Source organism: Peromyscus maniculatus, chromosome 11 (genome assembly GCF_049852395.1).
Source record: "Peromyscus maniculatus bairdii isolate BWxNUB_F1_BW_parent chromosome 11, HU_Pman_BW_mat_3.1, whole genome shotgun sequence".
In the NCBI taxonomy this organism is placed as follows: domain Eukaryota; kingdom Metazoa; phylum Chordata; class Mammalia; order Rodentia; family Cricetidae; genus Peromyscus; species Peromyscus maniculatus.
Window position 1 is genome coordinate 81,263,733 of NC_134862.1, and position 68,806 is coordinate 81,332,538.

General features: G+C 47.5%; 1 protein-coding gene, 2 long non-coding RNA genes and 1 pseudogene across 8 annotated transcripts; 2 read left to right on the forward strand and 2 right to left on the reverse strand.

Annotated features, from left to right (window-relative positions):
• Positions 1-12,678: 12,678 nt before the first annotated feature.
• LOC143267827 (uncharacterized) lies at positions 12,679-16,552 on the reverse strand. The gene is made up of 3 exons (XR_013043397.1): positions 16,431-16,552; positions 14,520-14,668; positions 12,679-13,020 (listed from the first exon to the last, which is right to left on the reverse strand). It is a non-coding gene; the product is annotated as an uncharacterized LOC143267827 (long non-coding RNA).
• A 9,047-nt stretch (positions 16,553-25,599) lies between these two features.
• On the reverse strand, positions 25,600-54,767 carry Vangl2 (VANGL planar cell polarity protein 2). 5 transcript variants are annotated; one of them, XM_042258623.2, is made up of 9 exons: positions 54,468-54,767; positions 49,671-49,783; positions 40,254-40,516; positions 39,667-39,787; positions 35,648-36,255; positions 34,742-34,878; positions 34,123-34,258; positions 30,287-30,518; positions 25,600-29,288 (listed from the first exon to the last, which is right to left on the reverse strand). In XM_042258623.2, exons 3-9 carry the CDS (start codon positions 40,322-40,324, stop codon positions 29,028-29,030), a joined length of 1,566 nt encoding a protein of 521 aa, XP_042114557.1. In that variant the 5' UTR covers positions 40,325-40,516; positions 49,671-49,783; positions 54,468-54,767; the 3' UTR covers positions 25,600-29,027. The 5 variants fall into 5 exon arrangements, with proteins under 5 accessions (XP_042114557.1, XP_006990654.1, XP_042114558.1 ...); XM_006990592.4 differs by lacking the exon at positions 49,671-49,783; XM_042258624.2 differs by lacking the exon at positions 54,468-54,767 and having other exon boundaries at positions 49,671-49,817.
• Positions 36,248-38,590, forward strand: LOC107402908 (large ribosomal subunit protein uL23 pseudogene; annotated as a pseudogene). The gene is made up of 2 exons (XR_013043398.1): positions 36,248-37,113; positions 37,631-38,590. The product of XR_013043398.1 is annotated as a large ribosomal subunit protein uL23 pseudogene (transcript).
• Positions 44,413-48,754, forward strand: LOC121821104 (uncharacterized). The gene is made up of 2 exons (XR_013043399.1): positions 44,413-44,617; positions 48,162-48,754. It is a non-coding gene; the product is annotated as an uncharacterized LOC121821104 (long non-coding RNA).
• Positions 54,768-68,806: the final 14,039 nt, after the last annotated feature.

Consider the following 68,806-nt stretch of genomic DNA (forward strand, 5'->3'; position numbering starts at 1 on the left):
ACCTAACCTCTGCAAGTCTCATTTTCCCTGTGTGCAAAATAGTACCAACACACCTAAATGATTAAATGGGATAGCCCATGTGCGAATGAAATTTTAAATGAGATTCTTTTTCATTTCGTTTCAACTGGTGCTCCAAAAACACAACTCTCAACTATACATTTTCCCTGTAGTACAAAGCTTGGGCACTTATTTAAAGGACACAACCGAAGCTGGTGTTGTGGCTGTCAGCACATCACCGACTTCGGGAACTGAAGTTGAGGAGCCGTGAAGAAAGATTTCTTTGGCAGGATATATTGGAATATTGTGTTCTGCTCCTCTTCCCTAAGGGGAAAGGAAACTCCCATCATGTCAAGTCAATCGACAGGCTTCCGTGGAAAAATGAGTGGATCCTTCAGAGAGGCGCACGGCCCCCGAGTATGGACAGTAGGAGAGAAACTGAGGCAAATGTGCTTGAGAGCACGGAGCAGAGAAGTGGGTGACCATCCACCTACGGTAGGACGGGCACACACTAGTGTTCTTACAGATCAGCATAAGCATTCCTAGGTGGAATTAGTTTGGAAGCTCGCCACTCCATGGAAGTCCACGAAGACTAGGAAGAGTTCAATCCAGAGAGCTGCAGTTAAAGAACAGCAAGCCAGATAAGAGTTATAATATCAGAGTTAAAAGCCCCCAGCGGAGGAGTCTTGGAAGAACCAAAAGTATATTCCACGGGAGAAATAACCTTCTGTTTCATATGTGTAAAGTGTCAGGTCACAGTAGACGTAAGATGTATTCCAGCTGTTACCAAAGTCCTAGGCGATAAAGGGCCTAACTTCGGGGAATCCCAACAAATTAGGTCTGACCACTCACTCCAGAAGCCAAAAAGAAAAAGTAATAAATAGGAATGTTATCAATATATTTAGAAAATAAATCAAAGCATCCCAGTGTTATGATATGTTACATGGGACCCTGAGGGTATCCCACACATGCAGAGAAACATGCTGGCATGTTGGGCAGATGCAGTGGCAGGCTGGCAGGGGAGCCACTCCATCCATGGTGGTGAGGCAGCAGGTGGACATTTACATCCCAGAAGCTACATCCGAGTGGAAATGGTTTATTATAATAGACAAAGAGAAGTTGGGAAAGAGAGAGAAGGAGGGGGAGAGGGGGGTCGAGAAGTGCACACCTCGTGGGAGTGGAGGGACGGAGGGAGGGGGAGAGAGAGAGGGAGAGAGGGAAAGAGGCAGAGTTTTTTCTTTTTTTTTTTTTTTTTTGGTTTTTCGAGACAGGGTTTCTCTGCGTAGCTTTGTGCCTTTCCTGGAGCTCACTTGGTAGTCCAGGCTGGCCTCGAACTCACAGAGATCCACCTGGCTCTGCCTCCCGAGTGCTGGGATTAAAGGGAGTTTTTTCTTAAGAAGAGGCTTCTTCATCAGGACACAGGGCATGTCCTAGTTTGTTGGGAGCACTCTCATCATGGGGTAATCTGCCTCCAAGATGCCACTGTTTCCAGAATCCAACATGACTGTGGATTCAGAGCAACGTCAAAAACTTTCAGACACGTTTTCAGGGGTCTAGAGTAGATTTTGTAAAAGCTAGCAGTAAAATGCCTTAGTTCCTTTTATTTTGATGACTTCAGTCTTGAAAGGTGAGGCAGATTGGATAAATTTGAGGCTAATCAAGAAAAATAAATAAAAATAATAATGGAGGTTAATCAAGCTGTATTACCAGCCTTTATCCAAGCACTGCTTAAGAGGTGAACATGCCTATATGCAGAGTTGAATAGGAATCTGACCCAAAGTAAAAGACAGATACAAGAGGAAGATAGATGTGCTAAGCTTTATCCTGCCTCTAACTGCCCATCTGCCGGCCTGAGTGCAAGTCATGACTGTGCCTGTTATGGTTTGAGTACGAAAAACCCTCCAAAGGGACTCATGTTGAAAGCTTAGTCCCCAGCTGGTAGAGCCAATCATTGAGAGGTGATTGGATCATGATTACTCTAATCTAATCAATTTATTAACTTTTTAATGACTTATTTTATTTATTATTAGGTAATTTCATACATTTATATATATATACACTATATATATATATATAAATGTATTTCAATTATATTTACACACATCCATATTACCTTCTCTTATCTGCTTCCTATTTCCTCTGGACCCCCCACCACCACCCCTTTTTTTTTTCCAAAAGAAAAAACTCTTTTTCCTATCTTTATGCTTTGTTGTTTTTTTAATGACTCACTAATTTCAATTAGGGTTGCTTCCATGAGCATAGGTATGGGGTTATTACTGGAGTGTGGGAAACTCACCAGTAGCTTTACCACTGGAGAAAAAGTGACTTCTCCCTCCTTAGCCACCATTAACTGCCAAAAGCTCCTAATCTATAGGTTCAAATATTTAAGAGACATTTTGATAATACATCCATTTAGCGAAGCATCAGTAGTAGGTTCCCTCTAGGGCCTGTGACCTCCTCATCCACGGTTTGACCAGGTTTACAGTACCAGTTATGAACTCCCTTCTGTGGGGCAGGTCTCAAATCTAATTGGAAAACAATTGGTTATCTTCATAACAGTCATGCCACCGTCACACCGACAGGTACATCTTGCCGGGTAGACTGGCATTACGGTTCAAAGGGCTCACAGATACGTAAGACTATTGATGGGTTCTCTCCCTCAGCAGCCTGAATAGCACCTTCCAGCACTATGAAAGCAGCTGTTGGGGAGGAAGCTTCCAACTCGGTTCCAGTTTGATTTCACCGTGTCTTACAACCAAAGTATGTGGTATCTACAGCGACAGGGTCTTGCCATCTAGTTCTTGTTGGGGACTAAGCTACTGATAGTATTGCAGTGGGTAGTGAGAGATGAAGCCTAGTTGGAGGAAGCAATAAGAGTGTCTTGTTCCTCCCTACCCATCATGCACCTTGAGGGTGGAAGGGCAAGGGGGGGCTGCTTAGCAGCCATCATCAGGAGGTAAACACTTCTGCTCTGGCACATCTTCCCCATCTTGTCTCAGGACCACAGTGATGGGGTCAACTACCCTTTGGGCTACTGAAGCCTCTAAAATCGTGATCTGAAAAAACTTTTCCTCTTTTAAGTTGTCTTTCTGAGCTATTTGTCACAGTTATGGAAAAGTGACTAATATACTGCTTTTCAAAAAAATTTTTTCTTCAAAATCTGCCTTTGAGTCATCCTTGTTATAGTTTTCATTCTAGCCATCTCCCTATGGTATTCCAATATCTTCTTCCAGGGCAAAGTTCATGGTCACCCCATCTCTAAATTCCTACTTCTGATTAATTACTTTAGTTTACGAAACATTAGTGAACCACTTTTGTGTGCTTCCCTACCTACCTTAAACAAGGTATTCCACCCTAAATCTTGTATTCTCCAGTGGTTTTATTCCTCTTTTTTTTTCTCTGTCTTCAGTCTCCTGTTTCTTTCTAAGATCAAACTTAGATTTCTTCCTTTTCTTATGCAGAAATACCCAAACATTTCTTTCTTTCTTTTTTTTTTTTTTTTTTTTTTCAGGGCTAGAGAGCTGACTCAGAAGTTAAAAGCACTGGCTGCCCTTCCAGAGAAACTGAGTTTGATTAGCAGCTCACAACTGTGTAAATCCAGTTCAAGAGGATCTGATGCCCTCTTCTGGCCTCTACAGGCACTGCACACACATAGTGCACAGACATACATGCAAGCAAAATACCCACGTGCATTGTTTTTTAAATTTTCCCTACCTATGTGATTCCTAAACTCTTTGTCTTAGGTCACGTCTTTCATCACGAGTGTTTTATTGGGATATTTTCTTAAAGACAGTTCAACAGTTCAATACAAGGAAAATGTCTTAGGTGTGATAGTATACACCTATAATCATAGCATTTGGAAAGTAGAAGCGGCAGGATTAAGGGTTCAAGGTCAGCAGCCTGTACATAGAGAGAAGGACTGCATGGAAAGTTAGAGGACAGTCTGGGCTGCATGAGCTCTTGTTAAAAGAAGGAGGGAGGCAGAGCAGTGGTAGCACATGCCTTTAATCCCAGCACTCAAGAGGCACAGGCAGGGGGATCTCTGAGTTCAAGACCAGCCTGGTTTACACAGCAAGTTCCAGGACAGCCAGGGCTACACACAGAAACCCTGTCTCAGATAATAAATAAATAAATACATAAGGAGGAAGAGGAGAAGGGGGAAGCTCAGTAGTAGGGGGCTCACTCAGCATATTTTAGGTTCAGTTGTCAACACTAGAAAGGAAGGGGTGGAGGGACTTGAGCCATTTGTTGCTGCTTCAACAAAGAATTCAAACTAGGGGGCTTTCCCCTGATAAGTTTCTGGATAAGTGGTCAAGTAAATTGTTTTCCTCCATCTATAGACTTATGTAGAAGAGCTAGCCTGGCCTCTTTAATAAACTTAGAGAAGCCAAGTGGATTGCCTAACTTTAGAAAGAAGTTGGTAATAAAAGAAAAATTAGGGAATCTGAATTTTTGTGGAGAGCTGCCCTGAATCAAACAAAGCCTTTATGGCTTGACTATTGCCAAAATATAGCTTGTTTTAGGTTTGAAAATTCGTTTCAAAAGGCACCCCTGGCCTGGAAGGGGATGGGGATGGGGATGGTAAAAGAAGTACTATGAAAATAGAGTTAGGAAATAGTGGTGACAGACATCAAGGTTTAAACAGGGATGGGAGTAGAGCAATCAGGGAAAGATCGTGTGCAGGAGAGTTAACCAGAACTGAAGATGTAGGAAGAAGTCACATGAGAATATACTCCTTTATAAGATAATTTTAAAACATAACTTTTAAAAAAGGCTTTGAGTAGCGATGGCATGCACGGTAGATGATGCCAGTACCAGAAACCATGGGTTATTAAACTAAAATCCCAATGCTGGGTGTAGGCCACCTCCCTAGGAGTTGCTTGACAGGAAGGCTCCAGGGGCCTGAAAAGCCATCCAGGTCATGGCCACTGCCCTTGGTTGCCCACCAGAACTGGATAGTAAGATCCTATTGCTGAAGACCCCTTAGAACTTGGTTACAGAATACAGAGACATTGTGCTGGAACCGAGCAGGAAGTTGTCTCTCTGCTGGCTAACCTGCAAGTTGATAGGAAGGTGGCTGAAAGGAAAAGCTGTCAATAGTCTTTGCTAGCTTTGGACTTTTCAAGCTGTTATACCAACTTTCCAGGTAGGAAGTGCTTATTGGCACAACAATGGAACAACTGTTATAGGGTTCATCAACTGATTTGGGGTTATGCCTGAGACCCACTCCACAGAAGGGAGTCCATTCCCAATAGTGTAATCCTGGTCAAAGGCCCGTGACTGAAGAGGTCATGCGCACTAGGAGTGAAACCAGAATTTTTGCTTTGCTAAATAGACATGTTGTCGAACTGCCTCCTAAATATATTTATACCCCTGGACTAGTGCAGCCCTCAGCCTTCATCAGAGAGGCTTCTCTTTGCAATGAAATCAGTTAATGCCGAGACCAGTGGCTGGCCAAGGTGCTCAGGGAGAGTGACCGTCGGGTGCTCAGACTTCAACAGGACAACCATGTCATTCCCTCCAAGCTTCCAGGAGCATTGAAGAAAAGGGAACTGAGCGCTATGGAACATCTCGCGTGCATGGCAAAGCCACAGCCATACTCACAACAGTTGTTAACTGTTCACAAAGGGCCCGCACAAGACTGAGCCAGAAACACGCAGTCCTGGGTGGGAGAGGGGCTCACCGTACCCCACCCCACCCAGAGGAGCAAACAGCAGTCTAGGACCAGTGAGGGAGAAGAAAGTATTGTCTTCAGTGAGGAAGCTACTGACCCATATTCCCGTGGAGAGCTTCACACCTGTGACCACATGAGTCGTCCCGGTTAAATCCAATGGGTCACAAAACAAAACAAAGGGACGTGGGAAGACCCAGTAAGATGGATCAGCACTTAAAGATGCTTACTACTAAGCCTGCTGACCCGGGTTTGATCCCGAGACCCACTAGGCGCAAGGAGAATTGACTCCTGAAAGTTGTGGTCTGACCCCTACATGCACACTTGCTACACACACACCTCCCAAAATACATACACAATTAAAAAATTAATTAATAACTAATTCGTGGGGGAAAAAAAACAAAACAAAAACACGCAAAAGTGAGGTGGGAACTCGGCAAAAGTGGGGAAATGATGAGAAATGGGATAAGAGAGAGTGGCAGGATGAGAGTGACCAGAATGTCTTCTCTGTGAGTGAAACTGCCAAAGAATAATCTTTAAGTTAATGGAGTAAAAGGACCTCTGCTTTTTAGTCCCTCGATCTCAAAACGATGAAAAGTCGATCACCACTCTTCAAACACCAATCTGGAAGCCCTTTTTTCTGACCATAAGTAAAAACTAAAATAAGGACAATAGTAAATAGGTTAATTCAGGTCCTCCAAGAAGCAGATGCCAAAGCTGTGCTGAGAAGCTGCCCGTGAGAGCAAACGTAACAAGAGCTGGAGAAGGCAGGGGGACTGTGGTGTGGATCTGACCCCTGGGAGAGAGAGGGGAAAGGGAGGATTAGATTAGCTGGGTCTCAGACTGCTGGGCCATTCTAAGAAAGTTTTAGCGAGGCCACTGGGGAGTCAGCAAGTCAAAGGCACCCATCAAAGGAGTCTGCCTCTTGCAGGCAAAGGCCTGAATTAATATTCATACCGCACTTAATCACCGGCTAGGAAAGCCCATTAAAAGTACGAACACAATGGTGAATTCAGAGAACAGCTGCTAAGTCATCCATCACTCAGGCTTTCTCAAAACAAAGGATTTGAGTAGTGTCCTTTCTCCGCGGCCTCAATAAAAAACTTCACCAGCAGAAGTCACATTTGGATATATATTGTATTCTACATCTCTCCTCATTGTGTTCGTGTGGAAACAAATGACGCTAGCTGTACAGCTGAAAAATACTGTATCTGAAATAAGATTCCCTAGGTAGACTTAACTGGTGCAGAAAACGAACAGTAAACTTGATGGTGTTCAATGCAAACCATCTAAATTATGAATAAAGAAGGAAAACATCCATGAAGGGAGGCACTATTAAGCAATACAGTATAAATGGAATCAGAGACCCCCCCCCAAAGAGGGAGGAACTAAAAAAGAATTGGTAGTAGCTTAAAATATTCCAAATTTGATAAAGCTCCAAACACAGACATCTAAGATAGTCAATGAACCTCAGACAGGAGAAAACATAATGGTGCAAACTGCACCAACTAATAAGACCAAATTGGAAAAAAGAATGGATCTAAAAAGAAAGTCTTGGAAGTAACCTAAGGAAATGGAAAACAAGGGAGCAGGGACCGAATGCAGGGGTGGGAGGAGTTGGGGGGGTAAGGGGTGCATAATTCTAGTAAAGCACAATGTCAATCCAGAAGACAAACAACATCTTTAAAGTCTAGGAAGGAAGGAAGGTAAAAATAAAAACACTAAGTCTAAAATCCTATCCAAAGAAAATAGACCAGGAAAGCAGGTAAAATTTTGGCATAAAAATCAAAAGCACTCATGGCTAGAAGACATACATTACATGCAGTGTTAAAGGAAGTTCCTGGGGCCAAATTTAAAGGATTCCGGATACAAGTTCAGCTATATACAAAAGAATTAAGAGCCCTGAGTCTAACCTCACCCAGCATCGCTTAAAAGACAAATCTCAAAGCAGTAACCAGTTTCCGAGTAAATTAGTTGTACACACAACGACACTCAAAATTATTTAAAGGAGTACAAAAAGTTAAAATCTAAAATTTTATATTGTCACAGTATCAGACATCCAATAAAGAATTATCAAATATGTGGGGCTGGAGAGGTGGCTAAGTGGCTAGGAGCACAAACTGCTCTCCCAGAGGATTCTAGTTCATTTCCCAGCACCCAGGCATATTAGGTAGCTCAGAACTGCCTATAATTCCAGCTCCAGGGGATCCGGCGCCCTCTTCTGGACTCCACAGGCACCTGCACTCACATATGAATATACATCCCCACTCCCACACCCCAACACACATGTACATAACTTTTTTTTTTCATTTTCTTAAAACTGGTGCTATGGGAGGAAGATCTATGGTTGGTATGAATAAAAAAAAAAAATCCTTAATTTAAAAAAAACAAAAAAATGGTGCTAAAAAAAAACTGTTTAGTGACCAGAGGAAAAAAGCCTAGGAAGTACAAAGAAGAAAGACCAGAGTGACAGCTGACCTCTCAGTGGAAACAGGTCAGTCCAGGAGACTGTAGAAGCAACAGCAATCAGCAACATTGATCGACCTAGAAGTCTAGATTCTGAAGATAACTTTCAAAAACAACTTTTCATACCCACAAAACCAGAAAGAAGTCATCATTAGCACATCAGCCCTACAGGCAATGTTACAGGAAAGTCTTCAGAAAGAATGAAAATGGGGACAGTTGCTTTAATCAGGAAGGGACATGGACACCTCTCAGCCTTCTCCTTACCTTCTCCGAAGCGCCCAGGTGGGGACTCTTGGGATGCCTAAGGAGTCTGCAGCGCCACCTCCAGCAAACTCTAAGGGCCTTTCCTGGCCTCACTTTTAAACAAGGCTATTTTAGAACACATTTTCTCGTAGGTAATACACATTAAATAATAGTAATGGGTGAGTGCAGTGGTTTGCGTGAGATGCCCGCCCCCCATGGGCTCATGGATTTGAACACTTGGTCCCCAGTTGGTGGTGATGTTTGGGGAGGTTTAGGAGATGCAGCCTTGTTGGAGGAAGTATGTCACTAGAGATGGACTTTGAGAGTTTAACATTTCCAGTTGCTGCCTCTGCTCTGTGCCATGCCTCGCCTCCATGATGGATTCCTATCTCTCTGAAGCCATAAGCCTAAAAGACCTCTTCCTTCTGTAAGTTGCTTCTGGTCATTGTTGTTGTTGTTGTTGTTTTTATCACAGCACTAGAAAGTAGCTAGGGTGATGAATTATGGTTTTATGATACAAATATTAACAATAATAGTGAGGTGGTGATCCAAAACCGTCTTTTTTCAGTACTCGTGGTATACACCGAGTATTGTTAAAATCACTAGGAATCAGGGATATGGTGAGGGAAGCAGAATGGGACAGAACATTTGCTAGAACTCAGTCAGGGGAAAAGATAATAGCAAAAATCTCAGCAGTAGTCAACAGTATACTGAAGCTGATCCTCGGGAAAGTGCTGGGGGGTTCCCCTTTGTAGCTAGTTTATGTAAATGTGGGGCTCACTCTTCTGAGTCTCAGTTCTTCACATGTATAGCTGGGATGATGGCTGACTCTGAGAGCCTGTGATTCTATGAACAGGACTGAAGTTAGACTAACGCAGACCTCTTCTCAGTATGACGAGGTGACAGCAGGAAATCCCCACAATCCCAAAATAACCATCACTTGTGCAATTCAAAAATTAAAATTCGTATCTTGCATTTGAAAATCTTTTCAAGGCCAGGCATGGTGGCTCACGCCTTTAATCCCAGCACTTGGGAGGCAGAGGCAGGAGGATTTCTGTGACTGGAAGGCCAGCCTGGTCTACAGAGCGAGTTCTAGGATAGCTAGGACTACACAGAGAGATTCTATGTCAAAAAGAAAGAGAGAGAGAGAGAGAGAGAGAGAGAGAGAGAGAGAGAGAGAGAGGGAGGGAGGGAGGGAGGGAGGGAGGGAGGGAGGGAGGGAGGGAGGGAGGGAGGGAGGGAGGGAGGAAGGATTTCTTCAAGGCTGGCCGTTGGGGCGGGCAAGGAAGCCTTGAGTGAATGTATGAAAAGCAGACAGAGTTCTAAGTGAATGCATATTGTTTGACATGAGCACAGTAGTACTGGGGACCCAATGCCTCAGACTCATGGAAATGGCAAAACCTTACCCCATATATGAATTTCAGAGGGATGGAAGAGACTTCCTCTGGTCCAAGTATGGATATTGTCATTGGTCCAAGTATGGATGTTGACACTGGCCCAAGTGTGAATGTTGACAGTGTGTGCAAGTGTGGATGTTGACAGTGTGTACAAGTGTGAGCATTTACAAACGATTGACCAGTGTGTATAAAAAGTAGCGACTGCAGGTTTCTTATCCCAGATGGTTCCAGCCTGAAACTGCTGCCAATGAAGCCTCCTCCCCAGACTAGCTACCTCCTCCCTCTGTGCTGTACATAACAAAAGGGATGAGGTTGCAGGCTGTTGGGTGGGAGTTGGTGCCACTCTGTCAGCGTGTGCATGCCCCATGTAATCCCAGCTTTTCTGTATATGTGTCTGTCCTTTATTCATTCTCTCATCACCCCTAGTCAGGGGCCCAAGCCACACAGGATGCAGCAGCCAGCGAAGTGACTCACTGGGTAAAGACGCTTAACATGCAAGCCTGACCACCTGAGTTTGATGCCTGGACCACACCGCGGAAAAGGGGAACCAACTCCACAGAGATGTCTTCTGACCTTTTTGACCTCCACACATGCATGCACACGGCATACATGTGTTTTCTCTGTCTCTGACTCTCTGTCTCTCTCTCTCTCTCTACATACACACACACACACACACACACACACACACACACACACACTACATCTCTCTCACACACACACAATGATAATAAATAAAAGAAAAAGGACTGTACTTTCAAAATGTACATGTAATACATTGTCCTAGAACACATAAAATTATAGTTCAGAGAATTAACTAGGATTTAGGGGTGAGAAAGGGGGTCAACTACAAATTGGTGGCACTGAGAAATTTTTTTAAGACAACATCTCACTCACTGTGTAACCAGAGCTGACCTCAAACTCACTCTCACCCCACCTCCACCTCCTGAGTGCTGGGGTTCCAGGTGTGTACCACCACACCAGGCCCAGGGGACGTTGAGTGTGGTAGAGTTGTTCTGTATCTGGATTGTAAGGGTGGTTTTAGGACTGTATTCCTTTGTGAAAGCCCATAAAACTACATAGCATAAGCATGGATTTTAATGCGTTGAAATACGAAACTAACAGTATTTTTAAACAACTAGAGCAGCAGTGTCTGTGGTGATTCATACCCATCTTTTGTAAGTTTGCATCATTTTAATATGCCCTAGATGACTTTGCAGGTATTAAATTTAACTTTTACTTTGAACATTTAGTCTCTTAAGAGAATCTCAATTACTTTAAACATAAAAATGTATGCTGTAAAGTAAATGCACTCTTTTAAAACTATGATCGTTGTGTTTTAAGGAGCATTCTGGGGTGGAGAGATGGCGCAGCATTTTTTAACCCTGACTGCTCTTCCAGAGGACTCAGGTCTGATTCCCAGCACCCACATGACAGCTCACTACCTCAAACTCACCATTTGTAAATCCAGTTCCAGGGGATTCAATGCCCTCTTCTGGTCTCTGCAGGCACCATGCACACATGAGGCGCACAGATGCACACAGGCAAACATTTGGACACATAAGATAAAAATAAATATCTTTAAAATCATTATTAAAGACAGTCGTTGAAAGACAGGCATAGTTGTGAACACACCTTTAATCCCAGCACTAGGGAGGCAGAGGCTGGCAGATCTCTACGAGTTCAAGTTCAGCCTGATTTACAGAGTGAGTTCCAGTATAGTCAGAGCTACATAGTAAGATCCTGTCTTGAAGGAAAAAAAAAAAAAAGAAAGAAGAGAAAAACAAAAACAAAAAAAGTCCATTGATTTTTATACTTTACATACCATATAGTTCACCATGTACAGTTGGGTAAATTTTAGAAAATTTAGAGTTGTATTATCATCATCTTAATTTAATTTTTGATCACTTCATCATCCCCTAAAATCCTCATGCCCATTTTCAGTTTAATAGACGTTCAAGAAAAAAAAAGGGAAAAGGCAAGCAGGTCCAACAACAAGCTTGCTATCATAGAATGGCCCAATTTCTAGCCCCAGAAGCTCGTAGGCAGCCAGACTCATACTTCTACACAATATCTGATGAGTTGCTACCAAGCCTAGCTATACCACATTCAGTGATAAGTGACTATCTTATTTAACAACTCATTTCATCCTTGTCTGAGTCTACACATCACATAATTACTCCTCACTTTGAAGCACTGAAGCTTTCATGGGTCCTCCATATGCCCAAACTTCAAAAAGTCCCAATTCTAGCAGTCTCAAAATTTTGTAACACTCAAAAGTAGCTCTATTGCCTGGGGGTTGTTGGGGGTGGGGGGAGGGGTGGGTAATGACAATTTCTAGGATTGAAGATTACATTAGCAAGCAAGGAAAATGGAAACTTGAATCAAGTAAAAGAAAGTTGCAAGCATTAAAGCAACAGAGAGGCAAAGGGATGGAGCATTGCCCTCAAGGGGGTTTGTGGGGGCTGGAGTCCATCCAGGAGCAGTCTGGGTAGAAAACAAAGGACAACAGAGTAATCCGTTAGGTGACGCTGATGGAAAGGTTCAGGCAACTGCTTAGAGCCACTCGAGGTAGAACTTTTTGTGTCCCCCGAGCCAAGACAGCCTACCAGGGAAGTGAACCAAAGCCACGGCTGTGCAATTAAAGAGGAATCTAAAACTAGGGTTGCTTACGTAATCCCATCTGATGAATGTCACACTTTCCGCTAAATGGCTAATATCTTGCATGGCTGGCTCTTGTGTGCTGCCTTAGATGGGTGAAAAGACTAGGAAAGTTCATTAATTCTGGAAGCCACCCAAGGCTTCGAGGAGAGCAGACACACTGGGTGCCTGGAAATTATCATCTGGAAAAACAAAGTTGTTAGAGCTGAAATCATGGGTTTGTGAATTATTATCACACAGGGTCCGTTGTCACTCTTTTATGCATTGCTTATTTTATTCATTTAGGCAGGGTCTTAGTTCCATGTTCCAGGCTGGCCCTGAACTCCTGGGCTCACACAATCCCCTTGCCTCAGCCTTTTATTTAGCTACTGACCCACGTCTGAAGCTCTTAATAATGTTTTAACAAAGGACTCTGTTTTCATCTTGGCAGTTCTGTAGCCGACTAGGAGGCCCATTCACACATCAGGAGACAAGGAGTAGGAGACAGAACAGTAGTAATGGCCAGCCATCACATTTGCACAGCCTCGTCGTCGTTGGGTTTGAGAGTTCTGTCACACGCTTCTCATTTGGCCCATACAATTTACCTACCTAAAAAGATAAAGAAATTAGGAACACTGGTGGTTTGTCCAAGGACACAGACTCAGAAAATTTTAGGAGGAAATTACCAACCATCTGGTTTATCTTGCCCATGTGTCCGAGTTTGTTTCTCTGTTGCTGTGATAAAAACATCAACTAAAAGCAGCTTCGGGAAGGGAAGGGTTTATTGGACTTACAGGTTATAGGTTACATCAAGGAAAGCCAAGGCAGAAACTCAAGGCAAGAACTGAAGCAGAGAACACAGAGGAATGCTACTTACTGCCTTGCTCTCCATGCAAGCGCTCAGCTTGCTTTTTAATACAACCCAAGACCACCTGCCTGGGAGTGGTACTGCCCACAGTGGGCTGGGTTCTCCCACATCAACCATTAAGCAAGAAAATCAGTTCCCCACAGGCCAATCTATGGGAGGCGATTCCTCAGTTGAGGGTTCCCCCTCTCCAGGTAACTCTAGATTATGCCAAGTTGACAAAAACCAACCAGTTCACCATGCTTCGTTTTACAAACACAAAAGCTCGTGTTTGAAGACACAAAGGAAACAAGCTTCTGGCTTCTACTCCAGTGGCCGTCCCAGGCTATCTCTAGGGAAGTGAAGGACAAACCATGAGCTGTTTGAGGCTGGTGTCATATGTTATATGGTGTAGTATGACCAGAATAGGTACCCATCGAGCATCTATGAAATTGCTTCTATTTTTTTAAATACTCTTTTTTGGGTGGCGGTGGTGTAACCCAAGGCCACATACTGCTGCTAGGCAAGCACTTTACCACTGAGCTACATCTCCAGCCCAAAATTTACCATTTGCATATCTATTACCCCATTCGCACTTCCCAACAAGCTCATACAATAAACCAAATCCCTATTATGCTTTCCTCATTTGTAAATGAAAGAAACATGTTTGCAGAGGTCCTTGTCTTGCCCGGGGGCCTCCCAACGACTCCTAGAGCAGACTGCATGGACCTTCATCCTTGCTTCTCAACTCTACATTTACCCCAAGTAGGAGGCTTCCTTTCCAGTTTCTCCCTAGGTGCATCTATCTGTACTATTCTCCCCAAAGCAGAAAGAAATCAAATGTGTATTGAGCACTCAGTCTAAACAGGGGCCATGAGAACATCTGGAGTGATGGGAAAAGAAACCAAAGAATGCTTAGATTCCTATATCCACACAGAAAGATGGGAGCAGAGTCCTGTTGTATTTTAGGAGTCAGAGAGACATTGAAGTTCATGTAGTCCACCACTTAAATGAAGTCACACACACACACACACACACACACACACACACACACACACACACACACACACCAAAAAAACAAACAGCAACAACAACAAAAAAAAAAACAGCGCTGGTGGGGGGGACCCAGATTTTCATGCATCTGTCTATCACCAGTACTCAACTTCTACAGGCCCTACTCATTGGTTTGCTATCACCATTCTCAGCCTGGTGACTTAAATCATCCCTTACACTCCTTAAAATATCACAAGCAGGTGACTCTAACTTGTTCAACTTGGTGGTGACAGGCTGGCAAACGGTGTGAAAGGGAACATGTGAGTCCTCACGACCATGGTGACTTGCCTCAAGCTGCCTCGGGGGAGTTAAGAAGCACTCAGTACTGAGTGTTGTTGACATGTCTTCTCTACACCAAAACTGCACAATGACCACATGGAAACGGTAAGTGGGGAAGAAGAAAGATCGGACACACAGGTTAGTAATTCCATTACTCTCACTCTGCACAGGGAACGCTGATGACTCAGACTGGAAGAGTCAACAGGAAACTGATAAACAGCAGAGGCGGCAGTGGAGGGGAGAGGATTGTAATTTTTGTTTTGTTTAATAAGTTACATTAAGAGACGAGGACCTCCCTCGATGCTGCTTGTTGCTGTTCATACCCCTGAATTCCAGGAATGTGACAAAACAATGATCCGAAAAGACACTCTATGATCTTAAAAGAACCATAGAATACCTTCATGACTTTGGCTTAGGAAGAGATTTCTTTGAAAGATATTTTACTATGCCGACCTATAGTCCTCTGCTCTACGAACCAAGCTACCTAGCTAGCAACGAGGGTAAACATTAACAACAGAACTGTCAAGTGAGCCAGCGAGAACTGAGAACCGTGTATTCACAGACAAAAGTGAGGTGTGATCGGATAAGACTCCCAGGGTACCAGGAGCAGCAGCTGGGAGTCTGTAAGGTCCCTTTCCTGACAGCTGCAGACTGCTTTCTTCTAGGGGGTCTTTCTGTCTCACCGGAGCTAGCAAATGGCTTGGTTCTTTTACTCTGAAACTTTAAAAAAAAACAAAACAAAAACCAAGTTTTCAAACTATTTCTATAACACACAGGAAGTAGGAGGTACCCGCTATGAAAACAGGATGGACTGTAACAACAGTCCCCACCCCACTCCAAAACTACTCCACCCCACTACATTAGCAAGAGGCATAAAAGGTGGGAAGCTCAGACTGTATCCTAAAGAAGAAAAAAATTGACAATCCCTAGTCTCAACAAGCTTAGTCTTAAAACAACAGGAACAAAATATAAAGTATATTTGAAAATTTTGCATTATACCCATTGCTTTGAATGCTGACTGAAAAAATAATAATAAAAGAGGCATGTTGCTGGGTACAGTGATTCACACCTTTGATTCCAGCACTTGGGGAGGTAGCGCCAGGTAAATAGAGTTCTGCCAGTTCCAGACCAGCCAATGTTTAAAATCATAATAATCCCCTAAACCAGTGGTTCTCAACCTGTGGGTCATGACCCCCAGGAGGTGTCAAATGGTCTTTTCACAGGGATTGCCTAAGACCGTCCTGCATATCAGATATTTATATCACAGTTCATAACAGTAGCAAAATTACAGTTATGAAGTAGCAACAAAAATAATTTTAAGGTTGGGGTCGCCACAACATGAGGAATTGTATTAATGGGTCACAGCATTAGGAAGGTTGAGAAGTCTAAACTATGATGCCACAGATATTTCAGTCTAATTTCTGAGACATTGTTTTGTTGGGTTAACCCTTTGTTGATATGAAAATTACCCCTGGCAGCTTCCACCATAAATTATGATCAAATACAATTCTTTCTTGAAACTCAAAATTAATAAACTCAGAACAAAATAAAAATAAATACTAAAGGCCAAAAGCGGTGGCACATGCTTTTAATCCCAGCACTGGAGAGGCAGAGGCAAGCGGATCTCTGTGAGTTCAAGGCCAGCCTGGTCTACAGAGTAAGATCCAGACCAGCCAAAGTTACAAAGTAAGATCTTGGCACAAAACAAACAAAGTAAATAAACAAATACTAAGGATGAGCGTGTATGCTAGTCTCACTATTTCTGTTTTCATTTATCCAGACGATCCTCCTTCAAGACATCTGTAGGAACACGTGACTCTGTGTGTACAGTGGCTTGACTTACCATGAATGATCAATGCTTTATGTCATGATTCCGGGGAGCCCTAGAAAGTGTAGTCCAGCAGGAAGACCTTCTCAGTGGCTTATCTACTACTGACTGAAAAAAGTGCCTCATAGGGTCCTGAGGGTGGGTCTGTGGCTGGGTCATGACTGCAGTGGTTTATCTACTGTTGACTGGCAATTATGACCCAGTCACCAACCCAGCCTTAGTACCACACAAAGCACTTTTTTTTTTTTTTTTTTTTTTTGATTTTTCGAGACAGGGTTTCTCTGTGTAGCTTTGCGCCTTTCCTGGGACTCACTTGGTAGCCCAGGCTGGCCTCGAACTCACAGAGATCCGCCTGCCTCTGCCTCCCGAGTGCTGGGATTAAAGGCGTGCGCCACCACCACCCGGCTAACAAAGCACTTTTTTGAGACAGGGTCTCTCGTATCCTATACTGACCTGGAATCTTTACATTAAACAAGGACAACCTTGAATTTCTGATCCTCCTACCTCCACCTCTTGGGTGCCAGGTAATAGGTATATGCCACCAAGGCTGGTTTATACGGTTCTGGGGATCAAACCCATAGCCCAGGCAAGCACGTTCTTATGTATCTATTAAGTCCTAAATTCATTCTTGGGTGGCGATAGTGAAGATAAATTTGAGAGATGTCACCCCATATCACTTGAGAGGATCTAACTGATGAACTTAGGGTAACAAGTTGTCAATGATGGGAAACCTGGAAAATGTTAATGAACACTTCGCCTGGTCCACTTCAAGGATCCCAGGGCTGTCTGCACTATTATTTGGGTCTAATAATTACCCTGCAGTGGATGAGGGCCACAGTAGTAGTTAAGGTCCTAACCCATAATTATTAATTAAAACACCAACCCATCCAGCCCTTCTGTCTGTGATGCGTTTCTCCCCACCAGTGCTGATGATGTTGAATTCTTCTGTGGCGAACTTACTGAGGTTCCCATGGAAAGCCCTCCCCTTGGTGCATGAATGAAGTTTGTCTTGAAGGAAGTCTTAGCCCTGTGCAGAAGGGAAACCTTTTGTATCTCTGGAGGTTAGCTTCAAGCTCCAGACTCCTGCATTCCTGTTGAAAATTTTATCAGTGAACAAAGTGTAGGCCTGAGAGCCAAAGGGGCAGTCACAAGCATCTCTCCTTAGCATCTCTCTCCCCTACTGGGGTCTTGCTTAGCACAGCGCCATGATTACACCATCACTGGTCTTAATAACATCCCACTTTTAGTTCTAATGCTGAGAAATCCTTGAGCAACTTTGTCAGGTCCAGTGACTTCAACACTCACTTCTTATCAACTACTTGGACAGTGTCATCACAGAACAGAAAGGATAAGGTCTTTTGGATCAAAGGGGGTGGTTTTTGTTTGTTTTGTTTTTTAACGTGTGTGTGTGTGTGTGTGTGTGTGTGTGTGTGTGTGTGTGTGTGTACCTGTGCATGCATTCGTGCGAGTGTGCTCATACCAGAGTGCACACATGCCATGGTGCACATGTGATCAGAGGACAATTTCAGGCGCCCATCTTCACCGTCCACCTTGGTTGTTACCTTATTTGTGGCAGGGTCTCTTCTGGTTTTTTGGTTTTTTGGTTTGGTGTTTTATTTTTTGGTTTGTTTGTTTTGTTTTTTGTTTGTTTGGTTGGTTGGTTTGGTTTTGGTTTTTCAAGACAGGGTTATATAACCAGACTAGCTGGTCCTCGGGCTCTTAGGAATTCTCCCTGTCTCTGTCTTTACTTTCATTCTATACCTCTTGCAATAAAAATAAATATCAGAGTATGTCACAGCATCTTATCTGGAATTATTTAAACATAGTAGAAGTCCTAAATGTCCTTTGTTCTACTGGAAGTGTTAACAAGAAGTTTCTGGCAGAAGATAATTCATTCAGTATGCAAACTGCTGCTTTAACTTCTTGGCATTTTTTAAGATTTATTTTTAACTTTTTAAATTGGGGGGGGCACACATGTGTGTGAGTGCAGTGCCTGTGGAAGTCAGAGGAAGGTGTCAGATCCCCTGGATTGGAGTTACAGGTGGTTATGTGCTGCCACATGTGGATGCTGGTAAGCTAACTCAAGTCCTTTGTAGGCAGAAGATTTTAGTGGTAAAGATCTCAGCATCATGGCTCTTACTGAATCACTATACCAAGAAGTCCATTGCTCTTGCATAAACTCCACACATAAGGCCATTTCACAATGTATTACTTAAAAGTCTCACAGAAATCACAATTTGATACATATATGTAATGATACAACATGAGCAACAATGACTTTACCAGGATATTTATTATAGTCATGAAGCTTACTTCTAATAATTTTTTTTTTGAGATACGGTCTCATTATGTAGACCAGGCTAGCCTGGAAGACATTATACAGTGATCTTCCTGCCTCAGCCTCTCAAGGGCTGTGATTACAGGTTTGCACCACCACACTCAGCAAACAATTTTGATCTCTTGCATCAAACATTATTTCGTATTAAGGCAAGTTTGGCCCCCTTAAACTTCTTAAGGACATAAGCTTTCTCTTAAGGCCTTGAAACGACAGGTAAGGAATGCCTAACAGCCTCAGCCATGTCTCCTGGCACTACAGACTGAATTGTGTGATCAGAAGATGCGGAAGCCTCACCTAATTAGACGTTCTTTGAGGCGAAACTAGGGTAAGATGAAGGCATGAAAGAGAGGCTTCATCGTGGTATTAGTGACCTGGCTAGAAATCAGAAACCTAGCGTCTCTCTCTGTCTCTGTCTCTCTGTCTCTGTCTCTCTCTGTCTCTGTCTCTCCCCCTCTCTCCCTCTCTTTCTCCCTCCCTCCTCTCCCCCTCCCTCTTTCTCCTCTCCCTCTCTCCACCCCCAATGTGATGTCACAATCACAGTAAGAGGGAAGCTGTCTACAACCCAACAGTCTTCTGCAGATCCCAATCTTGTAAACCTTGGAGTTTTCATTCCCAGAACAATAAGAAATGAAGATGTTCTGTTAAGTCACCCAATCTGTGGTATTTTGTCATGGTAGCCCAAGCTGACTAAGACACCAGACCCTCAGGATACATATTCCCAGGCTGGTGGTGGTGGCCCACACCTTTAATTCAAGAAACAGAGGCAGGCAGATCTCTGAGTCTGAGGTCAACCTGGTCTACAGAGTGAGTTCCAGGACAGCTAAGGCTACACAGAGAAACCCAGGGCCTATCCCAGACCTGTGGGATCAGAAGCCGCATGTCTAGAAGGTGCTGTATCCTATATAACCAGGCTAGCTGGTCCTCGGGCTCTTAGGAATTCTCCCTGTCTCTGATCTGCACATGTGCCATAGGCACAGTGACAGTTTGAGAAGCTCTATTTGGCGGAGCTGTTTCAAGATAGAATAAAAACCGCCCAAACATTTCAATCCAAGAAAGAGCGAGCCCTGGCGTCCAGCTCTTTAATATGCTCCAAATCAAGAGGCATTGGATTCAGTAGCAGCCCTTGCAAACGAAATCTACACAGTTAACTATACCTGCTTTCTTTCCTGCTCAACCCCATCTTTGTGGGGCAAGGTATTGTGTTAGGAGATAAGTACAGAAGCAGAAGATAACCATCCGACTGGAATTCATTTGGACAGTAAAACTCTCCCAGTCTATTCCACCCTAAAATTACATGTTAAGGTGCAGTGGGAACTAACATTAACAGGAACTTGTAAAAGGCAAAACCTACCCCTTGTCTACCTTATCTCCCGGCACAGTGAGGCTCATGCAAATTCTGGCATCTGTGGTAGATCACGAGGCCCTCCCTTTCCTCTTCGGATGTTGTGTTGCATTTCCACCTTTTTATCTGAAATTTTATGTACTTCACGAGTGCTCTTCTTTTCAATCCAGTCTAGAACCACATATGGCTGTACTTAGCGTCTTGCTTAGTTTTTTTGTTGTTGTTGTTTGTGTTTTATATTTCACACACACACACACACACACACACACACACACACACACACTTTTTTTTTCTAAAAGTTTTGGTTTCTCAGGAAAATTGAATCTAATGCACGGAGATTTTCCTCACCCCATCCCCTCACATGCACAGCCTCCCCGGTTTAGCACCCTGCACCTGAAGGGAACATTGGTCACAACTGGCAAACCTACAATGATGTACATTATCAAAGCCCATAATTGATATTAGGGTTCAGTCTTGGTAAGGTATATTATGGATTCGAACAAATTATGATAATGTGTTCATTATGGTAACATACACCCCCGCTAGAGTAACATACAGAGTCTCGCTGCCCTAAACGCCTACTTTTTCAGTTTTAACCACGTATTCGCCCTGGTTAAGCAGCAAGCAGCACAGGCTAGTTGTGTACAAAAGCAAGAATGAGTAAGACACAGCCACATCCAAACTTTTTTCCAACCACAGAGTCTCTTACAGGATATCAGAGTACAGACAGCCTTTCAAAAAGTGGCTCCAAGATAGTTTACACACTCACACACTGCTTGCCTCAGTCTGCCTCTTGTCTATGCCATGGACCTCCTCTAGGGAACAGTGTAATGTACTTTCTTAGTTGTCAACAGTAGGAGACAAAAATGACAATATCGCTATTTCCCATTTGTGCTAGCAAAAGTCCCGGGAGCTCCTAGGGAACGGGGGTGATGTTTGATTTACCTTTGCACCCCAATATCTAGTATAAAGAAATGTCTTCCCAAAACTTGCTGAGGTAAGAGAAACCATTGCATTGGCCAAGTTTCATAAATCATCTAAACCAGTATCTTTTCCCCCATTCCACTAAATGTGGCATTTGCTATGTATCATGCCTGTCCTGCCCTTTGTAATAAATTCCATTCTCTACTTTAAAAGGTGAAGAGCCCCAGTGCTCTTTCTCCTGTGTGCCCTGGAGTTCCTTTCCCCCCTCCCTCCCTCCCTTTCTCCCTCTCTCCCTCCCTCCCTCCCTCCCTCCCTCCATCCATCCATCCATCCATCCATCCATCCATCCTTCCCTCCTACCACTTTAAAATGCACTAATGCCGCAATGGCTTTCCAAAAACTGTCTTTCCCCCACCCAACCTTCCCAGAAACTGGAAGAGCCCTTCCTTCACTTGCTTAGACTAATAAATAAAACCAGGAGCTATTTTGAGTAGCTGCCTCTCACTTCCATAGAAGAGATTGAACTGTCCTGCTCCTCCAAAACACTAGTAACAAATCACTAAGAACTGAGTGTAGCATTGTGTTACTTCACCAAGAGCCACAGCCTGCTTTTTTTTTTCCAGCCACATTGCAAAGCCAAAGACTAGACCATCCATCACACCTGAGTAGCAATGTCAACAAGTTTTGGTCATGACCTTGACAGTCCACTAAACTGAGTCCCTATCTTCTTCAGCAATAAGTGAAGTGCTTCCAAACTGTACCTTCTCAGCTAAAGGTTACAAATACCCTTTGTTTACAAGTAGCTGAGATCATGACTTTCACTTTTAGCAAACCCCTAAAGAAAATAAGGTCTTACTGACAAGCATTGAGAGCTGGTCTTAAGTTGATTAGTTCCTGCACCAGCCTTTTTATTTGGTTGGTTGGTTTGGGTTTTTGGTTTTTTGAGTCAGGGTTTCTCTGTGTAGCCCTGGCTTGTCCTGGAACTTACTCTATAGTCCAGGCTGGCCTCAAACTCAGAGATTCACCTGCCTCTGCCTCCGGGGTACTGGGACTAAAGATGTGCATCCCACGCCTAGCTTGTATCAGCTTTTAAGGAAAGAGGTCCAGGATGTTAGACTGATCAAAGGTCCACAAAGTGGTTCAGTGAGAGCAGAATCATGGCCAATATCTTTACCAGCCAAGGTAAAGTACTTTAGTACCAGGCTGGGGACATCAAGGTACCGAACAAAAACTTAGTATACTAAATGGCATTTATTCTATATTTCAATAATTTCAAAGGTTTGAGGCAGAAATGTGGTCATAGTGAGTTAAAATTTGACTGTGAGATGAACTGAAGACAACAAATAGAAGTATTCTCCCACAAGCCTAACTACGAAGAGGACAGAAGTGTAGTTTCAAGAGAAGTATTTCTGTGTCCACGAAAGAAAGATGCTTTAAAGGAGAAGCAAGGGGCTGGGGTACAGCTCAATTGGTAGACTGCTTGCCTAGCATCCATGAAAGCCCGGGTTCAATCCCTAACCTCACCTCAATGGACCGCGGTCATGCGGGTCTATAAACATAGCACTCAGGAGCTGAAAGCAGGGTAATCAGGAATTGAAGGTCATCCCCAGGACAGGCTGGGATACATGAGACCCTATCTCAAAACAAAAGCCAATGGTCCTGTGTGTACCCTAATTGGTGTGTGCGTGGGGGGGGGGGCATATGCACACATGCATGCATGTGGAGGTGGTTATCTTCCTTGATTGCTCTTCACCTTTTTTTAAGACAGTATTGGAGCTCATTGGTTTAGCTAAGCTGGCCAATGAGCTCCAGGGATCTGTCTGTCTCCCTTTCTCCCCAAGCAAAATCACTCTGGCTACCCAGCTCTTTACATGAATCCTGGGAATGTGAACTCAGGTCCTCAGGCTTGTGTGATGGGCACTTTACTGACTAAGCCATCTCTCTAGTCCTTACCATGTTAATCTAACTCATTATTCATTTAGCAATACTTTGAACTTTATTGTTTGTTTTTAATACATAAGGGTTTTTTGTTTTTTTGGGGTGTTTTTTTTTTTTTTTTTGCCTGCATGGGTGTCTATGAACCACATGCATGCCTGGTGTCCTCAGAGGCCAAGAAAAAGTATTAGATCCCCTGGAACTGGAGTTACAGTTGTGAGCTGCCCAGTGGGTACTAGGAATCAAACCTGGGTCATCTAGAAACACATCCAGTGCTCTTTACTGCTGAGCCGTCTCATCACCTCATTAACAATAGTTTTGTTGAGCGCCAACACTACATGAGTTGGGCTAGATGCCAGACTATGGTACTCCCCTGTGAGTCTTAAACTCCCTACTATACACCCCTGTAGGATCAGCATCTCCACTCTACTGAACACTGATCGGGCCTCCCGTTTCAGTTCTCTGATCTGGCATCTCCCATAGACTGGGTCTTGCATTTGCATCCACAGAGCCTGAAAAAGCCATGAGGCGTGGGAAAGCAGGGCAATATCTAGTACATGTGTCATCTCCACAGAGGAAAGCTTAGGTTTCTTTTAAACCTTAGAAGACTAGAGGCCCAGCCTGGAGCACAGCTAGAATAGTAGTAGTCAGGAGGCGGTGTTCTGTCCTGGAAGCTGTCTCCTGTACCAATGTGTTCAAGGCTATTCCTCACTTTCTCTTCTATCAGGTTCAGTGTCTCTGGTTTTATGTTGAGGTCTTTGATCCACTTGCACCTGAGTTTTGTGCAGGGTGATAAATATGGATCTATTTACATTCTTCTACATGCAAACATCAAGTTAGACCAGCACCATTTCTTGAAAATGCTTTCTTTTTTCCCATTGTGTATTTCTGGTTTCTTTATCAAAAACCATGTGTCCATAGGTGTGTGGATTTATATTTGAGTCTCTGACTTGATTCCACTGATAAACATGTCTGTTTTTTAACCAACAGAGAAATACAAATCAAAATTACTTTGAGATTCCATCTTACACCTGTCACATTGGCTAAGATCAACAACACAAGTGACAGCTCATGCTGTCAAGGATGTAGAGCAAGGGGAACACTCCTCCATTGCTAGTTGGAGTGCAAACTTGTACAGCCACTATGGAAATCAATATGGCAATTCCTCAGAAAATTGAGGATTGCTCTACCTCAAGACCCAACTATACTACTCTTGGGCATATACTCAAAAGATGCCCCATCTGACCACAAGGACATCTGATCAATTATGTTCATAGTGGCTTTATTCATAATAGCCAGAAACAAGAAACAAACTACATGTCCCTCAAACAAAGAATGGATAAAGAAAATGTGATACATTTACACAGGAGTATTACTCAGCTGTTAGAAAAAAAATAACATGAAATTTGTAGGCAAATGAATAGAACTAGAAAAAAATCATCCTGAGTGAAGTAAGCCAGAAAGGCAAACATGATCACTGCCTAGTCCAATCATCATCAGAGAGGCTTCCTCCGACAGCTGATGGGAGCAGAAGCAGAGACACACAGCCAAACATTAGGTGGAGCCTGGGGAACCCAAGATGGGGGGGAAGGATTGTAGGAGCCAGAAGGGTCAAGGTCACCAGGAGAACATGGTCCACAGAATCAACTAAGCAGGGCTCATAGGGGCTCACAGAGACTGCAGCATCAATCACAGAGCCTGCATGGGTCCTCTGCATATATGTTATGGAGGTTTAGCGTGGGGTTTTTATATAACTCCTAATTGGGACCTTTCCCCTCCTACTGGGTTGCCTCATACAGCCTTGATATGAGGGTTTGTGCCTAGTCTTATTGCATCCTATTATACTGTGTTCTGTTGATATCCCTGGGTGGCCTGCTCTTTTCTGAAGGGAAACAGAAGCAGTGGAACTGGTCGTGATGGGGGGGAAGGGGCATGACTGAGAGGAAGAGGGAGGGGGAACTGTTGTCGGGGATGTATTGCCTGAGAGAAGAATAAACAAAGAGAAAAAAGATTTCATATCTATATAAAAAATTATATATACATATACATACATACATACATACACACACACATACATACATATGAATGAGTACAGTTCCCAGAGGCCAGAAGAGGGCACCAGATCCCCTGGAGCTGGAGTTACAGGTGGTTATGAGCTATTGCCAGTGTAGGTGCTGGGAACCAAACTCGAGCAACAGGTGCTCTTAACACCGAGCCATCTCTCCAGCCCCAGGATTCCAACTTTTGAAAATAAATAAAACCAGAGGTGAAGTTTGGGGACTTTTCTAAATGCAATGTGAGGCGCCATCACATCAGCACTTTCTGGTTTAAACAGCCCACTCCAGTCCTTCATGTGGAGGCCATGCACACGCGGGCTTACTAGGGAAGACACGGGCTGAAAGTAATCCCTTCCTCCTCATCCCGACGACCACGCCCGGAAGATTAACCCTCGCAGCTCCCTCTCCCCTCAGAATCAGGGTGAACAGCAAGCAGTTTCCTTTCTCCCCTCCTCCTCCTCCACGCTGCCCGGGGACTGTGGCAAGACAAGGCTCACACTGCCCCCTACTGCCCAGTCACATGTTCTCTCTGCCTTGACCACCTCCAGCTCCCACTTTGAAAAAAGGAAAGCGACAGGATACCCCCACAAAAGTCAAATGTCTTTATTTTATATATAAAAAAAATTTGTACAGTTTTAGTTCCTATGTTTAAGAAAAAAAATCCCTAAAATTGCCATAATGTTTAATCCACTGCAAACGGTAAAAACAAGCTTTTTATATATTAAAAAAAATTTACATTTTACAATTTTCTACATGCATGCACAAGGTCTCAGCTCTGTAACCAAAAAAAAAAAAAGTAAAGAAAAGAAAGAGAAAGAAAGAAGATAAGATTTTTTTAAAAAAGAAAGAAAAAAGGAAATGGGGGAGAGGGAATAAAAAAATCTAGATTCAACAATGGAAAATTCTACATTTACACAATCTCACTTGGAAGAGATTCAAGAAGTCCCTTCCTTCTGCACACAGAAGAACAAATCACAACAACCACACATCAGAACGGAATCCATCAGCAGATGTTGCCCCATGGGGAGAACAGGGAGGGAAAAGAGACTGACAGACACCAGGAAGGGACAAGGCAAAGCGAGGCCCAACCAAGAGGAAAAGCACAAACCCAGGACACAGACATCTGGAGTGCGGACCTCCCAGGAATCCCGCCTCCTTGCCGCTAATCGGGGTTTACAGTGGGGATGCTGTGGAGGCTAGGAGGAAAAGCATAAGGGAAGAGATGGAAGGAGGCAGGAAGACGTGAGAGGGAGACTGCAGGGACATAAATAAAAACAGAGCAAGAACACATACTTAGGAGACACCAGAAAGGGGCCAATGGGGACAGCGACAGAGTGGCGAGGTAGGTGAAGGACTGAGGCACGGTGTCCTGGTGTGGAGGGAAGAGAGGTAAGCACTCCAAGGTCATGAAAACAAAGGCCAAGTTGTGCAGTGGGGATGAGCTAGGATGCCACACAGACAGAGAAACAGGCGCACTGAAGTAGCCCAGCACAGCATCCCCTATGGTGACGGTGTTGGGCTGGGTAGGCACATTCCTACGGCGGAAGAATAGAAACCAAGTGAGTGGGGACAGGATTGGAGGGGAAACTGCCCAGAGGGACTGAGTCAGCTGCCCACCCATAGCAGGTCACAGCATGAAGACAACTTCTTATTCTGGAGAAGCAAAAGACACACAGACACACAGACACACAGACACACAGAGATAAACACACAGGCACAGATACACCTCTCCTCTCTCTCTCTCTCTCTCTCTCTCTCACACACACACACACACACACACACACACACAGAGCTATACACTTGACAATTCATCCTGACATTTTAAAAAATAATAACAACCAAAGTAGACAAAGATACCACAGTTCTGACACAAAGGACCAAAACGCTACCATCTTAGTCACAGCCCTTAGTGCTTAGACAGAGTCAGGGAAACTTTTTCTTTTCGTTTTAGGGAAAAGGAATGAAAGTATCACAGTGATTAAAAAACATGGCAGGTTCTTAAAATAAACACTCCTGTGCCCCTAACCTAGGGCATCAACTAAGATCCCAAACATTTTCCTTCTGCCCTCCCCCACCCACTGCTCAAACCAACACCACACCCCATTCTTGCCCATAAAGGCAGCGACCCCAATCACCATCCAGGCCTGGCTTTCCAGGATAGTGAGGTATTTATGTGACCCAAAAAGGACTCCTCTGAAACCTGATTTTTTTTTTTTTTAAAGAAAAGATACCTTCCTATGACCCAAGTACAAACTAATTTCACTGGAGTCTATCCAGGAACCTCTACCACAGCCTGGAGGTTAACTCCGAGGGCCCTGCCTAAGTCAGCTCCAAAAGCCCATCCCTGTGGGAACAAAGTAAGCACTAACGGATGAGCCCCTTTGTAAGGGGTGGGTGGGCTGTGGATCCCACAGCCTCACAGCGGGGTCAATGGGTACCTCATCTCAGTTTGTGCTTTGCACAGAAAATGCCAGCAAAATTTCCAGGGAAGTGAAGGACCTACGCAGGGGCTTTGGGAGTTGTTTAGAGAAGTGGCCCAGGAGCCCAGCTCCATCCCAGCCATCAGAACCATCCTCCACACGGACGCCGGAGGGATGGATGTGGGTATTTTCTATGTCTATTCCTTGTGATAAAAAAAAAATGATTTAAAGGCGTCTAATTTAAAGGTTCAAATTTGCTCTGAAAATATCCATTTGAGGGTTAGTGAATCCTGCTCAAAATGAGCTTTAAATTACTGAGAGTCAGATTCGGTGCAAAGGCTATGTTAGTTAAAATGGGGTGAGGAGCTAAGACCCATAAAAGGCAGGAATCCTGGTCCCTCGCCCCAATATGGAGCCTAGAAAGCGAGGCAGGGAGAGAAGAGGATGGGACCCTGGAAGGCCATGGAAAAGAGACCCCTGAGGCAAAGAACTGGACTTAAGGCAGGGGATGAGAAGGAGCTGCTGGGCCCTCCCCTAAGAAGAGATGAGGCCACAGGTCTCTAGAGCTGCAAGTCAACAGGATTGGGGTAGCTGGTGCAGAGAAGAAAAATGTCTTAAGACCATAGGGTTGGTCAGGGTCTGCACGTCATAAAGTCCCGACAGAAGTTGACATGCATCCTTCACAGGTAAGGGTGGGAATGAACAGCTCAGAGGGGTAAAGGTCAATGGGTTCAGAGGGATGGGGGGGGGGGTCAATGACAAGGGTCTCTCCAACCTCAGGGGTCTCTCCCGCCCTTCCCCTCAGGAAATACTGGGACCTCCCCCACAGCCCTGGTCAAGTGGTCAAAGAGGTTCCACCTCAGTTTGCCTATGATCATGTGATCACACAGGTCAGGAACAGCAGTGAAGACTCCTGGGGGGGCAGGTGGGGCTCCCTGCTTGTTCTGTGTATGTGTGTGGACCAGGAAAGCACAGCTGTAACAGTGGGAAGCAAGTAACACTGCAGGGAGATTCCTAACTCTGGGACTACTGTCACGGGTGCATCCTTGCCCGGGGACTCGGGGCTATGGGTGGGGACAAGGAATAGGGCTAGCTGCTGTCCCGCAGGAGTTTGGCACCATGGCTCTCTAGGATCAAAGCTGTGCCGCCCCTGCCCCCCCCCCAGAGAACCCCTATTAGAGGCCACTGGAGAGCAGGGCTCTGCGAACTTAGGTCTATTAAGTGGGAGCTCTGGGTTAGGGTACAATCAAGGCCCTGCACGCGCGCCCTTTGAGGAGGGACTTCCACCCAGGGGACGAACGGGGTAGGAGGCACTGTTTCCTGCAGAGCCTGGAGTGATACAAACTTGGGGGTGGGGAGCAGGGTGGTTCCCAGATATTGTTAAAGCAAGGTGGTCTCTCCAGATTTACATGGGGAAACTGAGGAAGAGGGGTGGAGACCAGATACAGGATAAGTTAATTCAAGTAAAAAAAAAAAACAAAAAACAAAAGCAAGAGCGAGAGGAAGGAGGGTGGCAGACACGTGACGGGGCCCGAGATCCAAGCCACTCCCCACTCCGCAGAAACCCCCACATCCCCCTCCCCTGCCGTCGCAAAGTCACACGGAGGTCTCCGACTGCAGCCGCATGACAAACTTATGTGACTTGGGATCCACAAATTCCTCAGAGAGTTTGAAGAAGGGCACCTTCTTGGTGCTCACCACCAGGCTGAAGTCCTGGCGTTTTAAGAGGAAAACGATGCCATCCTTAAGCCCGTTGGTCACCGGCTCCTCGCTCACCAAGGTCCACTGTTTGGCCAGCCAACGTTCCTTGTGGTACTGGATGGTAGGTCCAGCTGCCAAGTATCGCTCCAGAAAGGCCTGAGGAGGGGAGAAGACACTGCCTGGGCATCTCTCCGCCCCCACCCACCCACCCACCCTTCATCCTCTGACAACACACAGCTTTCAAGGCGAGCCAAGAGGCTTTGGAGCTCATTCTACACACACGAACAAGTATCTTCACATGCGAGAGCAGAAGAGGGCCTGAGGGAAGCTTGATGTATAGACAAGGAGGATGACATGCACAGAATATAGTGATATAGCTCCAGTCAGGACCGGAATTCTCTCCCGTCCTTTACTCTGTTCCTTGCACCAGGCTGTGCCCGGGGCAACTCAAACCTCTTTCCTTCCCTTCCATACAGGTTATATGATTAGAGCCATACGGGTCCGCACTCAGAGGGATGTGGGCCAAGCCAAGATTCAAGTGCAACTGTGTGTGTGTGTGTGTGTGTGTGTGTGTGTGTGTGTGTGTGTGTGTACATGTGTGTGTGTGTGTGTGTGTACATGTGTGTATGCATTGCGTGTGTGTGTGTGTGTGTGTGTGTGTGTGTGTGTGTGTGTGTACATGTGTGTGTGTGTGTGTGCATTAAAATCAGGAGCTCAGGCCTGATCTAGCACTGAGCTCCATTCCCAGCCTCTTTATCACCGTCTCAGCCAAGAAGGCTCCGAGAAAGCCATTCTAGGAAGCTGGCAACTGGGTGGAGGTCGTCCACAGCTAACAGTAAGCACAGGCAAAAGCTTACTTTGGGGGTGAAGGGGACAGGAAGGGAAAGGTGAGACTCGGGATGCAGACAACATTCCAGAGCCTTCTGAAGATGAGACACAGGCCTCTGACATCCCCCAAACGGTTCAGAAGCCTGCCCTCGCCTCCTCCGCTCCACGCGGACAGGATGGATGGGGTGGGGACGAGAAAAGAGGTCACAGGGAAGAGGTGAGGGTGAGGCCACGAGAGGGAAGGTGAGTGAGGAGAGACGCAGGGAATACAGCCACCAACCAAAAGAAGGCGGACGCGGAGCAAGGTGGAGGAGCAGCAGGCCTACCTTGGGTGTCATGTCGTGAGTGATGCAGAATTCCAGGTGCTGCAGGATGCTCTCCATGGTGTGGTAAGGCTGCTGCTTGGTGGTCCGAAGGTACTTCTGCATGGCACGGGCCATGGATGCAAAGATGGCTTGGGCTGCTTCCCGGGGATCCATCACCTCCCTGGGGTTCTTCTGCTCCTCTTCCTGCAGCCGCTTAATGTGAGTGAAGGCCTCCTCCACCGCCACCACGAGCCTGGGGGACAGGCAGTTTCTGGACCAGATGCCCACCGCTCACTCTACCCTCTACCTACCAGACTGCTGCTGGCTGCAGCCGTCAGAGCGAGGTCAGGCCTCCCTCTCTGCTCTCCCTGAAGTAACAGAAGCCCATTTGGAGCCCAGCGCCTGGGGACTAAGAGATGGGAGCGGTGTTTTCCTCAGGGGCAACAAGAAACAGCTGTAGAACTCAGTGGACTCAGACTAGGGACTTAAAGTGAACAGGCCCTGCACCAAATTCGGAAAGACACCTAGGAACTACGCTACCGAAAAGGCCAAGTATCCCGTCAGACCCAAGGAAAAGACTCCACACCACACTACACTATGTAAAAAATTAATAGATATGAGTAAAGGGAAATGGCAAATTACCATCATATCATTATCATCATTATTATTTATTATTACTATTAAAGTTATTTATGTGTGTGTGTGGGCATACACATGCCTTCTGTGGAGGTTTGAGAAATCCCTTCTCTCCAACACACGGATTCTGGGGATTGAACTCAGGTCATCCGGCTTTACTCCTGACCCTGGAAATGACATTTCTATTCAGCCACAGTAGCAGAGGCAATGCTGACACCTGACTGGAGGTTGCTGGGGAGGTGGGGTGGGGGGGATACCTGCAGCAGCTAAAGTCAACCAAGAACTGGCATCTAAAACACACAAAGAATTCACTACGAATCAGGAAGGAAAGGGTAAGGACCTTTAAAAAATAAGGAATAAAAGAGGAGGCGGAGAAGACAGTTCGGCAGGGAAAGGGACTTGCCACCGAGCCTGACAACCTCAGTTCTACAACCTGGACCTACATGGTGCAAGAAGAAAAACCACACCAGAAGCTGTCCTCGAGCCTCCATGGGAACTCTGAAGTGCGCGTGGCTACATGGACACATAAATAAGTAAATGTAATGGTTTTTGTTTTGTTTTGTTTTGTTTTGAGTGGGCAAAGGAGCCAGGAATGATGACACATTCCTATAATCCCAGCACTTGGTAAGCAGAGGCAGGAGAATCACAGGATCCAGACCAGGCTGGTCTACTTAGTGAGACTCTGTCTCAAAAAACTAAATTCAAATACAATCAGACCAAAGCAGTAAAGGATTCATATGAAATCCGAAAGATACCAGGCAAGCAGAGATACAAACTAAACATTAACCAGGGGCTGGAGAGAGGGCTCAGTGGTTCAGAGCACCAGCTGCTCCTGCAGAGTACCCAGGTTCCGTTCCTAGCACACACACCCCCACATGACAGTTCACAGCTGTATGTAACTCCAGGTCCAAGGGATCCCATGCCCTTTTCTACCTCCCTGGGCATCAGGCACACACATAGTACAGATACATACAGGCAAAACAATAATACACATAAAATAATTTTTTTAATTTTTAAAAATTAATAATAAAACATTAATAAGATGCTTCTTCATCAAAATGGAAGATAACTATAATCCTAACACTGGATAGGAAGTCAGGGGCATTCTGTGAACTACAGTGCAGCAGTAACACATGACGAGAGGGACATACAGAGCACATGGGTGAACCGCAAAACACATTAAAGAGGAAGAAGAAAAAAGTCAGTTTACCAGGAGGACTTGTATGAGTTCGAGGTCAGCCTGTCTACATAACGAGTTCCAGGCCAGCCAAGGCTACATAGATGACTTTAACAGCACAGAGGCACACAAACCCACACATCACTTGTTCAAAAACACAGATTTTTAAGGAACTCAAACTAGATTCAAGTAGATGAAGAAAGACTGTGAAGAAACTATGACCAAAAGGTGGTAAGGGCTGAGAACAATGAGAAGTGTTCTGCACTCTAAGTCCAAAACCCAAAATAAAACCCACAGACCTAAGAATAGGATTGGCCTGAAGAGACAGGATAAGAATGCATGTGAGGCCTATAGCCAAGAATCCAGGCACCTCAGGACCTTCAACGAGCTGAGGATGGAACTCTGGGCTAGCACATGCCATCTGTCTGTATGTCTAGTTTCTGTGCATCCTTTTGCCTCCGTTAGTAAAGTTTCTTCTGAAAAGGTCTTTTTGTTTCAGGTGAACCAAAGTTGCCTACCAGCTACAAGCAAAATAACAGAAGAGGAAATAAACCCATGCACCAAGAGTGACAGAGGCAGGCCATGATATCCAAGACCCTAGTCAGGGGGAAATGGCAAAAGGGGCCATCACTGGTTTCTTTCCAACAACAGGAAATGTCCCAGAATTAGAACCGGTGGTCTTTGTCCTCCCGGGGACAAGATGGGGCTGTCTCTCCACCCAGACACCTAGACAAGGAAAGTGGGGAGAGGGAAGGGTGGATTTCTAGCCCCGTATTTCTGCTCCTCTTTTCTCCAGTGAAATCCTGGAAGCTCCAGGTGGAACCTGGTAGCAGCAGACATTGAGAAAGAGTCTTCGGGTACGATTTAAGTTCTTACGACAAAGGGAAAAGTCAAGACAGGGTTTAAGAATTTACCAAGAGGCCAGGCGTGGTGGGGACACCTTTAATCCCAGCTCTTGAGAGGACCAAGATCTCCGTGAGTTTGAGGCCAACTTAAGCTACCTAGTAAGTTCCAGGACAGCCAGGGTTACTTAGTAAGACCCTGTCTCAATAAAACAAACAACAACAACAACAACAACAAAAGATCCAAGTAAAAGATGGCCTGTACTTTTAATCCCAGCACCAGGGAAGCAGATTCCGGCAGACCCCTGGGACTTGGGGGCCAGCTTAGTATAACCTAATGGTGAGTTCCAGAGCAATGAAGATTCCATCTCAAAACACAAAGTGGATGACACCTGAGGAACGATAGCCCAGGTTGTCCTCTGACCTCCATATACTTGTGCGCGCGCGCAAGCACACAGATAGATAGATAGATAGATAGATAGATAGATAGATAGATAGATAGATAGATAGATAGATAGATGATAGATAGATGATTGATAGATAGATAGATAGATGATAGATAGATAGATAGATAGATAGATAGATAGATAGATAGATAGATAGATAGATAGATAGATAGATAGATAGATAGATGATAGATAGATATAGATAGATAGATAGATAGATAGATAGATAGATAGATAGATAGATAGATAGACAGACAGACAGACAGATATCCTTTGAGGCCTGAAAACCAGTCTTCCCTGTAGATGGCAAAAGTCAGAAAGAGCAGGCTCCTGTTAGAAAAAGCTGGAAACTGTGGGGAAGCATGACTTGAAAGGATTCCATCAAAAGCCAGGGAGCTTTGGAAGAGAAGCCTGGGTTCAGACGAGAGTTGTACAGATTTTAGCCTTCAAGGTCCTTTTAGCCTTCAAGGTCCAAGCAGATGGCCCAGCCAACCTGAACCTGACCCGGGAAACAGAGCAATTATAAATGTGCTGTTTTACCGCTGCCGAGTCTGTGGTCATCGGCCATGGAAGAGCTAGAAAACGAATACTCAAAACCTGATCATCACTCTTCTATTTCCGGCAGGTATAAGGGCCTCCTGGGCTTCTGCTCCCCAGCTCCCCCCACAGGCACCACCGCCGCCGTCCCCATTCTATTGGCTCTTCCTCTCCCTCAGGCACTCACCGAGCCCTGAACTCACACAAGCTGGTACCCACCTGGCCCTGCGCTTGCGCACTCTGCGCTCATGCTCGGCCTCCTCGTAGTAATACTCGTTGTGGCTGTTGTCCCGCCTCCGCGCCGCTGCCGCAATCACAGCCCTTGACTGGCCAGTGGAGTTATTGGTGCTGTTTTCTGCACAGGATCAGGACAGAGGAGATGGTCAAAAAAAAAAAAAAGAGTGCAGCCCTCTGCACATGGTTGGAGCTCTGGGACCATGGCCTGACGCATCCAGAGGATGTGTCCCCACCACCCGGCAAGGCCTCCCAGTCCCAGCCCTCCTGGCCACCTCTGGGAGAAACTGCAGGAAAGCAACCAGGAAGGCATCGGAAGGGCAGAAGTCCTGCATGTAAGCCTCCTGCTGCAGGAGGCTTAGCAGCTCAGGGCCAAAGGGTAGAGAGACCAGGGCTGTGAGAAGACAACAGGCGCTAAACCAGGGGCTACACCGTAGCATAAAGAGGATCAGCAGCTAAGACCAGCTAGCTACCTGAAGTCAAGGGAAAATGACAGAACAGAGAGGGCTTGGGACACAGGCCAGAGGAAGGAAAAGGCAAGGGAAGTATCGTGGAGTCCTGCTTAGGAAGAGGCCAGGAGGGGCGGAGGCGCAGGGCCGCTCACCCTCTCCGAGAGAATACACCTTGAAGCCAGACACTTTCTTGGCCAGGACGGACTTGGGCAGGTTGAGGAGGGCGGGGTTGTAGACAGGGAAGTCATGGTAATACTTCTCCAGGATCCACACTGCCACTCGCTGGATGCTGTTGGGGAGACGGCAGGAGGGGGGGGGAGGGAGGAGGGACAGACAAGGGGCGCAGGGGAAGGGACACATCAGGGCAGGTCGGCAGGGCTGGAGAGGACACATGACGGGGACAAGCTGCTTCCAGGAAGCCTGGCTCAAGCCTGAGGTCTACTTACCAGGTCCCTAACCTTGCCCCATGGCTGGGTCTGCCTAGTCATTTCCTACCAGGCTGAAGCCCAGAGGTAAAAGGGCCCCAGCCAACCTCAACCCCCTCCAACATTCTCCCAAGGTTCCTGGCGGGACCTGGGAGGTGCCACTGATGCTCTGCCCAGCCAAGGGGAGGGAGGGAGACATCCTGCCCACCAGCCTGGTGGGAGGTGACTTTCTCTCTCTCCCTCTGGCGGTCCATCCTCTGGCCAGCTCATCCCAGTAGCGGTCACTGACTACTCACACAGGAAGCTGCGCCTCCCAGAAAAGTTTAGAAACCTTCTGTTTAGACCTCTCTCCGCTTTGGTCCATCCTCCTCTAAGATACCTGATTTTGAATTGCCTTTCACTCCTAGATCACAACTCCCATAGGCATCTCGCCCACAATCCTACAATCATACATGCTTTGCCATTAGGCTGAAAATATCACTGAACTCTCTTCCTGTGTGCAAACTCCCTCCCGCCCAGCCCCTCTAATCCATCACTTACTGTCCCCACCATCACACCCTCCCTCCCGCCCAAACCCTGTCAAGGTCTCCTCTTGGTCCTCAGCAAGTCCCACCTACTGCCATGCACTCATACCTGAGATGGCCGACATTGTAGAAGCGGCTGGCCCCGTCCGTCGATCGCACGACCTTGAGCGTGAACTGGGGCTGGAGCTGGCGTAGCTCCAGCAGAACCACAGCCAGGTAGTGCACGAAGAGCAGGGCGTCCACTAGCGAAACGGCAAACTGCACCACGCCCTGGTAGCTGCGCTCCCGGGCATCCAAGATGCGCACGCCGTAGAAGAGCCAGTAGGAGATAACCAGCAGGAAGACGAGCACCATGAGCAAGGCGCGCAACACGAAGACTCGGGGCAGCGAGGCCTTGGGCCGGCGGAAGAACAGAGCCCAGCTGCCCAGCAGCAGGATGAGCAGCTTGAAGGCCACAGAGATGAAGAGGCCCTCACAGGCTGTCCCACATGGCTCCAGCTCCTCCCGCCACAGCAGCGGAGGCAGAAGCAGGAAAGCCAGTGGGGTGAGGAAAGAGAGCAGCGCCAGCGTGGCCCCCGCCGCCACGCCCAAGTGGCGCGAACAATCCAGCGGGACGCTGTCCTCCATGTCCTTGGCGATGCGCGTGAGGTCATCGTGGGAGATGCTGTGCTCAGAGGTGCCTGTGACAACGGTTGTGGTTTCTCCCCAGTTGTCGTCCTACAGTCGGGAAGGGGGTGAAGAGAGAAGGGGTGAGCAGAGGCAGAGGCGCAGGCGGGCGAGGGCACTGCGGGAAGAAGACGGGAGGTCACCGCCACACACACGCAGCAGTCATCAGAGAGAGCTCGCTGAGCTCCACTGTGCGCGTGCCCATCTCGTCTCTGCAGAAACTGCAACCTGAAACTCAAGTCCCTGGGGAGCTGCATGGAGATCAGAGAGGAAAACGGTCACGTGTGCGGTGACGACCCCCAGGAAAATGGAGTGCAGGACCGCTGCCAAAAGAATAGCCTGGGCAGTGACAGTGACCCAAGTGCAGGCTTGCCAAGGCAAAACAGGCGCCTTTTTTCCAGAGAGTGACAGGCCCCGAGCTGACCCCCAGCAGCAGGTGACATGTAAAAGCTCATCTGAATTAGTGGTTCCCAACCCCAGCCACACACATTAGAATCACCTAGGGAGCTTGGAAAACATACCAATTATGCAAAGTGAGATCTGCTTGTCAACCTTTTTTTTTTTTTTTTAAAGGCTCCCAAGATGATTATAATGTTCAGCCAAGATTGGGAACTCTGCACTAAATGATCCCTGGGGGCCGCTCGTCAGAATGCACTCTGTGGACCAGCAGCGTGGAAATCACCCGGGAGCCTGTGAGAAATGCAGAACCACAGGCCCACCAAACATTGACTAAGCCTGCCCGGTCCGCACTTAAACAAGATGCCCATGAACTGTTGAGATTCAAAGAGCCGGGGATCCACGTGCAGGGGCAGAGGGCAGAGTGCCTGGGAAGGGGAAGCCAGACGCCCCTTGTGCAGGCCATGTGGCAGTGCCAGGCTAAGCAACAGACATCTCTCCCAGTCAAGTGAGGTAACGTGTGACTATGATCCCAGTACACAGGAGGTTGAAGCAGGAGGATTCGTGTGAGTTCAAGATTAGCCTGGGCCACAGAACAAGACAATCTGGGGGGGGGGGGGGGGGAGAGACAGGGGCTTTTACATGCCTGTGATCCTAGCACTTGGGGAGGTAGAGGAAGAAAGATCAGAGGTTCAAAACCAACCTCAGTAATATATTAGTAAGTTCAAGGCCAGCCTGAAGTAAATGAGACCTTGTCTTTTTAAAAAGGCATCTGTCCTCCAACCATGAGGAGCTACTACAGCTTTCTCACTAAGGGAGAAGAGGAGACAGGAAGACCAGTGAATGACCGACATAGGATATGGGAAACACGCTGCAGACTCAGGATCACCGTGGGTCTCTATGAGGCTAGCTCTGCCGGGTGGCCATCTGAATTATCAGGGTATAGGGTCTGTGGAGGATAAGCAGCGGACAGGCTGGGCTCCTCAGCCGCCCTTCAGAGTGTGATCCGCCCAAATCTGTCTCTCTGCAGTGGCTAGACACCATCTTATAAAGAAGTCCCCCTTTTCTCCAAGATGGCGCCGGAAGCGAAGAAGGAAGCTCCTGCCCCTCCCAAAGCCGAAGCCAAAGTGAAGGCCTTGAAAGCGGAGAAGGCGGTGCTGAAAGGCGTCCACAGCCACAAAAAGAAGAAGATCCGCACGTCACCCACGTTCCGGCGGCCCAAGACGCTGCGGCTCCGAAGGCAGCCCAAATATCCTCAAAAGAGCGCGCCCAGGAGAAACAAGCTTGACCTCTATGCCATCATCAAATTCCCCCGACCACTGAGTCAGCCATGAAGAAGATACAAGACAACAACACACTTGTGTTCATTGTGGATGTCAAGGCCAACAAGCACCAGGTCAACCAGGCTGGGAAGACACTCTCTGACATGGATGTGACCAAAGTTAACACTCTCATAAGGTCCAACAGAGAGAAGGCGTATGTTCGGTCAGCTCCTGACTATGATGCTCTGGATATTGCCAACAAAACTGGGATCATCTAAACTGAGTCCAGCTGGCTAATTCTAAATATACTTTTTCACCATAAAAAAAAAAAAAAAAGTAAGTTCCAAGATCACCAGGACTTTCAGTTACCCACAATTCACTTCCAGAACATTCCAGCCTGGACATATGGAAATCATACCCTGAAACCCAGGGGATGCAGGCTACAAGACTGACCCACACAGTGCAGTGTAAAGGGGTAGCCTGGGGTAGCCTGGAAGGGCCAGTGACTAGAGAACGGAGGAGTCTCCTCTCCCACAGATGGGGGAAGAATCCGATGTGAATATAGAAAATAGAAGAGCCGGCCACTGTCGGCTGTGGGACTGGAACCACACCCTCACCCGGTGACCCCAGATACACTGTCAGCCCTCTCAAAGATCAAGGCCTAGGGAACCCCACCCCAACAGGCAGTGACCTAATCATGTCTCAAGATCACTTCAAAAATCTATGAAGAGTTCCCAATGCTAGAGAGGTGTTGTCTGTCCCCCGCCCCAACCCTTCCCCTCCACCCCCGCCCCACCCCACTGAGAGAAAAGAAGCTAAGAGTCTCCATTACCTAAGATACTCCCAGGAAGAAAGTACAGGAATAAGATAAGCTCAGTGTCACTGCAAATCCTGTCCCTCCTAAACTCCAGGACTGTGTTCTGCCTACTGTCCTCTCGACCCAGGGAATGCAGTGAACCAGAAGTCAGGGCGGACACAATGGTGCCCCGTCCTGGAGAATTCTTTTCCAAGGTGCCTCCCTTAACTGCTCAGCCTCTTCTCTCTTGCCCCGGCTCCATCTCCTCTTCCCAAAACCTCTTCTTCCCTAGGACCTAGATGATGCTGTTCCACCAGCTAACAGCAGAGGGCATAAACCAGAGGGAAACCTGTGGTCTTCTCCCCAAGACCCCCGCCCTCCTACTCCAGCCTGTACCAGCCTGACTGGCGGACAGGAGCGTTGGAGGGGCAGGGACCTTTCTCCTCACTCTGCTAAAGCCCTTCCGCCTCTTGAGAAAGGGTAGGAGCCAGTACCTCCAAAAGGGTTTCCACTAAAATCCCCAGACTTCCACTGAAACACTAAACAAAGGAAGAGAACAGCAGTGCACACCCGTAATCCCTACATTTGGGAGTCAGAGACAGGAGGATTCCATTTTAAAACCAGTCTGGGGGCCAGGCATAGTAGCACACACTTTTAATCCCAGCACTCAGGGGACAGGGGCAGGCGGATTTCTGTGAGTTCTCTAGCCAGGGCTACACTGTAAGACCCTGTCTTACAACAACCACCACCACCACAAAAACAAAACAAAACAAACAAAACCCCAAGACCAGTCTGCGCTACATAATGAGTTCAAGGCCAGCCTGGGTTACAAAAAAAAAAAAAAGACCCTGTCTTGAAAAACAAACAAAAAGATACCCTTCTGGATCCTGCGTCTGTCCTAGGAGACCAGATAGCCATCTCAGCCCTTCCCTTCACTAGCCGGGCCTCCACCTCCCCGCAAGGGATCAGAAAATGTCAGAGTTAAAGCACTTTATCCCCAGTACTCACCCGCTCATCTCCCCTAGTGGACTCATTGTCCAGCAGGGGCTCTCCTGGAGCCTGGATCGTCACCGATTTATCTCCACGGCTCCCATCCCGGCTCTTAGAGCGGTGTCGGTCCCGCCGGTCCCTGCAGCCAGAGAAACAGGAACAAAAGGTCAAGAGGGAGTCAAGGTCCTTCAGGTCCCCTCCCCCCCACCTCAGCATACACCGCCGCCTCTCTCCTCCACGCAGCTGGACCCTCTCCTCCACGCAGCCGGACCCCCTCCACCACGCAGCCGGACCCCCTCCTCCACGCAGCCGGACCCTCTCCACCACGCAGCCGGACCCTCTCCACCACGCAGCCGGACCCTCTCCACCACGCAGCCGGACCCTCTCCACCATGCAGCCGGACCCTCTCCACCACGCAGCCGGACCCTCTCCTCCACGCAGCCGGACCCTCTCCACCATGCAGCCGGACCCTCTCCACCACGGAGCCGGACCCTCTCCTCCATGCAGCCGGACCCTCTCCATCACGCAGCCGGACCCTCTCCACCACGCAGCCGGACCCTCTCCTCCACGCAGCCGGACCCTCTCCACCATGCAGCCGGACTCACCGATGCTTTCGGGAGCTGCGGGAATGGCCCGACTTATAAGAATAGCCCGAGTACTGGGACTCGGTGTCCATGGCGTCTGAACGCCGTGCCTTGTAGCGCTCCAGGGCCGCGGGCTGGGGCCTCTTGGGGGGCCCCACAGCCACCTCCTTCAGCACAGGCTTCTTCAGGCCAAGAGGCACCTTTAGGAAGTCAACCGTCACCCTGAGGGACTCTATTTTGCTGGACGAGTTGGGCTTATCTCAGAGAAATTCAAGCGACGATCCCTGAGGAGATAAAGCAGTTGCTTAGGGGTCGCTCGGGCTCCCCATGGGTGAGGACACAAAAGAAAACCATCCCCAAATGTCACCAGAAGCTCGGGTAAGCCCAGACACTACCTGAGGATACCTCATTTTGGGTTCCTGTTCTGTCCAATGGCCTCAGCTCCTCCTGCTCTGCCAGCTAGAAAGACCCTCCACCCCCAGTGTGTCTAGTATTCAGGGCTGGGGCAAATGTCAGCACAGGCTTCCAGGGCAAGAAGGTCACCCAGAATAACCCAGCTTGGATGCCCCACTGGGAAGAATCAAGGCAGTACTTTCCTATTCTCAGCCAGGAAAAGGGAGACTTAGCAACACGTGCATGTATGTACAAGCTCACAAACATAATCTCTCTCTCTCTCTCTCTCTCTCTCTCTCTCTCTCTCTCTCTCTCTCTCTCTCTCTCTCTCATTGATGGGTAGATGGGGGATGGAGACTGACAACACAGTGAAGTAAAAAACAAACAGAAGCATCCTCCAAAACGCCTAAACTCTCTGGACATGCAAGATGGAAAGTCGATCTCCACTTTGGGCTGATGGGCAGCCTCCTTCATCTACCCTGCACGACTAACTCTGCAGCAGAGGGTGGCACCTCCTCCCCGATTTTCCAAGTGCCACCCCCCCATCCTTCAGAGCCCAGCCCCAACTCTCACAAAAAAGCACCAGCTACTCCAGCAACCGAGGTCATCTTCTCCACGGATGCTGCTGGCAACACTAACTGAAGTCATCACCGTGCCCTGGGCACCTCCTGCCTTCACTCACGGATGGAGCAAACCTCTCAAACTCACCGACTTGGAACTACACACTTTGCTATGCCCTGGGTGTTGTGGTGTAACTGACTCTGGGTTTACGGTCTAGGGGAAGATGCACACTGAGCAGCTAAAGCCAATAAACCCAAGCAGCCGTGTCAGCGTGGGGAAGGAAGGGAACAAGACGGTAGACAACAGGCAAATGTATTGGGGATGTTCTAAGCAAGCATTCTACCATTGAGCTAGCTACATCTCCAGCCCCACGGAGGAACTTTAAACTGAGTGTCTGGAAACTGGGGGGCGCAGGACACGACACTCAAACAGATGCCCAAGAGAGGGAGAAAAGGCCCCAGGAGAGGAAGGAATAACACCACACGAGAGAAGGCCAAGTCAAGAAAGGGCTGGTATATTTAAAGAACCACCAACCGCCAACCGAGGACCAGAGCAGAGCGGCTGACAGGAACAGCGGGAGGCAATGGGAAGGTCGGGGTTTACTCGAGGGTTATCAGGAAGCCTCTTTAGCTGTGCAGATTTGGGTTGGAAAGAAGAAAAAGCCGAAACGGAGAGAGCAGTGAGGAGGTCCTCGGCACGAAGACTTGGCCCACCAGAACCAAGGAAGAGGTAAGAAATGGACTGACTCACAGAACCAATCAAAGGCTGGCTGAGGGGGTGAGGAGCAACAAAAACACGCAGTCAAGCACACAAAGTAACACACAAAGTAAGTAAGTAAAATGCAATCAAAATAATTTAAAAAAAAAAAAAACCTAGCCTGAGCAAGGGAGAAGGTACTGGGTCTCTGGTGAGGCAGAGAATTGGGGACGATCCTGTTTGTGAAGGAGCATGTGTGGGGAGGAGCAAGCTTGGAGAGGAGAGGGCTGTGAGTACTGTTCTCCGCGCATTGAAGCTCATGGCTGTGAGGAATGGACAGCTGGGCATCCAGTGAGCTGGCGTCTGAGCTGGAGGTACGGGCAACAGGCAGAGAGACACGGCACCGAGCTCAGGAGCAGACTGTGTCATTGGATTCAAGAACTCCACACTGCACGTGAGTGAGGGAATCCAGCAAAGAGGCTGAGAAGGGGAGACCAGAGGCCAGTCGAGTGTAATCTCAAGACCACCAGTAAGACAAGTGGAATTCCAGGGAGGAATAAACACAACCAGGTCCAAGGTGGCCAAGAAGTCCATTGTTTTACGCACTGAAACAGATTTGCTTTGTGGAATTATCTTCTTTCCAACCACTTTAAATCACCAACCACTGGAGAATGAGCTGGATAAGTCACACATATTTGCAGACATCTCCCCTCCTTGCGGGTACAGAGCAAGCAACCGATACCCACCTAAGTAAACAAATACGCTTGTCTGACTGTCAGGGAAACTGCCGTTGTGGGGAGATAAGAATCAATGTGAAATCTATTCACTTCTCCTCCTAACAGAGTCAGTCCATGAGCCAGCGATATCAATACCCCCACATCAAAGCAATATGTGATAGACATACTTTGGGGACAGATATACCTCAACCCAAACCTGAACCTCTCTAAAACGAGGCCACAAACAGGGCCCACCCCATGTTCACCCCTCTGTGTACAAACTACACGCCGGGTTCCTCTACCCCTCCTCTGGGAACCCACTCTACTGGTTTACTCCTCCACGCGGTTCAGACAGGCATGGCTGCACTACTTTTTGATGTGGTTCCCACCTATTCTTTCTAGTTGTCCTCTTAAAAACTGAACTTCGCCAGGAGGCTCTGAGACCGACAGATTGGGCAGGGGAGAAAGGGGAGGGGGTGAAGTAAAGGACAAAGAAGAGCCATGGATTAGATCCAGACAGACACTAGAGCCCTCTCATCCGCCATCCTCATCCCCAAATACCTGCACTCTATTTACCAGAGCCAACAGCAGAAAGAGCCTGGGATTTACACAAAGATCTGGGTTTAAAATCCACCATCCCCACTGCTGAGCTGTGTGACTGGGGGCAAGTTACCCTTTTGTGCTTATGGCCCGGTGAGCCCTTTGGTAAGACAAGAGGTGATGATGATACCTCCTTCATAGGGTAGCTGCAAGGAACACAGGGATGAAGGAAGTGCTTCCACAGACTGTACAGCTACTAATAGTTAAGCAATTAATAAGCTCTCAGACTCCGGTCCCCAACCACTTCCTCTGAAACTAGGGAAGGCGGTGGTATAAATAAATTGTATGACTAAATAAAGAACTCTCACGCGCGCACACACACACCCACCCCAAGCAGACCCACTACTTCAAACACACCCAGATGTGAGGTGAAGCCGCTCCGTTTCCCCTGCAGATAAATTTCAAGCCAGACAGGGTGCCAGCCATCTCCCAACTCTTTGTTCTGAGTTACTTAGCCTGGAGCCCCTTCCCTTCCTCCCTAGCAAGATGAACCCCACAGCCCTGGCATACAGGGGGCTACCCAAAATGCAGCAAATCATGCTCCTCCCTCAGCTACCAAACACAGGGGGCACAAAGGACCACAACTTCTGAAGCCCTTGCCTGCTGTCCCTTTGGGGAAGGGATAAAGGGTAGGCAAAAAGATGGGCAGAAGTCCCCCCCCCTTACATAATCAGTCTCAAGAATCAGGTTTGGAGGGTCTCCCGGGTGGGCAGCGTTCCCAGGAAACAAGGTGGGGGAGGGGAATCAGTGGATGAGATCAACAAGTAGAAATGTCAGCGCGATGAGAAGACAGGAGCCGAGTCTAGACTTGGCACAGGGCAGAGCGCTGCACCCAGCTGAGGGGCAGAGGGTGGGAGGCTGTAAAAAGCGAATATGCCCCACTGTTTTTCAACTCACACACACTCCTCAAGACACAAACACAGGCACCTAGTCCCCTACTCAAACCAGCCATGGATTATCTGGGGTTAAAAGGAGGCCAAAGAAGAGAGAGGGAGAGCAGAGAGAGCCCCACACAAAAAGGAGACCCTTCTTCCCTCCAAAGGCCTTTCAGAAATAAAATTAATGGAATGTGTCTCAGTATCACCCCAAGGGAATTGGGGGGAGGGCTGAGGGGAATGTGGGGGCTTTTGTCCCGGCTGCCCAGCTTCTCCCACATTGATCACCATAGCAACCAAAGCCCCCTGTTGCCTAGGTGATGGCAGCCAGGTCCTGGAACCCATACCCAGCATCCAAAGCGAGAAAGGTTATAGAGGTGGGGGAACGGGACAGAGGGGGAGAGAATGGGGTTTCTCCTCTGGCAGCCCCAGCTTTTGTCTGAGCTTGGGATCGGGTTTCTTCAAGAAACAATCGGAGGCCTCCAGAAGAAAATAAACTGAAAGCCTGGCAAGAGGCAGGGAGAGCAAGGCCCTAGGGGACATGGTACGTGGGTGGATATGGGTGCTGGGAAAATACAGACCAGCACCAACTGACCCTTCCTCACCCACCCCTCACAGGAACAGCTGAGTGGACAGTCAAGTGTTCTTCATGTGTGCAAGCGCGCGCACACACACACACACACACACACACACACACACACACACACAAAACATGTGGTAGGTGCTCAGGACAGCGACCAGGCATAGGAGCCCGTGGTCACCACCTCCTTTTGCCATTGCTCTAGCCCTGCAGGGCAATTCAGGTCTGTGGACCCGGGATGGGGACATGGGGCAGAGCACACTGAGGAAACATCTGGAAAGAAGCAGGAGTCAGGGTGACTCAGCCAGCAGAGAAAGGTAGGGAAGGGACCGATCCAAGCGCACACCTCTAAAGAGCCTGCCTGACTCTCTTCTTCATCTATACTGGTATCAGGCCTGGAAGCAGCAGGTCTGTGGGGCAGAGGTATCTGGGTTTCGTGAGGATGGAAAAGTGGACAAGAAGCTAAAAGTACTGCTTTGACAGGAGTCTGTCTCTGGTAGGCCCCATGTCCTCTTCTCTGCCAGAGACCGGGAAGGGTAGTCCTGCCTGGGGACAGGTATTCCTTTGGAAGAGGCATCCGTCTGTGGGACCTTGCCCGTTACAGCCCTCTGATTCCCACACAACAGTCAGGGTCTTACTGTATCCGGCCTGGCCCGCCTGCTGCACCACAGCCTGTAGGTAGTAGGTGAGTGACTCCTAAGTTGCCCTCCCAAGTGCTGAGTGCCTACTTTGGGGAAGGGGGTTACTTAGCTATCTGGCCAGGAGCAGAGCACCTAGTCCTAGGTCAGAGCAAAGGTTCAAAGGTTCTTTCGTTCTTCACCACATTATCAGAGATGAGGCCAAACATCTCTGTCAGGCTGTAGTGGAGACTCAAGGCTTTTGATGGGGTGAAAATACAGACACCTAATTTGAGTCTCTAAAGAAAGTGGTGGAGCTCTGACTCTGCCCCCTTCTCTCCTACACTGGGAGAGAGTGAACTGACCCACCCAGTTCTCTCAGCAGCTGCAAGCATTAGAACCCTAAAACCAACCAAATTTTACAGTAAGGCCCAGTGAAGGGAAGGAAATGGCTGGCCAGTGGTCACTACATCCATGACAGCCCATTCTGGCTGTGTGTGTGTGTGTGTGTGTGTGTGTGTGTGTGTGTGTGTGTGTGTGTGTGTGTGTGTTTTGTATATCTACTTGCCACATGCGTGCCTGGTGCCTGCGGAAGTCAGAAGAGGGCACCAGATCCCCTGGAACTTGAGTTATATGCAGTTGTGAGCCACCATGTGGGTGCTGGGAATTGAATCTTGGTCCTCTGCAAGAGCAGCCAGTGTTCTTAACCAGTGAGCCATCTCTCTAGCCTGCCCCCCCCCCCATTCTGGCCTCTTACAGCTGGGAAAAATCCACTAGCACTTGGGTTTAAGGGGAAATCTCTTGAAGAGCAACCAGATTCTTCTGTGAGTCCCCCTTGCTCTTTCAACAGACAAACAGTACAAGAAATGGAGGGAAGGGGGAGATTTGCCGACTCCTGAGCCTTCCCAGCAGTGACAAAAGGTCAGAGGTCAGGTAGGCCTAAGCCTAGTGGCAAAGAATCCCTATGTAACCAGCCACCACTCCAAAGAATGTCAGCACTCCTTCCTTCCTCCCCACCCAGCCTTGGACCCGGACAAGCCACCCATCCCAAGGGGCTCATGCGAGATCCTTCCCACCACAGAAAGAACCAAGGTCCAGATGGGCACGGACCACCCTTCGTCTAAAATTGGGCTCCAGACCAGATCCACCCTTACGCCCTCAGAAAAGACCCAGTGGCTCTAGCCACCAAGAGGCCAAAGAAGGCAGCTGGATCTCAGGGGGCCCGGTGGGAAGGCTGCAAGACCGGGTGCCCAGGAGCTGGCACCAGGTGCCCCACCCCCATACTGCTAACCAAGCACTCTCCTAGGAGGGCCAGACATGAGCTCACCATCCTCACAGCCCCAGGGTGGGGGCCGGAGCCTTCTCCTAGCAGGGGAGGGGCCGAGTGGCAGGGGAAGAGCCCACAGATGGGCTCCTGCCAGGGTACCAGATACTAACTAGAAAGGAGCTAGGAAGCGGAGCCACGCCCCTTTCCACCTTCTGTAATTTCCCTCCGAGGGAAGCGGGGAAGTGTGGAGGACACCCTCCACATCCAGACGTGAAACACTGACACACACATACACAGGCAACATATATTCTAGTTCCCCTTCTGAAACCTGGAATGGTTCCTGCCTGCCCCACCCAGCTCCACCCACCCTGGCTAGGCAGGTTCTGTAGAGACCTGTTCTGCTCTCTCTCTGTGGCACCCCCACCCCCATCCCGCTCTCAAAGTCCCTGCCCCCAGTCCAGCACATACACAACGCATGCGCACATACGAACACATGCACAGCCCATAGCATCCCATCCTCTGGTTTCCCCTAGATCCATCCCTGGTCAATCTGGAGCAGGATGTTGAGGGATAAAGATTCCCTTTGGCATCTTTCCCAGGTTGAGGCTATAGGGAGAGAGGACACAGAACTTGTACAGAGGCAACCGGGACTGAAATGCCAGGTTGCTCTATTTAATTTTCGCCACCCACAGGGCTTCGACCCGCTGCCTCCCAGGCTGTGGCAAAAGAGGCCCCTCCCCACATACCAGGTGAGGTGTAGACGGACTTGGGAGGAAAATGGGAGGACAACAGGAAGTAGGTGAGCTGTGCAGACCCACAGACCCACTTCCCGCCCACCGTCATACAAAATGCCTGCCTGTCTTCACTGCCTGATGTCCTGAGTGGGCCTCAACTGTCCCTGACCCCAAGAGACCTCAAAGCCTGCTCACCCAGCCCCTGCCTCAAGGCCGGAAGAGTTGTTTAGGAAGGGGAAGCCAGCCAACCCCAGGCTGGCAATGTGGACCAGGGGATCTGAGATGTGGGGATGGGAAGGAAGCCATATGGGACACTGTGGGTGAAGGCCGGATTGTATGGGGAAGCAGTAGTGAGAGCCTCAAGGTGTGAGACAGTGTGCATGTGTGTGTGTGTGCCATGTGCCGTGTGTGTGCCGTGTGTGTGTGTGTGTGTGTGTGTGTGTGTGTGTGTGTGTGCCGTGTGTGTGCCGTGTGTGTGTGTGTGTGTGTGTGTGTGTGTGTGTGTGTGTGTGTGGCAGGCCTGGGTTTCTCCATAAAAGCCCCTCCACCGACCTCAGCCCGGGGCCTCTCCTATCGAGGAACAGTGAGCAGGCCGAAAGGCCTGAGTTCCAGCCAGCCTCCGCCCTCCTGACAACACCCACCTCCCTCACCCGACCGAGATTCTCACTCTTTCTGCAGATTATCAACTCCCCCACCCATCCTTCTATCTACCACTTCCATTCCTGGAGTAAAGCAGGACGACAAAAATAAGTGCTTCTGTTCACACTTGGCTGTTTTTCCCGAGTCGCCACTTCACACCTCAGGCTCGGCACCTGTTTCGGTCTGACCTCCTCCCTTATCCTAAAAAGCCAGTGCCCCCATTCACAAACCCCCTCTTCTCTTCTGTCCAGGCCGGGGGAGCCAGGCGCCGGTGAGAGCGGAACTCGAAGGCCCGCAGTCCCGACTGTGGGGAAACCCTCGGGCAGGGACGGCCAAGGCCCCTCTCCACCCAAGATTCCGTGAGCTCCGCCTCTTTGCTGCAGCCCCTGCTCCACACAGACAGGAAGCGCTTCGGCTCCAACAGGAGCCCCCAAGTCCGGCTCAGATGATGAGGGGCCCTCCTGGGCGAAGACTGGGTTTCTCCCTAAGACCCCATCTGCTTCTCATCCTTAGAGGATGTCTCCACTCATCAGGCGACATGGACTCGAGCTGGCTTTCCAAGGGGGAAGAGGAATTAGTCACGTTCAAGGCTAAAGCCAAGAACGAGCAGCCCCATAGAATCGGGACGGCAGCTCGGACAGACGACAAGAGCACTCTGGGGACAGGAAGACCAAAGAGCAAAGAAATCACAGAGATCAGGCACAGCCTTCAGGAGCTACGCTGTCTTGAAGACCTCCTTGTCTCAGCTAAGCTTGTTTTCCTGTCTGTAAAATGGGCACAATAGTTTTCTATATAATGTATCTAAGTGAATCACAGAAGCTGTAACATACAAGATGCTCAATAAGGCTGGGTGTAATGTCCACACGCCTTCGCGATCCCTGCACTTGAGAGGCAGAGGCAGGCAGATCTCTGTGAGTTTGAGGCCAGCCTGGTCTACAACACAGTTCCAGGCCCATCAGGGCCACACAGTGAGACCCTTAAAAAATAGATAGATAGATAGACAGACAGACAGACAGACAGACAGACAGACAGAAACTGATGCTTAGTGAAATGTTGGTTTCCCAACTCTTTTAGGCACTGCAGGTCAATCCTTCTACTTCTTTCTTCTAGCCTCATTATAAAAAGGTAGCTTCCACTCAGAATAAGGAGGAACCATCCTTGGGTGCAGAGGTGGTTCCTCCCCAACATGGGCCTCAGCCAGAAATTAATCGCACAGTGATCCATTTCCTCGGGAGCTCTTGGGTCCCCTAGCTTCTCCCTTGCCCTCCTCCTCCCCCGACCTCAGTGCGGTCAGGCCTAGGATCCAATGGCTTCCCACTCTTCTCCAGGCTCTCATCCTAGCTACTCAGAGGAAGGAGGCCCCAAGCCTCCTGCCCCACCCCAGCCCCCAGCTACTACCCACTCTCCCCTCTCAGGGCCCCACCCTGATTACCAGGATAGTCTCAGTGCTGCTGATTCCAAACCTGCTTCTCCCAAACCCCTTCCCAGCTGTCTTGTCTGTAATTACTAACCTTGCCAGGGCCATCAGACTGGCACCGCAACAGCTCATTTCCAAAGGGCCCCACCATGGAAGCCTCTGCCTCCCACTCTGTACCAAGCTGGGGGAGGGGGGGAGAGATGAAAAGCTCCTGCATGGCCCACGGTCGCTCTGTCCAGATCTCAGCAGAGAAGGCGACAAATGGCTGTCGAAGACCAAACAGGTCGACAGAGTCCATCTGCACCTCTGCTATCAAAATCACATGGAGCACAGGACTACCCACCTGTGCAGAGGGTGAGAGGTTTCAGGTCAACTCAGAGACAGAGGAAGTTGATTGGAGGCAAAGCAGGAAGACGAATTCGCACAGGGATGAGGGCAGAGGCACACAGGTTCGAGCTTCGAGGAGAGAGGAGGAAAGGGTGGGTTAAAAAAAAAGATCTGAGAAGAGAGAGCACTATCCCAGTCTCTCCCTGATGCAGCCACTTCTACCAACTAACACCACAGGACATGAGAGGAAAGCAATCATTAATTTTGTTTTATAGCTAGGGAAACTGAGACCAAATCCGCACGCCGGACTTCAAGAGGCAGCAGTACCAAACACCCTCACAGTCCTTCTTGCTCATGCTCAGCCTCTATCAGCAAGGCCCTCCTCAGTTCTCTCCCTGTCTTCTATCCTTTAAAAACGGCTGAGAAGGGCCAGGCGTAATGGCACAGGCCTTTAATCCCTGCACCCAGGAGCTGGAGAGGCAGGCAGATCCAGGCCAGCCAAAGATTTTAAAAAGCAAGACCATGCCTCAAAATAGATATAGATAGTTGGATGGATAGATAGATAGATAGATAGATAGATAGATAGATAGATAGATAATAGATAGATGATAGAAAGGAAGGAAGGAAGGAAGGAAGGAAGGAAGGAAGGAAGGAAGGAAGGAAGGGAGAGAGAGAGAAAGAAAGGAGGGAGGGAGGGAGGGAGGGAGGGAGGGAGGAAGGAAGGAAAGAAAGAAAGAAAGAAAGAAAGAAAGAAAGAAAGAAAGAAAGAAAGAAAGAAAGAAAGAAAGAAAGAAAGAAAGAAAGAAAGAAAGAAAGAAAGACGATAATCTAAGGAATATGCATGTAGTAGAATATTACTAAGCCATCAAAAGGGATGCTGTACATACATGCTGCCACATGAATAAGCCTTGCAAACGTGCTGAACGGAGAAAGCTGGACATAAAATGATGACGTTTAGAGGAAATAGCCAGAACAGGTAACTCCACAGAGACAGAAGGCAGCTTGGGGGTGGGCCAAGGGCTGAACAAGAGGGCACTGGGAACGACAGCTCAAAGTGTCTTTCAGGGCTAGTGAAAATGTTCCACAACTGGACAGAAATGGTTGCATAGTAGTGTGTGTGTGTGCATGTGTATGTGTGTGTGTGTGTGTGTGTGTGTGTGTGTGTGTGTGTGCAGTAAATTCCATTCTCTTCAATGTTCATCTCATGTTAACTTCTAAAACTCCAGTGGCCAACACATCTCCTTCGGGAACCTTGCCCAATACTCCTCCTCAGAACCCAACTCCACGCTGCAAGGGCCTCCAGAATACACCTCCATCCGGCACTCAGGGGCTTGCGGGGGATCGACGTGTTCAAGCATGTTTCCCCTGTGAACAGTGTCTTCTGCACCCTTCCATCCCCCGTGGTTCTCATAACACCTGGCAGAAAGTGGACTGTGCTGAACGGGATCTGCCAGAGGAGAGCGCAAAGTAAGCTCACTCCCCTGCCCTACTGCCCAGACCTCATCCCTTACTACATCCGTGGATTAAAATCCAAACCAACCACGCCAGGCAGGATTTGCTACGTCATTTCCCCCTGCGCCAGGCACTGAGGAACACACTCTTTCCAGGTTATTTCACTAGGTCCTCATAAACCTGAGACGTGGTATTATCATCAACCCCATGTAACAGGTGAGGCTTACCAAAGTTCTCCGTTTTGTCTGAGGTCACAGAATTAGGATGTGGCAGAGCTAGAAGTTAAAAGCAAACTGTCAGCAAGGGAGAGAGGTCACAGTGCCGGGAGGGGGCCTTGGGATTCCTTGTGGATGGGTTCAAAGCGGGCTTGGAAGATGGTGTCTTACGACACCCAGGAGGCTAAGGAATGAAGGTCAGCTACATGCATCGGGTCACACCGCTCTCAGCACGGAGTGAAACCTCTGACTCTTCCTTTTGCCCTCACGGTGTGGGAGCCAGCACAAGAGAAAGCTGGAGGGAATGACGGGCCAGGGAAAGGGGGCCTTCTTCAAGTCCCACAAGAAGGTGAGGGAGCAGAGAAGAGGCAGAAAGGAAGGCAGCCCTGTGGGCATCCGAGAAAGCAGAAAGCAGGACCAAGACAATAGGGAAGGAGGGGCCCGTGTGGTCACTGGTCCCCAGTCTGGAAGTACTTTCTGAAATGGCACTTCCTATTGTCTAACCACAAGTCCCCCTGCTCGGAGGACAACTCTTACTGGTAAGGAGCATCAGCTGAGCCCATAGGCACCCTGAAAGCCAGGGCACTACAGGCGCTCTGCAGGTGTGGGAAAAACCATCTGATGGGCGGCCGGCCGGTTTGAAGGAATGGAGCACTGTCGGGGAAAGACACCGAGTCTCTTCCTAGCCTGCTCCTCGTCCTAGTGCCACATTCTCTAAACCTCTCCACTCTTTCCCCGGGCTTTATGAAGGGTAGGGAGCTCTGAGGGCTAAAGATGGAACATTCCAACTGCACATGCCCATTAGAGACTGACATTCCAGTTGCAATTACCCAGGGACTCTAATGGGCATGTGCAACTACAGCCCCTGTCTTAAAAACCCGTGTCTCCGCCTAACTAACCCCTGGCAGCAAGAGGAACATGATCAAGAGCGCGCATCCGGGAACAAGACTTGGGTCCCAGAGGAGACGACCACCCATTTCTTCCCTTCACCCCAAAAGAGAATGAGCAAGAGCAAAGGGAGAAAGGAGGTAGCTGCTACTTCTTAGGGAGGAAGAGATGTCTTCTTCATGGTCTCTGACTTCCCACCCACCCTCATGATGATGAACACAGACCCTTCCCACCAGATGGACATCTGGCCCCTGGCAAGCTCAGCGCCAATACGTGCACACGCAAACACACACACACAGAAACACACACACTTGAACGTAAGCACATGTGCACATGAACTCACACACAGACACATTCACACAGAAACACAACACACCCTTAAACACAAGCCCACATACACATATGAACACACACACACACACACACAGTGCTTCTCATCAAGAAACTGCAGGGTAAACTACTCGGGCACACTTGCAGAAACTCCCAGAGAAACACCCCATGTCACTTTCTCAGTCCTGCGGCTCTCTACCAGGTCTCATGCCTCTTCTGTGCATGCTTCTTCTCGCCTCCAGACCACGCTCCTCAGGATCCTAGAGGCAGGGCAGAGTTGGGGGGCTCTGAAGCAGCCACCTTCAAGATGGCTTTCCCAGAGAGCTGTGGCCTCGGAGAAAGTAACTGGGGCAGAGCAGCCAAGCATGTGGCCTCAAAGAGCACTAAGGCCCACCCCAGAAGAGTGGGGAAGGTCACGCCTCTTATTTGTGTCCTTGAACCCCAAAATTCAGGACTACAGAGCCCCTCCACCTCCCCTGGACTTATTCCCCATTCCCCCACAATCCACACAGTCGTCCAGAAAAGTCCATCTTCCCAAATACGCACCACCTAAGACAACTCATTACCCCCCAAATGCACAATCCCCATTGGGGTCTCAGATACTCAAGACACTACCCCTGAATCAAGGCAGAGCCATTCAAATCCTGCAGACAGCCTTCCCTTGGGCTTTCCGCCAGGAAAATCTGCCTGCAGAGACAAGAGGGACCCCCAATATACACTCAAACATACACACCCTAGCAAAGGCAGGCAGGCACACACATTGATGTCTACCCATCAGTACAGGTTACTCATAAGAGCACAGATTCTCACACACACACCCCTTGCCACCACACAGGTGCACATACACCTATCCACATACACCATCCATTCTGCTCTTATAACCCACCTTCTCTAATACCCACCCACCTCTTTCCTATAAGCCCCTCTCTCGGCACATACACACACAGATACACACCCCTTCCCTAGAGTATACACACAAATACATACCCAAACCCAACTGGCGCGCTCTTTCTCTCTCTCTCACACACACACACACACACACACACACACACACACACACACACACACACACGAGACAGAGAGAGAGAGAGAGAGAGAGAGAGAGAGAGAGAGAGAGAGAGAAACATCTACACATTCAAACCCAGGGCCCACCTGCAGGAACACGCAGCACCATCAAGGCGTGCACACACACAAAAAAACAAAGAATCATGTATACTGATCCCCCAAACAACCCTTTAAAACTCACTAATGCAATGTTCAAGACCTTCGATGAGTAAATAGGACGAGGGAGAGAGATGATGCAGTCTCCCCCACCCACCCACCCCGACACACATTCCCCAGTATCACCGCAAGTCCCATCCTTGGGCTACACACACACACACACACACACACACACACACACACACACTGCTGTCCAGGGCCATCTCTCAGGGATCCACTCTACACCCGGAACATATACCTGCCCCTTCCCTCCCCACACTTCAAAGGTGTATATGCATCCCTACATACCTTCAGCTTCCAATACCTCCAGCCTCCGATCCTTCCACGGCCTCTCCCACCACCTCCAACACACGTTTCCCAATCCCCGGCTTCAATGGGCTCCCTTGGGATCGTTCAAGCGCCCGACCCGGGCCCCCGGCCCAGGAAAGTCCCCGGCTCTTAAGGCCTGGGCTCCGCCCCTTCCCCACGCGCCCCTTCCCCTCCCCAAAGTTGGGGGTACTCGGTTGTTCAGTGGAGAAGAGACCGGAAGGGGGTTGCCTCAAGCCCCCCTTTCCCCCCCAGAAGCCACCCCGCTTTCTCCAGGGCCGGGCGCTCCCTGATCCTTTACATGATTTCCTTTTTTTTTTTTTTTTTCCTGCTGCTTTCTTTCCTTTTTTTTTTTTCTTTTTCTGCAAACTTTGCCCGCGCCCCCGCGGCCCGCCACTCACCCGCCGCTGCGAACAGCCGGGTGGACTGGGCGCACGCCCCGCTCCGCTCCGCGCCTTTGTATCCGCAGCGCACCGGGTCGCTCCGAACTCCGCGCTCCAGGACCGGCAGCGCGGCCGATGGGGGTTGCCGAGGGGGGGCTCCGGAGGTCGCTCACCCCGGCTCGGTCCCAGACCACTCGCCTCTTTTCCCCCTCGAGGCCCCGGGGGCAAGGGGCCGGGGGGACTGCAGGGCGCTCAGGCTCCCATGGCGGGACCGAGGACCAAGCAATCGGGGATCAGGAATCAGATCTCGAGCCGGCGGCGGAGGGGGAGGGGACAGAGGGGGAGGGGACCGGAGGGGGGCAGGGGGCGGGGAGCGCGCTCCCAGGTGCCGCCTCCCGGCTGTTCCCGCAGCCGCCGCCCCTCCCGCCGCTGCGTCCATTGTCTGCGGCCCGGCTCTTCCCCAAGTCGCGGCACCCCCAGCTCTGCGCCTGGCCATGCCCTGCGCCCTCGGGATCCTGGGAATCCGCTCCGGGTTTGCGGACCTGGCCGGGAAGGTGGGCTTGATGCTGCCTCGGGTCTTGGCTTTGGTCCAGCCCGCAGCCCCTCTTGGAGCTGTCTTCTTCCACCACCACCACCCCGTTGAAGACCTTTCCCCTAGGCCCTGATGCTGGCCATATTCTCTTCTTTGGGACCATAAACCCGGCCACACAAAATCCAATGGAATCTGAGACGTGGGAAGATTGATCCCCCTCGGCCCAGAGCTGCGAAAAGGGTCATCCCTGATTTTAATTAGTGACAAGAGACAGGCCCCTCTCCCATGTATACGGAATTTCCCTGACACCATCGCCACCATACCCCCCTTCTTCCAAAAATAATTTAATTACCCGGTGTTCTAGCTGTGAGCGACGACCGCCTAGTCAGACTGGGACGCTCGCTCATTAACACGTTTTCCTCCCCTCTGGTTTGAGTGTTGGGATTAATTACAAAGGGAATCCTGCCCTACGGGGAACGGGGGAGGGGGAGGCGGCGGCGACGAGGGCCCGGGACTTTGGGAGGCGGAGGAGAAGGGGGCCTTCTCCCAGGAAGCCTAGAGTAAAAAAATGCCTGGGTCGGTGCGGAACTCCAAGCTCTCCACCCTAGGACTTTTGGGGAGTTGAGCGTTGCTGGTAGGCTCCAGGTTAGCACGAAATATCTGGCACATTTAAGGCATTCCCACTTCAGAGCACACTAAGAAACAAACCAGTTAAGAGTTCCTAAAGCGGGAAAGAACCCAACAGGGGAGAGCCCACCGTAAAGTGGCTGTGGGAAGGCCAGGTTGCCCTCCGAGTTGGGCGAAAGCAAAAAGTATTATTATATTGCCGCTAGTATTATTTACCCTGTAACCTGCCACTTACCTAGAGCAGCACCGCTTCAAAAGCATCTTCACACACGTCTCAACACCCCTACCATCTCCACCTTTCAATTCTGATACCTGCCCTCCCAACCCTGTGATTAAGAAATCCCAGAGAAGGCGGACTCCCAGCCTCCGTTCCTTTCTCTGATGGAGTCTTTTCCTCCAACTGCCTCGTCTCTGCTCTGCATTCTAACCCGTCCCCAAAATGAGAACAGATTGTCTTTGTCTGAGTTATGACTGTTCAAAGGTGAAGAGTCTAAACAAACGCTTCTCATCTACCTTGCCCAGACCCTTGCTTTTCCTCAGCCACAGTTCCCCCTTTATGGGTTAGCAAAGAATTTAGCACCAAGACTTCATGAAATAGGCATCGTTTCAAGTGCCACAGTCTGCGCAAGCTCATTGCCCTCATTCACCTACTTCTATCATGTGCCGGGCACTGGGCCGCTCTGAGGAGGTCCCATAACACCAGGAATTTAAGGAACCGTGGCAAGAGAGCAGGACATAGTAAAAGGAGATAGGAAAGACATCAGAATCCCCCGCCCTGTCCAAAGCACGCCTCCGATGTTGAACGCAAGTTTATAATTGGACAGGGTTGGGGTTGCCTCGTCACGGCAGGCTCTCTGTTATGTCTAGTGTATATTATATTCATGCTCTGCCAGCTTATTTCCCAGACCTCAGAAGCCCCTCCCCCCCCAAAAAAAAGAACTGGAAACGAGTTTCTGACGTCAGAATTACAGATGATGTTGTAGACTGGCCCCAGCTAAAGCTTGAAATGTAAGTCAAGATGTCATGTCAATACACGAGACTTTGGGATTAATGCCTGTGAGGCGAGAGCCTGGAATACACTCAGTTCTTGTTTTCTCTCCGCTGAGGGTGAGACGTAATTGAGAAATTACATCTGCAGTGACAATACTGTCTTACAGAGCTCTCCGTCAGTGAATGTAATTGTTCTAGTGTGTCCTACCCGACAGCTCTCCAAACGACCCTCCTCTCTCACCTGTAGAACGCATTTCACGCATCCTCAAATCAGAGTGGGAGCCAAGATCCAACGACAAGGATCATCCGTTCAGGGTCTGAAGGACTTAGCCTAATTCTTCAGGACGAAGAGCACTGAGGCAAGAGACGTCCCAGTCACAATTTTCCCGAGGAGGACAACCTGCAGAAGCAGAGCGGGGCTGGAAACCGGGAGGCCAGAAACCTGAAGGACCACGTGGTGGGACAATCAGACTTTGAGGGTGTGTGTGTGTGTGTGTGTGTGTGTGTGTGTGTGTGTGTGTGTGTGTGTGTGTTTCATTATATAGTCTGGGTCTCTTTATGTAGTCAGGCTGGCTTGGAATTTAAAACCCTCCTGTCTCAGCCTCCCAAATACCACCAGGTCTGGCTTACCATTCTTGGATGTTGAATGCACAGATGACTTATTTATTTAAACCTCAATTCTATTCATGTGAAAGGTACTAATGAGGTAACAGAAGGAGCGCCCTCCATAGATGCACAAGGCCCCAGTCAATTCCCGGTCAAGCCTCCTTGTTCCATGCCTAGGGCACCCCTGGTTCTTTCAGAATTCTTTTTCAGGGAAGGCGATTCCTAGTCCAAAGTCAAGGCCTTCAGTAAAAGTTCTTTTCATTCCTTGCCAGCCCATGGTTGTGGGCAGCAGGGATGGAGCAAGCAGTCATCCTATGTCTCAGAAACCCTGGCAGGTTTTGTCTTTCAGGGAAGATTCAAGACGTGAGAATAGCTTTTCTTCAGGAGGACAGTCCAGGCTGTAGGAAAATGCCTGCCTGCTTCCTGTGTCAGTAAAGCTGTCCCTGGCCAGCGGAGGGTGGCGCACACCTTTAATCCCAGCACTCGGGAAGAAGAGGCAGGTGGGTCTTTCTGAGTTCTAGGCCAGCCTGGTCTACAGAGCGAGTTCCAGGACAGCCAAGGCTACACAGAGAAACCCTGTCTTGAAAAACAAAAACAAACAAACAACAAAAAAAGCTGTCCCTGGATATTAGTCCTTGCTCTCATGATAAAGACTAGGTCTTCTGCTTTAATGGAAAGTAGGACTTTTTTTTTTAAACAGTATTGCTCTTTTTAAAAAAAAAAGATTCAGTATTTTTATTTTTTGTGCATGAGTGTTCTGTCTACATGTATGCCTGACGTGTGCTTAATGCTCAAGGAGGCCAGAAGAAGGTGTCAGATCCCCTGTAACTAGAGTTACAGGCAGTTATGGGCCGCCATTAAGTGCTGGGAACACCAATTGTTTCAATGTGATTGACTAGAAATGTTCACGTACCTATCAGGTTTGGTGACCACAATAAGGTACCCACAGGCCAGACCACAGCCTCCATCTTCTTACTGTTCTATGGATAAATCTAGGAGTAAGAGAGAGCTCCTCCTAGCCCTTGCCCATCTTCCTGGAAGGGCTGTTCTCAATTCTGACAAAAGTATTTGTAAACCTGAGTGATAACACACTCAGCAATCCAGAAGCAGAAGAAGAAGGATTGAGACATTTCAAGGCAAGAAGAAGAGGAGGAGGAGGAGGAAGAGGAAGAAAGGAGAAGAAGGAGTCAGCTGGAATGTGCCAGGACACACCGTTAGCCCCAGTAGATCTCTGTGAGTTAGCCTCTCATCTCTACCAGGAGTTAGCCCAGTCTGCTTAGGGAGTTCCTGGTAAACCAGGGCTACATGGTGAAATTCAGTCTCAAACAAAACAAAACAAAAACAGAAGAAGGGGAGGAGGGAAGAGGAGGAGAACTGAGCTGCATCATTTCTAGACCCTGGAGTGTAAAATCCACTAGGTTACTGTCCATTCCCTTCCTTTCTAACATCTTTCTTTTCCCCGTTTTTATCTGTCTCAAACTTTTGTGGCTCTCTACTCGTTCAGCTCTTCTTAATTGTGAGTTTCCTTGAATCCAATTCCATTATCACTAATCTAAAAAGTTACCTACACATTAAACCAGTGATTCTCAAACCTTCATCATAGATTATAACCTCATGTGAAACTTTGAAAATACGCAATGCCCAGGACTCATCCCACAGTGATTAAACCAGAAACTTCCAAGGTGTTGTCCAACTATGGGTATTTTTTTTTTGTTACCTTAGTAATAATTCTAGTGTAGAATCGCTACCGTAACTTTGTTTTGGTTACTTTTCTGTTCCTGTGGTAAAACACCATGACCAAAGCAACTTATAGAAGGGTTTAATTGACTTATGATTCTAGAGGGATGAGAGTCCACCATGGTAGAGAAATGGAACAGGAAACAGCAGACTCGGTGGCTGGAGCCGAAGCTGGGAGCTCACATCTTGAACTGACAGTAGTGAGCAGAGAGAGCAAACTTGAAATGGCACCAGGCTTAAAGCCTGCCTCCAGTGACATACTTTTTCCAGTAAGACCATACCCAGAGACCTTCCAAACAGTGCCACCAGCTGGGGACAAAGTACAAATCTCATTCATCACCACAAACTTTTTGATTTCCTTCATCTTCTCTGGAAGAATAAATGACTGTCCTTACTCAGAGACTACTCCCCACCCCAGGAGGCGGGTCTTGTCCTTTTCCAATTCTGTCAGTTATCCCCAGTCTCTCTCATACCTGACTTTGACCTCTTCACTCATCTGCATCTCACATAACAAAATCAAATACCAGCCAGATGGTGGTGGTACACACCTTTACTCCCAGCACTTGGGAGGCAGAGGCAGGTAGGATCTCCGTGAGTTCAAGGCCAGTGTGGGCTACAGAAAGATTTCCAGGACAGCCAGAGCTACACAGAGAAACCTTGTCTTGGAACAAACAAACAAATCAAATCAAATACCTCCCTCCACTCAGTACCCATCTTTGCTTCAGCTTTCTCTTCCTTCTCATTCTTTCTACCTTCTTCTCCCCACCACAACCCCCACACGCACCAGAACTATGCAACCAAAGATGATCTTGAACTTCTGATCTTCCTGCTCCACCTCCCAAGTGCTAAGTGCTGGGACTACTAGTATGTGCCACCATGTCCAGTTTATATAGTGCTGGTGACTGAGCCCAGGGTGTCATGCATGCTTGGTAAGCACTCTGCCAACGGAACTACACCCTCAGCCTCACCTTACCTTCTTAAAGGTAGACTCCTCATCCGTATCCTTCCTTCTACTTTCACTACGAAGCTCCCTAGGATGTCCTTCCTCCTCTTAAATGCCTAGAATTCATCCCTGTGCTCCTTCAGTATTCACACTGCTCTCCAGAACAATGTCATTCTCTCCTGTCAGTTCAGTCAGCGCTCACTTGCTGACACTTCAGACTCCAGGTCTCTCACCTAAGCATTGGATTCAAGTTTCCAACTTCCTACTAGGCGTTTAGACATGTGTATTCTTTGGGTACCCTTCCTAGTTAAGATCACTACTGCTGTGATGAAACACCATGACCAAAAGCAAGTTGAGGAGGAAAGGATGTATTTGGCTTATGCTCTTCATCAAAAGAAGTCAGGACAGGAACTGAAAGACGGCAGAAACCTAGAAGCAGGAGCTAATGCAGAGGCTATGAAAGAATGCTGCTCACTGGATTGCTTCCCATGGCTTGCTCAGCTTGCTTTCTTATAGAACCCAAGACTACCGGCACAGGGGTGGCCCCACCCACAATGGACTGGGCCTTCCCATATTAATCACCAATTAAGAAAATGTCCTACAGCAGCAGTTCTCAATCTGTGGGTCTTAACCCCTTTGGGGGTTGAGTGACTCTTTCACAGGGATCACCTAAAACCATCCTATACATCAGATATTTACATTACCATTCATAACAGTAATAAAATTACAGTTGTGAAGTAGTAACAAAAATAATTTTATGGTTTACCATGGAATAATCCTTCTGCACACTGTGTGAATACGTTGCTATGATTGGTTTAATAAACAAACTGACTGGCCAATAGCTGAACAGGATAAAGTTAGGCAGAAAAGCCAAACTGAGAATGATGGAATGAGAAAGGGCAGAGTCAGACAAGTCACAAGACAGACAGAGAATGAGTCAACATACAAAATGGGATAGTGGTACAAGCCATGAGCCTCAGAGCAGCACACAGATTAATAGAAACGGGTTAAGCTGTAAGAGCTAGTTAGTAGCAAGCCTGAGCTATTGGCTGGATCGTTTATAATTTATATTAAGTCTCTTGCAGTTATTTGGGACTGGCATTCAGGATTGGGAAAGAAACATCTGCCTACAATGGTTGGGGTCACAACATGAGGAACTGTATTAAAGATCAAAGCATTAGGAAGGTTGAGAATCAACTGCCCTAGAAGCTTGCCTACAGCTCAATCTTATGGAGGTATTTTCTCATTGAGGCTCCCTACTCTCCAATGACTTTACCTTGTATCAAATTGACATAAAACTAGCCAGCACAGTACCTAAAATGTAAAAATTTTCAAAGAAATACATTATCTTCCTTCAGTGCCCGTGCCCAATTTGATTTATTCAGAACTTTACCAGTTCCAAATCCATTTCATCCCCTCCAGCCCATCCTCCTATCTATTGCCAATGGGATTTTTCTCTCCTTAGAGAATAAAAAAAGATTTATTTTGGGGGCTGGAGAGATGGCTCAGAGGTGAAGCACACTGGCTGTTCTCCTAGAGGTCATGAGTTCAAGTCCCAGCACCCACATGGTGGCTCACAACCATCTGTAATGAGATCCGGTGCTCTCTTCTGGCCTGCAGGCAGAACACTGTATACATAAAAAAGATTTTTATTTTTTGGTGTGTATTATACATGTGTATGTAGGAGGGTATGCCACGTGTGTGCAAGTGTCTACAGAGACTGGAAGAGGGTGTGAGAGCTCCTGGAGCTGCAATCACAGGCAGTTGTGAGCTGACCAACGCAGATGCTGGGAGCCCAACTCTAGTCTTCTGGAAGAGCAGCGAGCACTCTTAAACCAAGAGCCAGCATCTAGACCCTCTGTGCTAACTCTTCCATGAAACTGAAGCAGGAGAAATAGTTCCCAGCTCATTTCATAAAGACAGATCAATACAGGCACACTTGTGTGGCCCAGACCTGTTTATCTTAGGTACTCTGGAGGCTGAGGCAGGAGGATTGCAAGTTCGAGGCTTTCCTAGGCTAAAGAATGATTTCAAGGCCAATCTGAGCAACTGAGTGAAACCTTGTCTCAAAAAAGTAAAACAGGCGTGGGGCACACACACTAAACCTCACACACAATGACAGAAGAGGGCTGAGGATACAGATATGCAAAGCCCTTAGTTCAAATTCCAGAGATGGGGGCAGGAATCGATTATTTCTAGTTGTCTTAGTGTCCTAGGTCTGCCCTAACAATTACCACAGACTGTAATGGCAAAAATCCTGTTTCCAAGCAAGGTCAAATTCACAACTACCAAAGGTTAGAACTTCAACAGTTTCTCTCTCTCTCTCTCTCTCTCTCTCTCTCTCTCTGTGTGTGTGTGTGTGTGTGTGTGTGTGTGGTGTATTGTGTTAAGAATGTGCTTTGCCGGGCTGGAGAGATGACTCAGAGGTTAAGAGCACTGCTTGCTCTTCCAAAGGTCCTGAGTTTAATTCCCAGCAACCACATGGTGGCTCACAACCATCTGTAATGAGATCTGGTGCCCTCTTCTGGCCTGCAGGGATATGTGCACTGTATACATAATAAATAAATAAATTTTTTAAAAAATGATTGCTTATTAAAAAAAAAAAAAAGAATGTGCTTTGCCTACATGTATGTCTGTACACCGCATTTATGCCTAGTGTCCAAAGAGGCTAGAAGGCATCAAATACCCCAAAACTGGAGTTACAAACAGTTGTAAACTGCCATGTGGGTGCTGGAAGCAAAGGCAGATCCTCTGGAAGAGCATCCAGTGCTCTTAGCCTGAGCCATCCCTAAAATCCCTAAGAGATCTCTTAAAGGAATGCAATACAATCCTTAACATTAGCAATGAATACACACACAATGAAAAATACAGTTTAGCTGCATGCAATGTTGCGGGCCTATGTTCCCAACTACTTGGGAGACTGTGGCAAAAGGGTGGCTGAAATCTAGGAGTGTGAGTGGGCTTGAAGATGTACCCCAATGGTAGAGATTATGAGGCCCTCATAATTTTTATAGTATTAGGTCACAATACTATAAAAATGCTATTTATAAGAGCATAAAACATATACAGTATTATTGGGCAGTGGTGGTGCTTGCCTTTAATCCCAGCACTCAGGAGGCAGAGATAGGAAGATCTCTGAGTTCAAGGCTAGCCTAGTCTACATAGTGAGTCCAGGACAGCCAAGGTTACACAGAGAAACCCTGTCTCAAAATAAAAACCAAACCAAACCTCTGGGGGAGGGGCGGGTGTGTGTGTGTGTGTGTGTGTGTGTGTGTGTGTGTGTGTGTGTGTGTGTGTAATGTGAATAAAATAAAATTTGTTTAGGGATACATCTGACAAAAGGCATTCAAGTTAAGTTCGCTGAAAACTACAAAAACACTAATCAGAACAATCAAGGAAGAGCTAAATAAATGGAATGGTGTACACTTTCATGGACTGAAAAACTCCTCAGTAATATTAAGATTTTAATTTTCAGCCGTGTGTGATGGCACACACTTAAAATCCGACCAAGGCAGGAGGATCCCAGCAAGTATAAGACCAGGAAGGGATAGAGTGAGAACTTGTCTCAAAATATTTAAAAGAAGAAGGAGGAGGAGGAGGAGGAGGAGGAGAGGAAGGAAGGAAGGAAGGAAGGAAGGAAGGAAGGAAGGAAGGAAGGAAGGAAGGAAGGAAGGAAGGAAGGAAATATTTCATTCTCCCCAAATTTGACCTATAGAATAAATTCAATCCAAACAAAACCATACACTCTTTTTAAAAAATATATAAACTGACAAGATGAGCCACCAGCTCATGCCTGTGGTTCAAACAGGAAGAAAAGGCAGGAGGAGAAGTGCCGTGAGTTCAAGGACTGCATCGTAAGCTCCAAGCCAGCCTGGGCTCCAGAGTGAGACTCCATCTCAGAAGGGCATGGTGGGGAGGGCAGCAGAGGGCTCAGCAGTTGAGGGCACTGGCGATTCTTCCAGAGGACTCCGGGTTCAATTTTCAGTACCCATACAGCAGCTCACGGTCCTCTGTAGATCCAGTTCCGGGGATCTGATGCCCTCTTATGGCCTCTGTGGGCACTGGGCACACAAGTGGTGCAGAGACATGCATGCAAGCTGCGCACCTTTACACATAAGAAAATGGACTGGAGAGAAGGCTCAGCAGATAAGAGCATTGGCTGCTCTTCCAGGAGGCATGCGCTCCATTCTCAGTACCCTCTGGAGGCTCACAACTGCCTGTAACTCCATACATGTGCAGACCCATGCAGACACACACACAATTTAAAACTAAAAATAAATTGTATACATAAGTGACAAATATTTTAAAAAATAAATAAATAGGGGCTGGAGAGATGGCTCAGAGGTTAAGAGCACTGCTTATTCTTCCAAAGGTCCTGAGTTCAATTCCCAGCAACCACATGGTGGCTCACAACCATCTGTAATGAGATCTGGTGCCCTCTTCTGGCTTGCAGGGATATGTGCAGACAGAACACTGTATACATATAAATAAATAAATATTTTTAAAATAAATAAATAAATAAATAAATAAATAAATAAATAAATAAATAAATAAATAAAGCAGGGCAAGGGGGAGGGAGACATTGACAAAGTGATCCTAAACATCACATAGTGCAGGCGAATTTCTCTGTCCTGCCTGCCAGCTCCCAAATAAACAACACGGAGACTTATTATTAATGATGAAAGCTTGGCCAATAGCTTAGGCTGGCTTTTAACTAGCTCTTATAACTTAAATTAACCCATTCCTATTAATCTATGTACTGCCTCAAGGCTCGATCACCTCATCTATGCACTGCCCATCCTCCTTGCTCTGGGTCTCATGGCGCCTCCCTCACATCTCCACCTTCTTCGTCCCAGGGTCCTCTCTGCCCCAAAAAATCCTGCCTAGCTATTGGCCATTCAACTTTTTATTAAACCAATTCAAATGACAGATCTTCACAGTGTACAAAAAGATTATTTCACAACAACATAGAGATTCAAAGGGCCAAAACAACTTTGAAAAAAGGATAAAGTGTACTCAAAACATAACACATAAACATTAGTTTATAACATAAACTAATCAGAACAGTGGGAGCACAGGTATAAAGACAGACAAGCTGAATGGGGACACAATAGGAAGTCCAAAAACAAATCCACCCACAAATGGCTGATTCTTTTCACTAAGATAGAAGGGGATCCATATGAAAAATTAATAATTCACCCCCAGGTGATCACAAAACTAGAGCTGTAGTAGTAATAGACCAGCATGCATGAGACCCTGGGCTTGGGTCCCAGTACCATGTACGCAAACACACACGCATGCACACACAGAGAAACTCTTAGAAGAAAACATGGATAAGAGGCACGGTAGGCCTTGCCTCTAATCCTAGCACAGGAGATCACCTACAGTCCAGCATCAGCCAGGTCTACATAGTGAGACCCTGTCTCAAAACAACAACAAAAAAGTAGGATAAAAATCTTTGTAATTTTGGGATAAACAAACATTTCTGAGGTATGATGCCAAGAACAAGGAACACAAAAGAAAATGATAAATTATAATTTACCTGAATCAGTAATTTCCATTTTAGAGCAAGGTGATGGTGGCACATGCCTTTAATCCCAGCACTTGGGAGGCAGAGGCAGGCAGATCTGAGTTCAATGCTAGCTTGATCTACAGAACTAGTTCCAGAACAACCAGGGCCACCCAGAGAAACCCAAAGAGAATTTCTATTCTCAAGACACTTGTTTTGTTTATTTGTTTTGAGACAGAATCTCATTGTGTATCCTTAACTGGCCTGGAACTCCCTTTGTGGACCAGGCTGCCCTCAAACTCATAGAGATCTGTCTCTGTCTTTGCCTCCTGAGTGCTGAGATCAAGATACTTTTAATTTAAGATCAACTGCAGACTAAGGAGAAAATAGGTGAAGAGCACATGTTTAATAAAGAACTTGTAACCGTGGTATTAAAAATAACTCTTAGAGGTGGTGAATTGACTTCGCAATTAAGGACACTTAGTGTTTCTGTTGCTGTGATGAAGCACCATGACCAAAGTAACTTGGGGAGGCAAAGGGTTAATTTGGCTTACACTTCCACACCACTATTCACCATCAAAAGAAGTCAGGACATGACTTCAAACAGGACAGGAACCTGGAGGCAGGAGCTATGCAGAGACCATGGAGGGGTGCCGCTTACTGGCTTGCTCCCCATAGCTAGTTCAGCCTGCTTTGTTATAGAACCCAGGACCACCAGTCCAGTCAGGGATGGCCCCACCCACAATGGGCTGGGCCTTCTCATATCAATCACTAATTAAGAAAATGCCCTAGCCAGGCGGTGGTGTCCCATGCATTTAATCCCAGCACTTGGGAGGCAGAGCTAGGCAAATCTCTGTGAGTTTGAGGCCAGCCTGGTCTACAGAGCAAGATCCAGGACAGGCACCAAAACTACACAGAGAAACCCTGTCTTGAAAACAAAACAAAACACAAAAAAATGCACTACAGGCTTGCTTACAGTCCCTTCTCAATGAGGCATTTTGTTTTGTTTTGTTTTGTTTTGAGGGTTTTTTTGTTTGTTTGTTTGTTTGTTTTTTGGTTTTTCGAGACAGGGTTTCTCTGTGTAGCTTTGCGCCTTTCCTGGAACTCACTCTGTAGCCTAGGCTGGCCTCGAACTCACAGAGATCTGGTGAAGCATTTTCTTAATTGAGATTCCCTCCTCTCAGATGACTTTAGCTTATGTCCACTTGACATAAATTATCCAGCACAGGAACTTACTGCCCGCCAAGCCTAATGACCTGAGTTTGGTACATGAAACCACATGATGGAAGGAGAGAATGGACTGTAAGTTGTCTGACCACATGTTCACCATGGCACATGTGTACACACACACACACACACACACACACACACACACACACACGCATGCACGCACACATACAAAATAAATAAATAGTTAAAACTTTTAAAACATTTTTTAATGTCCCAAAACTAAAACAGGGGCTGGGAATGTAGCTTAGTTGGTAAAGTGCTTGCCTAGCATGAGTGAATCCCTGGGTTCAATCCTTGATAACGCATACACAGACAAGGTTCTGTAAACCTTTAATCCCAGCACTAGCAAGAGGCAGGAGAATCAGAAGTTCAAAGACATCCTTAACTACCTAGGAGATTAGAAGCCAACCTGGACTACGTGAGGCCCTGTCTCAAAAACCGAAAACAAGAAAACTAGAAAATGAAAAAATCTATAAGAAATATTCCAACATAAGAAATATGTTTTATGGCTCAGCTGTTAAGAGCACCAGCTGCTCTTCCAGAGGTCCTGAGTTCAATTCCCAGCAGTCACATGGTGGCTCACAACCATCTATTGTGAGATAGGAGGCCCTCTTCTGGCATAAAGTTGTACATGTAGATAGAGCACTCATACATAAAATTAATAAATCTTTTTTTGTTGTTGTTTTTGTTTTTTGTTTTTCGAGACAGGGTTTCTCAGTGTAGTTTTGGTGCCTTTCCTGGAACTCACTCTGTAGCCCAGGCTGGCCTCGAACTCACAGAGATCCGCCGGCCTCTGCCTCCCGAGTGTTGGGATTAAAGGTGTGTGCCACCACCACCCAGCTAAAATAAATAAATCTTTAAAAAAATGTTTTAAAATATTGATGTTTTATTTAATGTAAGGGATAACTGGGTGACCTGTGGGGAAAATAAAGTTGGAATGTTACCTGAATTTTACATCTAACGAAATACAGATAGTGGGGCTGAGGATGAAGCCCGGGGGCAGAACACGGACTTAACCAACATCAGGATCTGGGTTGGGCCCTGAGTACCAAAGGACAAGAACAACAACTAAACAATAATAAGTATTACAATGGAACATGTCGGGTTTTTCTGTTATGATTTTAGAGCAGAGAAGACTAAGACCCAAAATGCAAACATTTTCTTCATAAACTGGGACTGGTGACTCTCACCTGTAATCCCATCTACTCAGGAGGCTGAGGCAGGAGGATCTCACTGAGTTCAAGTCTATTCTGGACAACTTGGTAAGACCTTGTCTCAAAATAAAAAGTTAAAAAATAAGATATCTAGTTCAGTGGCACAGCACTTGTCTACCCCTGGGTTTAATCCCTGACAACACAAAAATTAACTGACTATTTGGCATGGCAAAAGTTACTATCTATAATCCTGTGGCTCCTGCAGTTTTATAATCTTAAAAATCTTAGAGTTAGAAAACTTCCAACAATCAAACAGAAAAATAATAGCTTTCACTTTACCTAAGTAGTAAAATGTAATAGTTGGATAACATAAAATGTTAATGAAGTCTTCCTACCAAGGAAATGGAACTCAACATGAGCTACTGGTATAGATATAAATCTGTGTGTTTTATAAGACAATTTAGAAATATATGTTAAAATTGAATATGTGTATAGTCTATAATCCAGTTCCATTTTTAGGAATATATTATTAACTAACCCTGCAAATTATACACAAAATAGCATAATCAAGGATGGTTATTGCAGAAAATAGGGAAAATCTTATATGATAGATTGCAGAGTATGCACATTTTATATATATATATATATATATATATATATATATATATGAACTATATACCAAACATTGTATTTAAATTCAATCCCTGCATAAAAACAGAATCATTGGGCTAATAATGCTCTCCTCAAGATCCATAGACTATCTATGGATCAGCAGGCATAGACGGCAGGCATGAGAAGCTCCTTTTGAATGGTTGGTCGGGGTTGTCCAAAAGACATCCAAAATATTATTGGCTATTTGCTACTGCCCTTGGTTGCCTCCCTGAGGTGAAAGGTAAGTCCCAATTGCTGAAAACACATGCACTTTGGACACAGGACTCAGAGGACCTGAGCTATGTCTGATCTGAAAATCTCCTTCCTGAGGAATAGCTTTCATGGTACCAGAAGGTATCATCCACTCCTGCAAGAGAG

Excerpts from the sequence above, each read along its gene's own strand:
- Vangl2 (XM_006990592.4), bottom strand. The coding sequence starts at position 40,324 with ATGGACACCGAGTCCCAGTACTCGGGCTATTCTTATAAGTCGGGCCAT. Across the intron at positions 39,788-40,253 it reads CGCAGCTCCCGAAAGCATCG|GGACCGGCGGGACCGACACC; the intron begins GTGAGTCCGGCT and ends CTCTGGCTGCAG. Across the intron at positions 30,519-34,122 it reads GTGCGCAAGCGCAGGGCCAG|GCTCGTGGTGGCGGTGGAGG; the intron begins GTGGGTACCAGC and ends CCTGTCCCCCAG.